We start from the raw sequence: 72,089 nt of genomic DNA on the forward strand, positions 1-72,089 counted from the left end.
TTTACGGCGAAAGCAAACCATGCGATTATCTGAGGACAGCACCCCATCAAACAAACACATGACAATCATATTTCAACCCGCCAGGCGTGACACAAAACTCAGAAATAACTATATAACTCATGCCTTACCTTTGAAGAGCTTCTTCTGTTGGCACTCCAATATGTCCCATAAACATCACAAATGGTCCTTTTGTTCGATTACCGTAAATTCCGGACTATAAGCCGCAACTTTTTTCCCACACTTTGAACCTCGCAGCTTAACCTGTTATGGCTAGGGGGCAGTATTTTCACGGCTGGATAAAAAACGTACCCGATTTAATCTGGTTACTACTCCTGCCCAGTAACTAGAATATGCATATAATTATTGGCTTTGGATAGAAAACACCCTAAAGTTTCTAAAACTGTTTGAATGGTGTCTGTGAGTATAACAGAACTCATATGGCAGGCAAAAACCTGAGAAGATTTCATGCAGGAAGTGGCCTGTCTGACAAGGTGTCGTTCTTCTTGTCTCTGTTTATTGAAGAGTGAGGATCTTAGCTGTCCCCGTGACACTTCCTACGGCTGCCATAGGTTCTCAGAAGGCGGCAAAACGCTGAATCGTGGCTTTGCAGGCTCTGGCTGAAACAAAGTAGCGCGTTTGGGTAGTGGCTGGTTACAGTACTGTGAGACTCAGGCTCGTGCCCGCGTCGACCGAAAGCTTTGTTTTCTTTCCTCTGCTTAGCTAAATGGACATTCCCGGTCGGAATATTATCGCTTTTTTACGAGAAAAATGGCATAAAAATGGATTTTAAACAGCGGTTGACATGCTTCGAAGTACGGTAATGGAATATTTAGATTTTTTTTGTCACGAATTGCGCCATGCGCGCGACCCTTCTTTACCATTCGGATAGTGTCTGGGACGCACGAACAAAACGCCGCTATTCGGATATAACGATGGATTATTTTGGACCAAACCAACATTTGTTATTGAAGTAGCAGTCCTGGGAGTGCATTCTGACGAAGACAACAAAAGGTAATCAAACTTTTATAATAGTAAATCTGATATTGGTGAGTGCTAAACTTGCCGGGTGTCTAAATAGCTAGCCCGTGATGCCTGGGCTATGTACTTAGAATATTGCAAAATGTGCTTTCACCAAAAAGCTATTTTAAAATCGGACATATCGAGTGCATAAAGGAGTTCTGTATCTATAATTCTTAAAATAATTGTTATGCTTTTTGTGAACATTTATCGTGAGTAATTTAGTAAATTGTTAGCAAATTCCCCGGAAGTTTGCGGGGGGTATGCTAGTTCTGAACGTCACATGCTAATGTAAAAAGCTGTTTTTTTATATAAATATGAACTTGATTGAACAAAACATGCATGTATTGTATAACATAATGTCCTAGGTGTGTCATCTGATGAAGATCATCAAAGGTTAGTGCTGCATTTAGCTGTCTTCTGGGTTTTTGTGACATTATATGCTAGCTTGAAAAATGGGTGTCTGATTATTTCTGGCTTGGTACTCTGCTGACATAATCTAATGTTTTGCTTTTGCTGTAAAGCCTTTTTGAAATCGGACAGTGTGGTTAGATAAAGGAGAGTCTTGTCTTTAAAATGCTGTGAAATAGTCATATGTTTGAAAAATTGAAGTTTTTGTATTTTTGAGGAATTTGTAATTCGCGCCACGCCTATCATTGGATATTGGAGCAGGTGTTCCGTTAGCGGAACGTCTAGATGTAAGAGGTTAAACAATGACGCGGCTAATATATGGATTTTTCCCGCTTTCAAATTTGTGGGTCCTGACAGCATGGAGCATTGTCAAAAAATCCACTATCATCAATGGGTTTCGAAAGGCTGGACTGCTGCGTGTTGAAGAGGGCTCAGCAGGGGATTTGCCTCCGGATGAAAGTGACGAGAGCGACAATGAAAACGATCCAATATTGGATGAAGCAATTCTGAGGCTATTCAACTCCGACACCGAAGGAGATGACTTCAGTGGTTTCAGTGCACAGAAGGAGGAAGATAGTGACCAATGACTTTCTTGGTAGGCTACTGTTTACTGCGAATTTTTAATTTTTTGTTACAAGCCACGTTTCGATAAAGCCTATTTATTTTTGTTACAAGCCGTGTTTTGTTAAAGCCTGTGTAAAGTTCATTTATTTCAATGTACCGGTAGGCACCTGCGGCGTATAGACATGTGCGGCTTATTTATGTTGAAAATAATACTTTTTTAAATTCAGTGGGTGCGGCTTATATTCAGGTGCGCTCAATAGTCCGGAAATTACGCTAATTCCGTTGTTATATCTCCAAAATGTCAATTTATTTGGCGCATTTGATTCAGAAAAACACCGGTGCCAACTCGCCCAACATGACTACAAAATATCTAATAAGTTACCTGTAAACTTTGTCCAAACATTTCAAACAACTTTCCTCATCCAACTTCAGATATTTTAAAATGTAATTAATCGATAAAATTTAAGACGGGATAAAATGCGTTCAATAGCGGATAAAATGAAAGTGGAGCGAGCTTCAGGTCGTGCGCCCCAAACAAGAGTACACTAGGCTGGACCCTCGTTCTGAATAGCCGTACTTCAACATTTCTCTAAAGAAAAACATCAACCAATTTCTAAAGACTGTTGACATCTGGTGGAAGCAATAGGAACTGCAACCAAGTGCCACAGAAATCTAGGTTCCCATAGAAACCTAATTGGAAACACAGTGAACTCAACAACAAAATAATTCCTGGATGGTTTGTCCTCGGGGTTTCGCCTGCCAAATAAGTTCTGTTATACTCACAGACATTATTTTAACAGTTTTAGAAACTTTAGATTGTTTTCTATCCAGATCTACCATAGATCTACCATATCCTAGCTTCTGGGCCTGAGTAGCAGGCAGTTTATTTTGGGCACGCTTTTCATCCGGACGTGAAAATACTGCCCCCTATCCCAAACAGGTTTTTAACCGCTGCGCCACTCGGGAGCCCTGAGTGGGAATAATGCCTTGTAATGCTTGTTAATGCGTTTCAACTTAAGTTATACACATTGTATGTGAATGCATTCATTTTACAAAGTTCATTAAATATGACTTGCCAAGATAAATAAAGGTTAAATCATCATTCTTTAAAAAAAAATGTATTGAGCTGTATCTAATCACATTGCATGCATTGTTTATATGTGCTATGTGCCAAGATAACCAGCCATGGTAAAATAAAGTTGTTTAGTAATCAAGTGTACTACGAACTGTTTCCGACGCACTCCCTCCCCATCTCCCTTCACACACGGTGGGTCCAGATCACAGCTTCCCAGGTTTATATGCATTGGGTTTGAATGTTTGTTGCAAGACTATGTACAACTTCACCCGAGCGATCCCAAAAAAGACATTGAAACCGCTCTCGTTCTTCCTCTCACCTTTTAAGGATCCAGTTGGTGGACACATGGGTAAGAGATAATTATATAGTGTTTATCTCTCAGGACCATTTGACTGTTTGGCCAAGAGTGGATTGTAATTTTCATTGATGTCAGGCATCTCTGCCTATCAGGATCATTATTCCTATTCATACACAATAGAGATAAATCTTTTTCCAATCCGTCCCTGTTTTTCATTTGGTGTAGCTGTTTTCTCTCTGGACAGAACCCAGATTGGGTTTAAATCTTTCTGTTTCAGGGCAATCCAGGGCTTCAGTCCAGAAATCTTAATCAGCTAACTAGTCAATTCATTGGGAAGGTTTGAATGTTTAATGCAGAATCTTCCAAGGCTTCTACTAGCCAGTCCCAACAGAGCAGAGAGCACAGACATTCTCCTTCTCCATCTGCCAGTAAGTACATCATTGAGTTCATGTGCATTGTAGGTGTTGAAGTCAGTCATTGAAACCACTAGAATACAGGACATTATTGAAGTGGTCAACTATATGTATGTATTAAGTCCTGTGATTTCACTCCATATATTTGCCATCACAATCTGTCTGTCAGGCTCTGTTGCATGTGTCATACTTTAGTTCTCTCTTTAAAAACCCAAAATGTCCATTAAGTGTCAACAAAATATTCTTCTTACAAATGTCTTTACAACATTTCAGAGTTTCAGAAGTATGTCCTTATTAAATTGGTGGAGATATTGGAGGAGGTGAGATGTGTTGGGAGAGCAGAGTCTCCAGGTCAAGGGGATGGAGAACGAGGAAGACTTGCAGAGTCCCAGGACTCAGAGTTCCATGTCAAGAGGATGGAGAACGAGGAAGACTTGCAGAGTCCCAGGACTCAGAGTTCCATGTCAAGAGGATGTAGAATGAGGAAGACTTTGAGCACCTACAGGAGCAGCTCCAAAGTATGGATGCACAGAATCTGATAGTGACATTTAAATGTATTTTGCCATTTCATTTACACTGCAGATTTAGTCTATATTTTTCACACTACTTAAAGGAATAGTTCAGGTTTTTGGATGTTAGACCTCATTTCCACTTACTTGGAATGTTGAAAGCTCATCAAAACACTTTTTCGGTCCTATTTCCATTCTTGATGTTTCTCTGGCTTGCTATGGGCTGGTATCTACCCATGCTAGTGAATGTTGATATGGAAAAGTTGTATTATTTCCACTATTACAAGCATAAATATTATTCTACCTGAAAATACTTCCACTGCTTAATGAGTCTAGAAATATATATTTTTTCCAAAACATTCTCTGTTTGAAAAGTATATGTTTATGCTTGTAGTGGTGGAAATATATTATGTTTTCATATCGACATGCATGTATAGCCCACAAAAATATGAGATGGCTGTAGAATTTATTGTGGAAAGTAAGTACCGTAAATTCCGGACTATAAGCCGCAACTTTTTTCCCAGGCTTTGAACCTCGCGGCTTAAACAATGACACGGCTAATATATGGATTTTTCCCGCTTTCAAATTTTTTTTTCCAAAAAAATACATTCTGTGACGTGATCAGTTTTTTGGCGGCATGAAGCTTTCATTAGACCAATGAAATTGCCGAACAGGTTAAGGTCAAACAACTTTTTTGTTTAGTGTTTAGATTAAATCGAGCGCTCTCAAACTTCCCATCATTCTGATTACGGTAGTCATTTTGTCACCCTCATCATGGCAAAGACACGGAGAAATGCATATGATGCAGCTTTCAAGTTGAAGGCGATTGATCTGGCTGTTGGAAAAGGAAATAGAGCTGCTGCACGGGAGCTTGGTCCTCTTACATCTAGACGTTCCGCTAGCGGAACACCTGCTCCAATATCCAATGATAGGCGTGGCGCGAATTACAAATTCCTCAAAAATCCCAAAACTTCCATTTTTCAAACATATGACTATTTTACACCATTTTAAAGACAAGACTCTCCTTTATCTAACCACACTGTCCGATTTCAAAAAGGCTTTACAGCGAAAGCAAAACATTAGATTATGTCAGCAGAGTACCCAGCCAGAAATAATCAGACACCCATTTTTCAAGCTAGCATATAATGTCACAAAAAACAAAACCACAGCTAAATGCAGCACTAACCTTTGATGATCTTCATCAGATGACACGCCTAGGACATTATGTTATACAATACATGCATGTTTTGTTCAATCAAGTTCATATTTATAGCAAAAACCAGCTTTTTACATTAGCATGTGACGTTCAGAACTAGCATTCCCACCGAACACTTCCGGTGAATTTACTAAATTACTCACGATAAACGTTCACAAAAAACATAACAATTATTTTAAGAATTATAGATACAGAACTCCTTTATGCAATTGAGGTGTCCGATTTTAAAATAGCTTTTCGGTGAAAGCACATTTTGCAATATTCTGAGTAGATAGCTCGCCATCACAGGCTAGCTATTTTGACACCCACCAAGTTTGACCCTCACCAAACTCAGATTTACTATAAGAAAAATTGGATTACCTTTGCTGTTCTTCGTCAGAATGCACTCCCGGGACTTCTACTTCAATAACATTAGTTGGTTTGGTTCCAAATAATCCATAGTTATTTCCAAATAGCGGCATTTTGTTGTGCGTTCAGGACACTATCCAAAGGGTGACGAAGGGTTACGCGCCCGACACGTTTCGTGACAAAAAATGTAAAAATATTCCATTACCGTACTTCGAAGCATGTCAACCGCTGTTTAAAATCAATTTTTATGCGATTTTTCTCGTAAAAAAGCGATAATATTCCGACCGGGAGTCGTTGTTTTCATTCAAAGACTGTAAATAAAAACATGGTGTCGCCTCGTGCACGCGCCTCAGTCTCATTGTTCTCAGATTGACCACTATCCAAATGCGCTACTATTTTTCAGCCAGGGCCTGCAAAGACATCATTCAGCGTTTTGCCGCCTTCTGAGAGCCTATGGGAGCCGTAGGAAGTGTCACGTTACAGCAGAGATCCTCAGTTTTCAATAAAGAGAGTGTAGAAGGCCAAGAAATGGTCAGAGAGGGCACTTCCTGTAAGGAATCTTCTCAGGTTTTGGCCTGCCAAATGAGTTCTGTTATACTCACAGACACCATTCAAACAGTTTTAGAAACTTTGGAGTGTTTTCTATCCAAAGCTAATAATTATGTGCATATTCTAGTTTCTGGGCAGGAGTAATAATCAGATTAAATCGGGTACGTTTTTTATCCGGCCGTGAAAATACTGCCCCTTAGCCATAACAGGTTAATGAGTCGATGATATGACATTGGAAACAGCAGCGTGAGGAATTGACAGTGCAAAAAGACATCTAAAGCTTACTGCTAATTTTTACTTTTTTGTTACAAGCCGTGTTTCGTTAAAGCCTATTTATTTTTGTTACAAGCCATGTTTCGTTAAAGCCTATTTATTTTTGTTACAAGCCGTGTTTCGTTAAAACCTGTGTAAAGTTAATTTGTTTCAATGTACCGGTAGGCACCTGCGGCTTATAGACATGTGCGGCTTATTTATGTTCAAAATAAAATTAAAAAATGAATTCAGTGGGTGTGGCTTATATTCAGGTGCGCTTTATAGTCCGGAAATTACGGTAGTCATACTGAAACAGTGATTGCTGCTATAATCCACTTCCACTAGTATGGCTAATGCTAGCGGTTAAGCCATCCAGAAGAATGCTTAAGAATGGAAATATGTCTGAAAAAAAGTGTCTGGATGAAACTACAATACTCCAAGTAAGTGGAGAATTAGGTCTAACTTCCAAAAACCTGAACTACCCCTTCTACACAGCATAACTTTTCGTGTTTTAAACAAAAAGTAATTGTTAATTGACTCTTTTGCCACTTAGATTGCAAGGTTAAGCAAAATTGGTGGCAAGGACACAAAAGACTGCGCCAACAACAAGTATATAATACCTTTAGAATGGATCCAATAAGAAAATAATTTTGAAGATTTCGTCAGTGATACTAAGTTTCTGCAACAAAGACAATAAAACCAAGAGCCATATCTTCTCAGCAGTTTGACAATGTTCCATTCACTAATAAAGTGCCTCCTATGTGTGCTTGAATTCTTGTTCAACTTCAATGGCCATCGCTCAAAACGAGGATTAGGAGACAGCCGTGTACTCCGTTGTCAGTGGTAGCTACAAACATGGCATTATTCTTTAGTATATACTGTATATATACATACATTTTGGGTACAAAATGGGTGGCTCATTCTAAGTCCACACAGCACATTAAATGATATGGAACATCCAAAATGAGTCCTACAATCCTGTTACTTATGTTTTTGCACAGTTCAGTCTATAAAATGGCTTAGTTAAAAAGTTGACACAGAATAGACTTTCTCTGTTGTTAGAAAGACAATTCCTCCCATCTTTTCTCCGTCCTCCACTAGCGTTCTACTTAAAACGTCACAGGTGAGAGGAAACGAGCACGTAAGAAATGAGATGTTCCGCACGCAATTTTCTTCATCTGTGGTTGATGTGTGTACTCTTAACAACTTCCCAAAATGAACTCACTAATATCTACGATATTCATAATCTACTCATTTGAATGTGTCACGTTTTGTTAATGCTATGAAAGATTATACAATAGCCCATAGCAAAATGAAAACCTGATCTTTCAGAAGAATTTCACGACAATTATCATTATATTTACCTGTAGATGGTAAATATTTGCTATACCCTTAGCGCTTAATCGCGTAAGCAAAAGAGAATATGTTCCATCATCTATGTTCATTTACATTAGAGCAAATTGTCCACCGATAGTCCTGTCATTTCTCAGCCCTTTTGGCTATATGAAAGTCTATACCCTCACGCACACATATTTGTTCTTTGTTATTATGAAAGTTGAATGTACTTTTCCAGCACATTCACCCCATCTATTTACATTGCTTATGCATATTCGGTGTGTCCTGATTATGTCAAAAAGATGGAAGGAATTGTGTAGCTGACAGCCAACCTTTATTATACTTTGGAAATCTCTATTAAACCCTAAGCTGGATGTCATTGAAACCAGTTTGAATGCAGGTTTTGGGGGTTTTATGCAATGGAGTGGAAGTGGTTTTATGTACAAGCCCACTAGGTCTGGAAGAGTTAAAGCCCCAGCCATCTCTTCTAACCCAAACTTCAGCTGGAAAAACAATGCCTGTTTTTAATTTTCTCTTTCAAGGTCTCTGGAAATCAGTTTGTTTGAATATGCTCAAACTGTGGGGGCTGTCAGTGCAGTGTGTGTGCATGTGTGAATCATATTTACATGTGTGTTTTTGTTTGTATCTGACAGGACTGGATTATTTTAACTAGTACCTAGGCTGATGGAGCTAGATGAAAGCAGAACAACTGAACATGTGTCTCCACGGCCTTGAGACTTCACACAGGCCTCAACTGCAGTGCTCCTCTCTGTAAACACAGTTTCCTCCCGTGGCTGTGTGTTTGGACAAGAAACAAGGAAGTGGCTCAAACACTGGCTCAGAAGGGCAAATGGTGTGGCGGTTCCTTCAAATCGAAGGAAATGTGGAAAAATAAACATAAACATGTAGCGTTGATGTTGAAATGTAGGTGGTTCTGTTTCTCTTTGGTTCATGTGGGACGTGTCAGCAGCTGTGCCTAAAATATACCCATGGTGAGCTGAGATTCCTATCTTTCACCTGTCTCAGGCAATGTGGAGGAAGTGAAAGCATAGACACACACACACACACACACAGGTACAAACACACAGGTACACACACAGGTACACACACAGGTACAAACACACACACAGGTGCAAACACAAACATGTACATATACTCACACAATAAGCCAGTACATATGCACAGATACACACACACACACACACACACACACATGCAAAGACATACGGACAGACAGACAGACAGACAGACAGACAGACAGACAGACAGACAGACAGACAGACAGACAGACAGACAGACAGACAGACAGACAGACAGACGACGACTGACTGACTGACTGACTGACTGACTGACTGACTGACTGACTGACTGACTGACTGACTGACTGACTGACTGACTGACTGAAAGACGTACAGACAGACAGACACTCAGTACAGTATGTTTAAGACTTGGTTGTGATGACATCATTGGCGGCAGACAATAGGGAGTGGAATATAACAACCCATTAGCTGTATGGCTTCAAGGAGATGGGTAGGACAGGAGACAGAAAGACCGAGAGAGTGGAAGAGGATGACTGGGAGAGAGACGTAGAAAGAGAGAAGGGGGAGAGAGAGAAGGACTGGGATAGAGGGAGAGAAGCTGCATGAGAGAGAGAGAGTGCGTGAGAGAAAAAAAGCGAGCAAGAGAGAGACAGAGGAGAGGCAACATACTATAAGAGAGAAGGAAAAATGTGGCCTGGCATCTGCCTGTCTTGCTGGGATACACCTCTCTGCTCCCCTCTTGTGGTAGCTTAAAAAAGTGCAGATGGCAGAACACACTTCCCTACTTACTCAGCTACAGATACAGCCTACATAGAACATATTGTTTATGTGCAGAAAAACTACCCTGAAATTCTTTACAATGAATCGAGATGGTTGTGAAACCTATCTGGACTTTCACTGAAGGGCTGAAAGTGTTTTCTCCAACTCTTTGACCACTCAAATGTTATATCACCACAGGACCACGTTAGTGTACTGTACTTTCATGATAATCTATTGGGAAGGATGTGCTGTACTGGGAGCATATCAGTGTCGCTGACTTTGTGTGATCAACATGTTTATTGATTTTGCACTAAAATAATGAGACAATAACATTACATACAATGTTACTGTTCTCTTTATGAAAACATGAGAACAGTGCAGACGTCTTTCCTCTCAACCACAGTTTCCACCTGAATTTCTATCTATTTCTATCACTGCAGCTGTTTGAAAGCGGTTTCATTTCCCCAGAACTGTATGTAGGGAAACTGAGAGGAGAAAGGGAGAACCTGAGTGAAGGTAGAAAAATAAGAAACAGGGGAGTCTGATTTTCAGACTTTAAAGCTAGGGGGAGAGTGAACCTGTCTAGTACTGGAGGACAGAGGAGTCAAGTGTTGGTTTGACCTCTGTAGCAAGGTGGTGTCTGAGTCCAGTTGATTCAGGGGTCAGGGGTTAAAGGATGTTTTTAACTTGGGGGTCAATTGTAGAGCTGAGAGGTCCCTGAGGTTTGGCAGCATCAGCAATAATAGCAACAGTAGAAGTAGATGTAGCAGTAGCACCACTATCAGCAGCACCAGTAGCAGTAGACCTAACAGTAGCACCACTAGCAGCAGCACCAGTAGCAGTAGACCTAACAGTAGCACCACTAGCAGCAGCACCAGTAGCAGTAGACCTAACAGTAGCACCACTAGCAGCAGCACCAGTAGCAGTAGACCTAGCAGTAGCACCACTAGCAGTAGCACCACTAGCAGCAGCACCAGTAGCAGTAGACCTAGCAGTAGCACCACTAGCAGCAGCAACAGTAGAAGTAGATGTAGCAGTAGCACCACTAGCAGCAGCACCAGTAGCAGTAGACCTAGCAGTAGCACCACTAGCAGTAGCACCACTAGCAGCAGCACCAGTAGCAGTAGACCTAGCAGTAGCACCACTAGCAGTAGCACCACTAGCAGTAGACCTAGCAGTAACACCACTAGCAGCAGCACCAGTAGCAGTAGATGTAGCAGTAGCACCACTAGCAGTAGCACCACTAGCAGCAGCACCAGTAGCAGTATCAGTGGGGAGCTGCAGATCTGTGGAGATCTGGAGCAGGGGAGTACTGATCTCACTGGACTGCAGGCCGCTGGCCACCCTCAGTAGGCAGCTGAGCACCATGTCTTTGGCCCGGCCCGCTTCCAGATGGCCCTCACGGCTCAGCTGCAGGGTGATCTGATCCAGGCTAGTAAGAATCAACTCTGAGGCCAGCAGAGAGCAGGGCAAGCCCTCAACATAGCCCCCATCATGGGCCATGTTCTCCAGCATGTACTGTTGGTACAGGTCCAGTATCTTGTTCTCCAGGTAGCGGTTGAGCAGCGAGTTAGAGAGTGGCCCCTCGAGCCCCTGAAGAAGGACGCTCCGGTCACGGCCACTCCCCGCCCTCCAGCGGGAGGACCCCAAGCCTGAGCCCCACTGGAGAGGACGCAGAAGCCCGTCTTCAGTGGCCCGATCTGGGGGAGAGTCTTCTGCGGCCGGGGGTACGTCACAGGAATGGAGGAAGGGGCCGTTGGCTTGGTTGTCGCTACAGGGCAGGACCTCCCCATCGTGGGCCAAGAGAGGCAGCACCTGGTCACCCCCGATGTGGAGGTCGCTGTAGTTCTGACAGATGCTCTGGCAGAAGGAGGGCACCAGGAAGGGGACCTCGCCACCGGAACAAGCCTGCCCAGGGATCTCCATCTCTGGGGAGATGTGTCTGTCAGGATGGGGACTCTGGGAATGCAGATCCTGCGGTGGAGAAAAAGCCTGGGGCTGGATTTGGGCACTCGCCTGGGAGGGCCTCTGGTTTTGGGGCACTCTACTGAGGATGGACTGGCCATTTCTGCTTGGTTGGCCTGGAGAGGCCTGAAGCAGGGTGGCTGCAGCCAGCTCTGACCCAGCCTTCACGCTCCTCCTGGGGGGCTCTATTACAGGGGGGAGAGGGTCCAGTCTATCCTGTTCACTACAGTAGGTCATGCTCCATAGTCTGCTCTCACACAGCATGGCTGGAAAGGAACACACATACAGCAGATTGGTCAGTTTACAGCAGTTTGGTCAGTTAACAGCAGTTTGGCCAGTTCATTTTTACACTGCTGGTACTTGCTGTTTATTATCTATGCATAGTCACTTTACCCTTACCTACATGTACAAATTACCCCGACGAACCTGTACCCCCGGACATTGACTCGGTTCCGGTACCCCCTGTATATAGTCTCATTATTGTTATGTAATTGTGTTACTTCTTTTTTTTACTTTAGTTTATTTAGTAAATATTTTCTTAATTCTATTTTCTTAACTGCATTGTTGGTTAAGGGCTTGTAAGTAAGCATTTCACGGTAAGGTCACACCTGTTGTATTCGGCACATGTAACAAATAGAATTTGATTTTACAGCAGTTTGATCAGTTTACAGCAGTTTGGTCAAAATATATTTTGGAATGTATTCATACATTTAAGAACTAACTGTGGGCAGTTATATGCATTTTTGTTTTGACTCTTGAATCATAATAGTTCCGAAATAAAGCACCTTACCTTCAAATTCAAATGATGCAATGCGTCTCTTCAAGTCATGCAGTCCTCCACCTGTTGCTCTGGGTTGGAGGTATGCTCCTCTCCTCGCTGTATTCAGGTCAATGTCTCCAGCTTCTCCAGGTCTATTGTACCAAGCCAGTGAAGTATTGTACCAAGCCAGTGCAGTATAATAGAGCAGTGTGAGTGAGTGGTTTTGTGTAACTAGCACTACTTTATACAAAACCAAGAGGAAGTGAGAGTGCAGTCTCTGTATCCTCCATCATAGCATCTGTGAAACATGTCCAGGACATGAAACAACAGTTTAGTTGAAAAAAAGCAGGTGAGTGGTTTAAAAGAGGAAGGACATAGTTATTTCATGAAAGAACACTACAAGCAAATACTATAGAAAGGGGACTCTCTCTTTCTCCTTTTGTCTCAGTGTAAAAGGATGTGGCCCTTTTTAAAGTAATGGAACAGGACGAAAGTGTGTGTATGTCAGTGTGTGTGTGTGTTTAATAAGAGTGGAGCGAAAACCCTCAGACACTAGGCCCTCCGTTGAATGAGTTTGACACATGTGCACTAGTCACTGGAGATTGCCTTGCGTCTGCTGGCCCGCACAGAACCAGTCCAACGATGGCGTTCAGAGGGCCTGAAACATGAGACTGCAGCTTAATTACTTATTTGGCAGGGAAACTTGGACAGATATTAATCTCCCAGTCTGACGATTAGGATAGCTAAGGTTTTGTCAAATAATGAGGAACGCATGCATGGCTCTGGTCCTCAGATCTGAATGGGTCACATGGTTAGGCCGACAGATTGGGAATTGTGTGTTGCATATCCCTTTTGAAGCTGACTATCATTTTTCCTAACTTAAATCCAATGTGAGAAATTCTGAAATAGTATATTGTGTCTATAGCCGACTGGGCAGAGAGACTACAGCGTGTGAGTTTTGGTGACACTTGGTGTTAGGCCCGTTTGGTGACACTTGACAATAGGCCCGTTTCCATAACTCAAGCCCCCATAACCTCATAGTGACAGATGGTGGAGTTGTGAAGAACTGAGTCCAATGTGTTCCACCTCCTGGCATTCAGACAGTTTCAGCACCATGGAGTATCAATGTGACACTGTTGTTTAAATGCGTAGTCCACTTGTTTTGTAGGTCATTTCTGAGGAATATTGTTTGGAAACGGTTATGGATGGATGTGTCAATGTCATTTCGACACCACAATCTAGCGACCATTATATTCTCTAACTGTGATCCGCTCCACGCGCAATATGGATGTTTAGGAAGATCAACAAGGTGCAGTAGGGATGTTTAGGAAGATCAACAAGGTGCAGTAGGGATGTTTAGGAAGATCAACAAGGTGCAGTAGGGATGTTTAGGAAGATCAACAAGGTGCAGTAGGGATGTGTAGGAAGATCAACAAGGTGCAGTAGGGATGTTTAGGAAGATCAACAAGGTGCAGTAGGGATGTTTAGGAAGATCAACAAGGTGCAGTAGGGATGTTTAGGAAGATCAACAAGGTGCAGTAGGGATGTTTAGGAAGATCAACAAGGTGCAGTAGGGATGTTTAGGAAGATCAACAAGGTGCAGTAGGGGTGTTTAGGAAGATCAACAAGGTGCAGTAGGGATGTTTAGGAAGTTCAACAAGGTGCAGTAGGGATGTTTAGGAAGATCAACAAGGTGCAGTAGGGATGTTTAGGAAGATCAACAAGGTGCAGTAGGGGTGTTTAGGAAAATCAACAAGGTGCAGTAGGGATGTTTAGGAAGATCAACAAGGTGCAGTAGGAATGTTTAGGAAGATCAACAAGGTGCAGTAGGGGTGTTTAGGAAGATCAACAAGGTGCAGTAGGGATGTTTAGGAAGATCAACAAGGTGCAGTAGGGATGTTTAGGAAGATCAACAAGGTGCAGTAGGGATGTTTAGGAAGATCAACAAGGTGCAGTAGGGATGTTTAGGAAGATCAACAACGTGTTCGCCCCAACCACCAGGGACACAGGCGATGGCAGCCCATGGTCCGCTCAGGACTACCACAGTGCGTGCACGTCAAGCTGGTGCACAGCACCTCCATACTCCTGTGGGCCAGAGGACACAGCCATCCATCAACTCCACCCTAAAGTGGAGCAAATGTTGAGTCCACCAGCGCCTTGTAATATTACCAGAGGCAGGACTGGATATGGCTATACTCTCAGAACCAGAACTGTCTGGATATTTGAAAGAGCTGGTGGCTTAGAGACGGTAGCACACAAGGAAAGTCAACAACTTAAAAATCAACAAGATGAAGGCCACCATCTCCCCCAAGAAGAAGCCAGAACCCCTGCCACTCACCTCCAAGGACGCACAGGTAGAGAGGCTGTGTGATACACTAAATGGCTATGACCTCTCCTTACCATTATCTTTAATGTGTCCTACATTAAATTGTTGAAACACTGAATGCCTAGTAAAGAAATTAATAAACAATCTTATTCTCTCTTTTGTTTGTGTTGTGATTTTTTTCCCGACAGATCATGAGGACCAAACTGTTTGCCCCTCCAATCCCCATTGAGGAGGACACTGGACTTATTTTACGCTGTCATCGTGAGCTGTGATCCTGAGCCCACGAGCAAGCTCCACTTAAACGATGGGCACGCTGATGTTGATTTTTTGGTGAGTTGTTATTTAGTTAGAAGTAAGATCAAGTTGCTTAAACCATGAAGACAGTAGACAACATGCTGTGGTTGATCTACTGGTCATTGTGAGCGACACTGTTGAAATCGGCCTACATAAAGTTTCTTGTCTCCGAGTAACTGATCACAAACTATCTTTTTGTGTTTTTTCCTGTCTTCCTGTGTAGAATTTTGATGGGCATTTTGAGAACTGAAGTGAACCCATCTCTCTCTCTCTCTCTCTCTCTCTGTGGCCACAAGCACCTCTGGGAATGACCTCCACTCCAACTGGGTCATGAGTGTCCCACAGCATCCCATGGATGAGTCAAAGCTGAAGAAGCCGGCCCCAACCAGTGACCACAGCAGCACGGCCAAGAAGAACAGCGACAACGAACAGCCGACGACACCTAGAGGAACCCCATCCACCTGCCAAAAGTGGTTGACACGTACGCAGCTGGTGAGGAATTGGTGGGGAAACACTGTAATATGAAAAGCAGCAGGAAGTGAGAGAGATGTGAGAGGAATAGGTTGACTAGAGGAAGGAGGAACTGAGAGAGAACGAGAGTAAACATGGTGGTGTGGCAGCCAACGATGACATGAGAAATTCTGTCAATATTTTGGCATTAATACGTTTGCAAACAAAGTTAAAAAAATTATAATTGAGTTAATAAAGCCGCATACAAACATGTCCTCTTTTTTTTTGCGTTCTTAAGGCAGCTCCTAAATGCAGGTGTTTCAGCCTGGCTCAGTGCTTCCTGTGGTGGTGGTGGGGCAGTCAGCGGAAAATACGGCGTGTAGGGGTTGGTAATGTTTTCTTGTTGTGCCGTGATTGGCTCAGTGTTCTGTCACTCATCGAGACACTGTCACCGCAAAATCTACAGGGAGAGCTCCAAAATTCAATCCCCTTGGGTGCTGCCATAGAGTTACATTAGAAGTGCCCATCCAAGAAGGCTCAAGGTCATTGACCACAGATAAAATGACGTTATATCTACAGTAGCTTTGATTGGACTGATCATGTCAACATCATAATTTCTAAATCTTAGCTAGCAAGTTAGACAAGCAGTCATCATCATGAATCACATCAATATACTGGCAAATCCTTTTTATCCTTCTAATATGAAGATAAATTATAGATAAAACATATTAGTGCTCATCGGCCATTGGACATAAACATTACACAAGTTGGAAATCACAAATTCAACAATGAGTGGTTTGGAAGGAATCAGTGGCTAAATGCAAGCGTTGCAACGTGATCCTTAGCCTGCTATTCAGTGGAGTGGGTGTGTGGTCCAAGTCTGGGTTTAAGGGTCTCTTTTCCAAGCTTAAAAGGATAAACATTCAACATCATGGGCCAGAAAAGGTTGAATATATTGGCCATGCTATCAATCTAGCATGACTTCTGCCGCGTTCAAAACAACTGGAAACTCGGAAATGGGAAATCTCAGACTACAGTGAGTTCAAGACAACTGGGAACAAGCTCCGACTGGGAAGATACGTTTTGAATGGTCATTCAACTCAGAATTCCAAGTAGGGAACTCTGGCCTCTTTCTAGAGCTCTGACCTGAAGATCACTGACGTCATGATTCGACCTTGTTCTTTTCAGAGTTCCTAGTTGTCTTGAAAGCAACATAAATCCAGAGAATGCCAGACTTCAATGACAAAATTTGCCCACAAGGACCGCTGCGCCACCTTCCTGTTAAAGTGAGCACAGCACAACAAGGTGAGTCCAAAAATGTATTGTACGCTGCTGCATAAATTATGTAATATGCCAGGGTAATATGTATACTGCAGCTAAGAAAGTAATACTAAGCATATATTGTGTAGTACGCTGTCTATGTGCCACACCCTAATAATTTGGTCCCTTTCCCCCTCATAACTTAGCCTACTGTCTTGACTTGGTGGTACATAATGTAGCCTATAGCCTGTTTTAGAGAAATTGAATCAGTGAATATTGTAAGAGCTTTCATTGTCTGCTTATATGCCCCCCTTATTTATCTTACAGATCTGACTGTACAGGGAGAATACTGTTTAAGCAATGTTTTTTAAAAGGCAGTAAATGAGGCTGAATGAACTGTGTTGCTGCCAGACAAGGCTCTGCTGATATCACTGCTACACCTGGCTAAGGATTCACTCCATGGTGCTGGAAAGAAAGCTCTGCTGTTGGGACAGCTTTATGTAGGCCCTAACAGTTTGTGGGCACCGTTTGTCATCATTATAGTGCAATTCATGTATTTTTTTGTATTGTGTAGTGGCTTTTCTGGCATGCATTAAAAAAATTTTTTTTGCCCCACCAAGATTTACATGCTAAAATTGCCACTGCTACAGGGGGAACAGAGAAAATGGTGTCTGCCAGAGCAGAGACACCTGTCCTGACAACATCTGTTGGGTTTTCACATTTCTAATCCTGGCGGCCTGATAAATAGTCCAGTCTGCTGCGGCCCCTGTGACTGTTACCTGATCCACAAAGGGCTGTGCGTAATTTGGGACAGTGTAATGCCCAACGAATGCTCTCATTACCTAGTTACTGTGACTGTAAACAGACCATCTACTCCACATGACTCAGCTGTCATCACAAGTCTGTCAGCTGAACAATGCAACTGTCCATTTTCTTTATATAGGCTCATTTGATCCAGTTTTTCCTGGTGCATCCGTCTCTCAAGACAACCAACATTAGGTTGTTCACTATGTACAGTGGGGCAAAAAAAGTATTTAGTCAGCCACCAAGCCAAGTTATCCCACTTAAAAAGATGAGAGAGGCCTGTAATTTTCATCATAGGTACATGTCAACTATGACAGACAAAATGAGAAAATAAAATCCAGAAAATCACATTGTAGGATTTTTAATGAATTTATTTGCAAATGATGGTGGAAAATAAGTATTTGGTCACCTACAAACAAGCAAGATTTCTGGCTCTCACAGACCTGTAACTTCTTCTTTAAGAGGCTCCTCTGTCCTCCACTCGTTACCTGTATTAATGGCACCTGTTTGAACTTGTTATCAGTATAAAAGACACCTGTCCACAACCTCAAACAGTCACACTCCAAACTCCACTATGGCCACATGTTGTACTCCTGCTGGTTACCTACAGTAATCTGAGACCAGATGTTGTACTCCTGCTGGTTATCTACAGTAATCTGAGACCACATGTTGTACTCCTGCTGGTTACCTACAGTAATCTGAGACCACATGTTGTACTCCTGCTGGTTATCTACAGCAATCTGAGACCAGATGTTGTACTCCTGCTGGTTACCTACAGTAATCTGAGACCAGATGTTGTACTCCTGCTGGTTACCTACAGTAATCTGAGACCACATGTTGTACTCCTGCTGGTTATCTACAGTAATCTGAGACCACATGTTGTACGCCTGCTGGTTATCTACAGTAATCTGAGACCACATGTTGTACTCCTGCTGGTTATCTACAGTAATCTGAGACCACATGTTGTACTCCTGCTGGTTACCTACAGTAATCTGAGACCAGATGTTGTACTCCTGCTGGTTATCTACAGTAATCTGAGACCACATGTTGTACTCCTGCTGGTTATCTACAGTAATCTGAGACCACATGTTGTACTCCTGCTGGTTACCTACAGTAATCTGAGACCACATGTTGTACTCCTGCTGGTTATCTACAGTAATCTGAGACCACATGTTGTACTCCTGCTGGTTATCTACAGTAATCTGAGACCAGATGTTGTACTCCTGCTGGTTATCTACAGTAATCTGAGACCACATGTTGTACTCCTGCTGGTTATCTACAGTAATCTGAGACCACATGTTGTACTCCTGCTGGTTATCTACAGTAATCTGAGACCACATGTTGTACTCCTGCTGGTTATCTACAGTAATCTGAGACCAGATGTTGTACTCCTGCTGGTTATCTACAGTAATCTGAGACCACATGTTGTACTCCTGCTGGTTATCTACAGTAATCTGAGACCACATGTTGTACTCCTGCTGGTTATCTACAGTAATCTGAGACCACATGTTGTACTCCTGCTGGTTATCTACAGCAATCTGAGACCACATGTTGTACTCCTGCTGGTTATCTACAGTAATCTGAGACCACATGTTGTACTCCTGCTGGTTACCTACAGTAATCTGAGACCACATGTTGTACTCCTGCTGGTTATCTACAGTAATCTGAGACCACATGTTGTACTCCTGCTGGTTATCTACAGTAATCTGAGACCACATGTTGTACTCCTGCTGGTTACCTACAGTAATCTGAGACCACATGTTGTACTCCTGCTGGTTATCTACAGTAATCTGAGACCACATGTTGTACTCCTGCTGGTTATCTACAGTAATCTGAGACCAGATGTTGTACTCCTGCTGGTTATCTACAGTAATCTGAGACCACATGTTGTACTCCTGCTGGTTACCTACAGTAATCTGAGACCACATGTTGTACTCCTGCTGGTTATCTACAGTAATCTGAGACCACATGTTGTACTCCTGCTGGTTATCTACAGTAATCTGAGACCACATGTTGTACTCCTGCTGGTTATCTACAGTAATCTGAGACCACATGTTGTACTCCTGCTGGTTATCTACAGTAATCTGAGACCACATGTTGTACTCCTGCTGGTTATCTACAGTAATCTGAGCGCTCAGTAAAGAAGAGTGGGAGCAGCAAGTTTGAACATGTACCATAATATACTCCAACCTTGAAAGAATAGTAACTATTCATTATTTTAGGCTTTGTCCTCTGCCTCTCTCAATGTGCATCAGCCCTGCCTCTCAATGCAAATTCAAATCACTTCGCTCCAGATGAGTTTCCTGCATCATCCCTATTGTCTGGAGATACAACCCTTTTCAAGGACAAAACAAAAGGACAAAAATAGTTATTTTCTTTATTACCAAAAGCACGTGTGCGTGCACACACACTGTAGACACACAGACCGACAGACACACACACACACACACACACACAGACATACACTGCACTGACACACCGACCGACCGGCACACACTGACAAAACAAAAGGACAAAGTGCTATTTTTTAGAGCCCTATATAAAGGGCTCTAAAATACACTCTAGACACACACTGTAGACACACACCGACAGACACACACTAGACACCGACCGACATACACACAGACCGACAGACACACACTCTGTAGACGCACACCGACAGACACACACACTAGACACGCACACCGACAGACACCCACACACTAGACACCCACACAGACCGACAGAAACACACACTGTAGACACGCACACCGACCGACAAACAAACAAACAGACACACACACACACACACACACACACACACACACACACACACACACACACACACACACACACACACACACACACACACACACCACACACACACACACACACACACACACACACACACACACACACAGCTGTATCATCCTAACATTCATTTTTTCTCTGCCTTGCCCTTGGGGCTGAAGAATGCAGACATGCTCTTCATGCCTGTTTTGTCCACCTTGGCCAGGGTCTTCTGTGCAGCACTCATCTTCTTGGGCGGCTGGGGGATGAGAAGAGAGAGTCAATAGCATTGCTCATCTGCCTTGAGTGAAGATGGCTGAAATGTTATTACATATCAGCATAGCTCATTTCCAGACAGACGTTACTTGTAGGCCTCTGCACTGCATTGCTTTAAACTGCAATCACGTAGACTGGTTTAGCTTGACAGAAAATTATATACGGGGCTCTAAAATACATTTATATAAAAGGCTCTAAAATACATTTTCGTTGATAGCACTGCTGCTCCCAATTTAAAGTTAGGAGCACCACATCAAATTTAGCAGCCCCAGAAAATGTTTTTATTGATAGACTGGTTATCAATGTGAATTCTAGCTTCTGCTGAAGCACGTTGTTCCCTAGAAACTAATACCTAACTCTGTAAATTAGTTTAACTAAAATGTTGATACAAATACCTGTCATTGAAATTAAAAAGATTTGTGAAATATTAGGTTTCTACTGTTTCCTATAGACAACTGTACACTCTGTTTAAGAATGTCAGGTTTGTGATGAGGACATGCAAATCTGTCACTCAATCATTGCTATGATCATTGATCACCTGAAGAAGCTATGCCTTTTCCTTTCTTTCTGTGCCCCCACATGTTTTGGATATACTGTTAGTTACCAGGTCCAGGTTGTTAACTAGCTAGCTAATGAGGTAACATGAGATTTAGTAAGGTACGGGAAACCTATCACTACCTATAAAACTGTTCGATAAACAAATTCCTGCAAGAGTCCCCCCCTCATTTCTCTCCTTGGTCCCTTCGTGCAGACTGCCCCTAATCTCACTCACTTTGCGGGAGAAATCGGAGCTGTTGAATTTGGTGTAGTCCTCTCCTGCCTCCAATGGTTTGTCAGTCAGTTTCCGCTTCTGCCGACCGAACACGGCACTTACAGTTAGCTGTACTTTCCACTCAGAACACCGACCGTCACATCCCAGACACACGACACAGACAAGCCAGGGACACGCAAGATACCGTGACTACCGCAAACCCACCAACCACACCCACCAACACACGTGAAACAGGAATAAAAACACACTAATCTACTGCTACACTGCAACCATCAGGTGAATGTCAATAGAACACAGTTGAAAAGCCACTGGCGCTGCAATATCTAAAAGCAAGTAGTACATTTAAAAAAAAATCACAAATATTTGACCAAATAAACACATAACTTGGAACAAATATACTGTATACAAATATAACTACACAGTGTAACAACACAAAATGAAGCTGGAAAAAATACCTTTGAGGGAGGCTCCACCTCCTTAGGACTTGAGAGCTCAGGTAACCTGTCAGGAGGAAAGTGAAGGATTACTGACTCACCATCAAACTGTTACACACTAACAATACTGCTTAATGTGTTACCTTCAGTACTATCATGGTCTTAATGTCACAATCTGGCACTTGAATCACCAGTACATTTCCAGTCAAAGTGCTGCCCTGGGCACTGTGGGAGATGTGTTTTCAAAACAACTGTCACCGAGTTCTTTGAATTCTGTGGTGACTGCCTCAAACCGCCCAGTCATCTGCAGTTTCCATTCAATAAATATTACTCAGTGGCAGTTACAATGAAGCTACATAAATGTAATTCTAGATTGTGCTTTTAACATTAATACATAAAAACTAAGTATAGTCAATGTGTGTACATACTGGAGATGCTTGAGGAGGGCTTTGCTCAGGTCTTCACTGATGTACTCAGATATCAGGCCATGGGCATACCGCAGGTAGTCCTCTGTGTGATTATGAATAGAGGGTATGAGAGTTAATACCACAGCATCACATTTCATTACACAAATATAACCTTCCTATTGATATCACAGAAAACTGGGTTTACAATCTGAGCTTGTGTGAAACTCAATGTAAAACAGGAATTGGCTAAGTCTGCTGTGCTAGGTCCTGGGGCGTAGCTAGGTCCTGGGGCGTAGCTAGGTCCTGGGGCGTAGCTAGGTCCTGGGGCGTAGCTAGGTCCTGGGGCGTAGCTAGGTCCTGGGGCGTAGCTAGGTCCTGGAGCGTATGTACAAAATACAGCCCAAAATGTGCATGCGCCACTTCATGCAAAAGTTGGCATTCTCACGTCAATTTAGTTGACGTGAGAATTTGCTCACCTCTCTGCAAACTTTAGACAATGTGTACACATCTCTGCTAGTGGTTGAAATATTGTATTGCAAGCTGGGAAGTAAGTATTTTGTGCAAATGGAGGAAATTATGAAAAGCTTGTTCATAAATAAAACAGGAAAACATATGAACAAGAATGCAGCCATTTGCCATTAGTGAGAAAACCCAAAAAATTATCTGTAGAATTTAAAATAGACATATGAATATTTATCCTATTTAGTTTATTTTCATAACCATTGGAGAATAAATTATTCACCTTTTTTGCCGTGATGGGTTTATATTCCCGAAGAAGCCATACAACAAATTACCATGCGCATCTCATTTAACCTAGTAGCCTAGTAAATAAATAAGCTGTGTATTTCAAGTTTTCAATCCCATAGACAGCACATTTTATAATACAGTCAAATTTAACATTGAAGTAGCCCTATGAATACTACTGCAAGTCCTGTAATTACATTTTATTTTGAGTAGTCGGCCCTAGACAATGTCTCAGAATTTGTGGGCCGTCCATCATGTTTAGGTTGGTGGAAGAGTGGATAGAAAACATGGCTGAATCTAAATGTTCTACTGACAGGTCCACAACAAGTTGCCATTGTGTTCTCATTCCCAAACTGACACAAGTCCTTTGCCAAACACAGCAGAAATGACTGCTAAAGACTCAAACAGTCTGCCAACACAGTAAATAGACCGGTAGCTTACGTGTGGGTAGGATACAGTATTGCTGTGCGAAAGGAGCACAACATCATAGCCTATTTAATCTCAGAGCCTATAAGAAGACAGGACATAGAAAAACAATAATCTATTGACAAACTAAATATTTAACAACAATTCATCTTTTGTATGCTGTGGCCTAATGCCAACAGTTCCAAATGATACAGCAAATGACAGGCGTTATACTCATCATAAATGGTGACTGGAGGGCGTTTTACGACAGGTCATTTATAAGGGGAAACATGCGTATGGCGTGCACCAAGTTTAGAAATCTATATATTTTTGCGCAGTCTTTTCAGAAATGGCGCACGGAGATATTTAGTGTGAAATGTATGCAACAGTTATAAATGAGGCCCCTGATCTCTACAAGGGTTTTGGTGCCATCCTCTGGTTCATGTTATGTATGCAGGCCAGGAAGAGCATGCCCAGGTATATAGTACTGGACCAAACTGGACTTGGGCTTGACTCACCTTCCTGGGTCTCTGACTCCTGCTTGACTCGGACATACGTCGTGGACTTTACTCCCTCTCCCACTGAGATGTTACTCTTTCTCAGGATCTTCACTGTCCTCTCAGCCTGGAACAGCAGAGACACAGCAAGACCAACACACAGTTAATGCTGTCACATCTACTGGCCATTCCCCACTCCTCTCCTGGGAACCCCCAGCATGGCCATTCCCCACTCCTCTCCTGGGAACCCCCAGCATGACCATTCCCCACTCCTCTCCTGGGAACCCCCAGCATGACCATTCCCCACTCCTCTCCTGGGAACCCCCAGCATGACCATTCCCCACTCCTCTCCTGGGAACCCCCAGCATGACCATTCCCCACTCCTCTCCTGGGAACCCCCAGCATGACCATTCCCCACTCCTCTCCTGGGAACCCCCAGCATGACCATTCCCCACTCCTCTCCTGGGAACCCCCAGCATGGCCATTCCCTACTCCTCTCCTGGGAACCCCCAGCAAGGCCATTCCCCACTCCTCTCCTGGGAACCCCCAGCAAGGCCATTCCCCACTCCTCTCCTGGGAACCCCCAGCATGACCATTCCCCACTCCTCTCCTGGGAACCCCCAGCATGACCATTCCCCACTCCTCTCCTGGGAACCCCCAGCATGACCATTCCCCACTCCTCTACTGGGAACCCCCAGCATGACCATTCCCCACTCCTCTCCTGGGAACCCCCAGCATGACCATTCCCTACTCCTCTCCTGGGAACCCCCAGCATGACCATTCCCCACTCCTCTCCTGGGAACCCCCAGCATGGCCATTCCCCATTCCTCTCCTGGGAACCCCCAGCATGACCATTCCCCACTCCTCTCCTGGGAACCCCCAGCATGACCATTCCCCATTCCTCTCCTGGGAACCCCCAGCATGACCATTCCCCACTCCTCTCCTGGGAACCCCCAGCATGACCATTCCCCATTCCTCTCCTGGGAACCCCCAGCATGACCATTCCCCACTCCTCTCCTGGGAACCCCCAGCATGACCATTCCCCACTCCTCTCCTGGGAACCCCCAGCATGACCATTCCCCACTCCTCTCCTGGGAACCCCCAGCATGACCATTCCCCACTCCTCTCCTGGGAACCCCCAGCATGACCATTCCCCACTCCTCTCCTGGGAACCCCCAGCATGACCATTCCCCACTCCTCTCCTGGGAACCCCCAGCATGACCATTCCCCACTCCTCTCCTGGGAACCCCCAGCATGACCATTCCCTACTCCTCTCCTGGGAACCCCCAGCAAGGCCATTCCCCACTCCTCTCCTGGGAACCCCCAGCATGACCATTCCCCACTCCTCTCCTGGGAACCCCCAGCATGACCATTCCCCACTCCTCTCCTGGGAACCCCCAGCATGGCCATTCCCCACTCCTCTCCTGGGAACCCCCAGCATGACCATTCCCCACTCCTCTCCTGGGAACCCCCAGCATGGCCATTCCCCACTCCTCTCCTGGGAACCCCCAGCATGACCATTCCCCACTCCTCTCATGGGAACCCACAGCATGGCATAACACCTGATTGATGATTTAGTTTAATGGGCTAGAACAAAACCTTGCACACCTTAGACTAGGACACCTGGGGGTACTGGGTCTATCCACAGGGGGTACTAGGACACCTGGGGGTACTGGGTCTATCCACAGGGGGTACTAGGACACCTGGGGGTACTGGGCCTATCCACAGGGGGTACTAGGACACCTGGGGGTACTGGGTCTATCCACAGGGGGTACTAGGACACCTGGGGGTACTGGGCCTATCCACAGGGGGTACTAGGACACCTGGGGGTACTGGGCCTATCCACAGGGGGTACTAGGACACCTGGGGGTACTGGGTCTATCCACAGGGGGTACTAGGACACCTGGGGGTACTGGGCCTATCCACAGGGGGTACTAGGACACCTGGGGGTACTGGGCCTATCCACAGGGGGTACTAGGACACCTGGGGGTACTGGGTCTATCCACAGGGGGTACTAGGACACCTGGGGGTACTGGGCCTATCCACAGGGGGTACTAGGACACCTGGGGGTACTGGGCCTATCCACAGGGGGTACTAGGACACCTGGGGGTACTGGGTCTATCCACAGGGGGTACTAGGACACCTGGGGGTACTGGGTCTATCCACAGGGGGTACTAAGACACCAAGGGGTACTGGGTCTATCCACAGGGGGTACTAGGACACCTGGGGGTACTGGGTCTATCCACAGCGGGTACTAGGACACCTGGGGGTACTGGGCCTATCCACAGGGGGTACTAGGACACCTGGGGGTACTGGGTCTATCCACAGCGGGTACTAGGACACCTGAGGGTACTGGGCCTATCCACAGGGGGTACTAGGACACCTGAGGGTACTGGGCCTATCCACAGGGGGTACTAGGACACCTGGGGGTACTGGGCCTATCCACAGGGGGTACTAGGACACCTGAGGGTACTGGGCCTATCCACAGGGGGTACTAGGACACCTGGGGGTACTGGGTCTATCCACAGGGGGTACTAGGACACCTGGGGGTACTGGGTCTATCCACAGGGGGTACTAGGACACCTGGGGGTACTGGGCCTATCCACAGGGGGTACTAGGTCCCCTGGGGGTACTGGGTCTATCCACAGGGGGTACTAGGACACCTGGGGGTACTGGGCCTATCCACAGGGGTACTAGAGAAAAATCATGAGACCAATGGCCTACTGGTAAAATGCACATGGGGGGGTACTTCAGGGGTCCTCCAGGCAGAGCAACATTCAGTTGTTGGTACAGTAACTGAAAAAGGTTGGGAACCACTGCAATAGAGGATGATATGGGCATATGCAGCTCATGGTGATCAACGTGTACCTTTTTCTTTAACCATTCCATGGTCCTCTCCTGGCTGTAGCGCTGAAACTTCACACTGCCCATCTCTGAAGGAGCAGCAGAAAGAGACCACAACATTACACTTGACTTCTGTGTTCACGTGCAGCTCATTCTTAGAAAATCAGAAACAATGTGACAAGAGTGTTGCAGTCTCTGAGGATCTGATATACACATTTAATCCAGCAACCATTCATGTGCGCTTCAGACTGACGTACGAGTGAGAAGCTAATTATTGGGTTGAGAGGGGTCGTAATCAGAGTTTGATAGTTGATTGTTTCTGAGGAGCACATTAACTTTCAACATTAGTTTGTTTCTGCTGAACACAGTGACCTCTGACCTTTCTCCTCAGCCACATGGTGCAGGGAGGCCTGGGAGCGTATGCAGCTCAGCAGCCTGGTGCATGCTGGGAAGTCCTCGTCCATCATTACCTGGTCCACGGGCTGGAACTTCCCCTACAGCAGAACACAGAGAAATTAAATCACAAAAAGAAGAAGACAGATGACGTCACAAAAGGGCAGAAATGACCTTGCAAAGAGAGAAAGACCGAATGATATGTCATCACGATGACCGAACAGAGATGGAATCACACAGGACAGAGATGACATCACAAAAGAGAGGAAGACAGATGACATCGCAAAGAGAGAAGGACAGGACATCGCAAAGAGAGAAAGAGAGATGAATAAAATCACAAAGGGGGAAGAGAGATCACAAAGAGAGAAAGACTGACAAAGATGTAATCATAAAGGGGAGAGATAAAGATGCAATAAAACCAATTAAATGTATTTCAAAAGTGAGTATGGTCTTATGGGCCTTACCTTAGGGTGTCCACCCAGAGTGGGTGAAAAAGCACTTTGGTGATGACATTTCACTTCCTTATGTTATAAAATACATTTTACCAAGACAAAATTTTGCAGGACATGAGCTGAATTAAATGTAAAAGGCTTGAAAATATTTTTAAAAAGATCAGGAACTTTGCATTAGAGGTCGACCGATTAAATCGGCATGGCCAATTAATTAGGGCTGATTTCAAGTTTCCATAACAATCAGTAATCGGCATTTTTGGACGCCGATTATGGCCGATTACATTGCATTCCACGAGGAGACTGCGTGGCAGGCTGACCACCTGTTACATGAGTGCAACAAGGAGCCAAGGTAAGTTGCTAGCTAGCATTAAACTTGTTTTATAAAAAAAGAATCAATCTTAACATAATCACTAGTTAACTACACATGGTTGATGATATTACTAGTTTAACTAGCTTATCCTGCGTTGCATATAATCAATGCGGTGCTTGTTAATTTATCATCGAATCACAGCCTACTTCGCCAAACGGGTGATGATTTAACAAAAGCGCAATCGCGAAAAAAGCACTGTCGTTGCACCAATGTACCTAACCATAAACATCAATGCCTTTCTTAAAATCAATACACAACTATATTTTTTTAAACCTGCATATTTAGTTAAAATAAATTAATTTTAGCAGGCAATATTAACTAGGGAAATTGTGTCACTTCTCTTGCGTTCAGTGCAAGCAGAGTCAGGGTATATGCAACAGTTTGGGCCGACTGGCTCGTTGCGAACTGTGTGAAGACCATTTCTTCCTAACAAAGACCGTAATTAATGTGCCAAAATTTTACATAATTATGACATAACATTGAAGGTTGTACAATGTAACAGCAATATTTAGTCTTAGGGTTGCCACCCGTTAGATAAAACACGTAACAGTTCCGTATTTCACTGAAAGAAAAAACGTTTTGTTTTCAAAATGATAGTTTCCGGATTTGACCATATTAATGACCAAAGGCTCGTATTTCTGTGTTTATTATATTATAATTAAGTCTATGATTTGATATTTGATAGAGCAGTCGGACTGAGCGGTGGTAGGCAGCAGCAGGTTCGTAAGCATTCATTCAAACTAGAGGTCGACCGATTATGATTTTTCAACGCCGATACCGATACCGGTTATTGGATGGACCCCCCCCAAAAAAAGCCGGTACCGATTAAATCGGCCAATTTTTTTGTATTTATTTATTTGTAATAATGGCAATTACAACAATACTGAATGAACACTTATTTTAACTTAAAATAATACATCAATAAAATCAATTTAGCCTCAAATAAATAATGAAACATGTTCAATTTGGTTTAAATAATGCAAAAACAAAGTGTTGGAGAAGAAAGTAAAAGTGCAATATGTGCCATGTAAAAAAGCTAACGTTTAAGTTCCTTGCTCAGAACATGAGAACATATGAAAGCTGGTGGTTCCTTTTAACATGAGTCTTCAATATTCCCAGGTAAAATGTTTTAGGTTGTAGTTATTATAGGAATTATAGGACTATTTATCTCTATACGATTTGTATTTCATATACCTTTGACTATTGGATGTTCTTATAGGCACTTTAGTATTGCCAGTGTAACAGTATAGCTTCCGTCCCTCTCCTCGCTCCTACCTGGGCTCGAACCAGGAACACATCGACAACAGCCACCCTCGAAGCAGCGTTACCCATGCAGAGGAAGGGAAACAACTACTCCAAGTCTCAGAGCGAGTGACGTTTGAAATGCTATTAGCGCGCACCCGGCTAACTAGCTAGCCATTTCACATCGGTTACACCAGCCAAATCTTGGGAGTTGACAGGCTTGAAGTCATAAACAGCGCAATGCATTGCGAAGGGCTGTTTGAATGAATGCTCACGAGCGTCCTGCTGCCTATCACCGCTCAGTCTGACTGCTCTATCAAATCATAGACTTAATTATAACATAATAACACACAGATATGGTCGAATCCGGAAACTATCATCTCGAAAACAAAACGTGTTCATTCAGTATTGTTGTAATTGTCATTATTACAAATGTATATATAAAAATCGGCCGATTAATCGGTATCGGGGGTTTTGGGTCCTCCAAAAATCGGTGTTGAAAAATCATAATCGGTCGACCTCTACTTTGCATTAATATGAACAGTGTATACTAAAATATGAAAAAACTTGATGTCATGTCTCAAAAACAATATCTATTTTACCTCTATATTGTTTTATGTCCCCTAGATTACAAAAGAAAGATAACGAGTTCAATAGTAAGCCTGTCAGGTAGCCTTTATTCTCACACAGCATCCAGCCTAGCTGACACGGTGCTATTTTCCTGATTTACAGTATGACCACTTTTTTCCTCTGGCCTCCATTGATTTAGGAATTTTGACCATCCTACAAGGGTAAAAACTCCAATAAGTTTTGAACGGATTATGAAAGAGACATTTGAACATTGAAGGTTTGAACATTGGTTTTCTTAGAGGATTATCTACACAATAAAGATAGTATTTTGGACAATGGTCAAAAGATGCGTTTTTGATTGGACACACTACTTACCTCTTTACCTGCTTTGATCAAGTAGGGCAACAGTAGGTAGAGGGGATCCATTGGAGTGATATACAGAAGTCTCCCATCTGTTCAAAATCAAATTATTACATTTGAATCTTCAACACCACAATGTATTAAGACTGGTTAAGCTTAACTACCTATCATCTGACTGGAAATTACCTCTCTGTACAGTCTGGCCAATGAACCAGGAGTGGAAGTCCTCGTTAAAGGCTTTGACCTCATACAGCTGCACATCACCACTGCCCAACAGGTACAAAGACGCTGCATCTAGAAAAGTAAAAATAGATAGTTAGCTAATTTCACTAGATAGAGTAAAGAGAAAGCTAGCTACCACTTTGGAGAATGCTTTTTTTCAATGCTTTTGACTTTCATAGTTTTGCTTGGAATGAGCGTTAGTTTACGTTGCGTCTGTGTAAAATGTGCTATTGATGCTCACTAGCTACCTGTTGAAGGGTTCCTAAGCCGGATGAAAGTGGGGTCACTGTCATCTTTCTTTGGTATTTCCACTGCAGAGTCTGTGTGGACAAAGAAATACACAAATACATGACATGCTGCTGCTGCTGTTGTCACCGATGCAGCCCACTGCTGGACGCGAAACTGTGTTGCAAGTGGAGCTGCTCCAATTAGATAACGATGGATCTAGCTCTAGTTTAGATCATTGTAATATGGATGTGTAGCTATCGTGAAGTTGCGCTAACTCGGCTACGATGGATCATGCAACAACAACTGCCATTGTAGTAGCTGGAAAGACGAACCAGCAATGACAGTAACTTAGCTACATTCTGTCTAAACTACTATAACTAGCTATTTCGTTAACTACGTTAGACCACAGGTTAGTTATACACATATGTTATACCACAGATATAACAATTACTTTTACAATATTAAGTTATGCACAGATGAAAGTGATATTAGTAAACTAACGTTAGCGAGCTACAGTTGCCTAATTTACCTGCAGCAACAACAACCCATCTGTCGTTTTGTGAATGTGGTGTCCGCTTCTTTTTAGTGGTCATTTTGATCTCGGCTAGCTAGCTAGTTAAAATGGCAAGCAACAATTTAAAAGTGTATTTTTTGTTAAGAAGATAGCACGCTAGCTGGTTGTTGACAGCGCAACAAATCAGCCTCTCGTCAGCAGCACAAAAAAAGTACTTCCGTGTCACGGAATTTGGGAAATGTGAAAATAAAAGTCCCCCACGTAGTAGGAGAAAAGTCGCAATAACCTGTAATTATTAATTATATATGACAATAATTAGAGTAGCAGCAGCATAAGAGGGGGTTTGAGGGTGGGAGGTGGCGGGACACAATGCAAATAGTCCGGGTAGCCAATGTGCGGGGGCACCGGTTATTTGGGCTAATTGAAGTAATATGTACAAGAATGTGTAGTTAAAATGGTGTTCATTTGATTACCTGTTCAGGAGTCTTATGGCTTGGGGGTAAAAGCTGTTGAGAAGCCTTTTGGTCCTAGACTTGGTGCTCCAGTACCGCTTGCCATGCGGTAGCAGAGAAAACAGTCTATGACTGGGGTGGCTGGAGGCTGGAGACAATTTTTAGGGACTTCCTGTGACACTGCCTGGTGTAGAGGTCCTAGATAGCAGGCAGCTTAGCCCTAGTGATGTACTGGGCCGTACGCACTACCCTCTGTAGTGCCTTGTGGTCGGAGGCTGAGCAGTTGCCATACCAGGCAGTGATGCAACCAGTCAGGATGCTCTCGATGGTGCAGCTGCAGAACCATTTGAGGATCTGAGGACCCATGCAAAATCTTTTCAGTCTCCTGAAGGGGAATAGATTTTGTCGTGCCCTCTTCACGACTGTCTTGGTGTTCTTGGACCATGTTAGTTTGTTGTTGATGTGGACACCAAGGAACTTGAACCCCTCAACCTGCTCCACTGCAGCCCCATCGATGAGAATGGGGGTGGGCTCGGTCATCCTTTTCCTGTAGTCCACAATCATCTCCTTTGTCTTGATCACGTTGAGGGAGAGGTTGTTGTCCTGGCACCACACGGACAGGTCTCTGACTTCCTCCCTATAGGCTGTCTCATCGTTGTCGGTGATCAGGCCTACCACTGTTGTGTCATCGGCAAACGTAATGATGGTGTTGGAGTCGTGCCTGGCCGTGCAGTCATGAGTGAACAGGGAGTACAGGAGGGGACTGAGCATGCACCCCTGAGGGGCCCCCATGTTGAGGATCAGCGTGGCGGATGTGTTGTTACCTACCCTTACCACCTGGGGGGCAGCCCGTCAGGAAGTCCAGGATCCAGTTGCAGAGGGAGGTGTTTAGTCCCAGGGTCCTTAGCTTATTGGTGAGCTTTGAGGGCACTATGGTGTTGAACGCTGAGCTGTAGTCAATGAATAGCATTCTCACATAGGTGTTCTTTTTGTCCAGGTGGGAAAGGGCAGTGTGGAGTGCAATAGAGATTGCATCATCTGTGGATCTGTTTGGGTGGTATGCAAATTGAAGTGGGTCTAGGGTTTCTGGGATAATGGTGTTGATGTGTGCCTTTCGAAGCACTTCATGGCTACAAACGTGAGGGCTACAGGTTGGTAGTCATTTAGGCAGGTTACCTTAGTGTTCTTGGGCACAGGCACTATGGTGGTCTGCTTAAAAGATGTTGGTATTACAGACTCAGACAGGGAGAGGTTGAAAATGTCAGTGAAGACACTTGCCAGTTGGTCAGCGCATGGTCGCAGTACACGTCCTGGTAATCTGTCTGGCCCTGCGGCCTTGTGAATGTTGACCTGTTTAAAGGTCTTACTCACATCGGCTGTGGAGAGCGTGATCACACAGTCTTCCAGAACAGCTGGTGCTCTCATGCATGTTTCAGTTTTATTTCCCTCGAAGCAAGCATAGAAGTAGTTTAGCTCATCTGGTAGGCCCGTGTCACTGGGCAGCTCTCGGCTGTGCTTCCCTTTGTAGTATGTAATGGTTTGCAAGCCCTGCCACATCCGGCGAGCTACAGAGCCGGTGTAGAACGATTCGATCTTAGTCCTGTATTGATGCTTTGCCTGTTTGATGGTTCGTCGGAGGGCAAAGCGCTGTTCTATCCTGCCGGTGCAGCGTATAGCCAGCTGTATGTTGATAGTGTCGTCGTTCAGCCACATCTCCGTGAAGCATAAGATATTACAGTTTTGAATGTCCCATTGGTAGTTTAATCTTCCGCGTAGGTCATCTATTTTTTTGTCCAAAGATTGCACGTTTGCAAGCAGAATGGAAGGAAGTGGGGGTTTATTCAATCGCCTGCGAATTCTCAGAAGTGGACAAGTTCTCCCTGAAGAAAAGTATTAATATATATATATATATATATATATATATATATATATATATATATATATATATATATAGTCCCTATATATTTATTTATATATTCAACATGGTTCCTAATGTTTTGTACACAGAGATTCCATAGCATACATTAAATACATACCAATCTCTCAATGTGCTCCGCCTTATAATATACGTTATCTTATATAAAGTAGTAATTCTCATTAGTTTAGATTTCCCCCTGATGTAGTTATAATTTTGTAACATAATTCTTACATTGTGCACTATGACTATGCAAAGCTACAAAAAAAGATTGATTTCGTATAGTTTTCAAAGCGTTTTACCGCAGACTTTTATTTTGAAGGCCGAATCGGAAAACCGGAAGTATTAATGCTGCTACCGTAACGCAAATCTGCAACAAGAACTGACGGTGGGTGCAATGCTGCAACGTGAGCAGGGCACACTGGACAAAAAAGGCGGGTAACTCCCTGTCGTTCCACAACAATGTGGTCTAGTCTAGAGATTAGCGAAGGTGGGGAGGTTACATTTATATGCTAAAAAGTACAAATACATAAATATGTCGTGTGTTTTATACTTTTACCAAATTATTCAGTATAATTTTGTTTTTGACCTCTTGTTATATATTTAATTGTTTAACCTATATATAACAAGGCAAGTGAGTTAAGAACAAATTCTTATTTACAATAACGGCCTACCCGTGCCAAACCCAAACGACGCTGGGCCAATTGTGCACCGCCCTTCATTTTTTTTAATATATATTTTTTTAACTAGGCAAGTCAGTTAAGAACAAATTCTTATTTACAATGATGGCCTAAACTATGGGACTCCCAATCAAGTTCGGTTGTGATACAGCCTGGATTCAAACCAAGGTGTCTGTAGTGACGCCTCTAGCACTGAGATGCAGTGCCTTAGACCGCTGCGCCACTCGGGAGCCTTATGGGACTCCCAATCACGGCCAGTTGTTATACAGCCTGGAACCGAACCAGGGTCTGTAGTGACGCCTCTATCCCTGAGATGCAATGCCCTAGACCGCTGCCCGGGAGTTGTAATGTTCTCAAGTGAGTCCCTTGGTCATGATTGCCTTTGTAATATTTTCACTGAGTGAACATTTGAGTGAACAGCATTTCATGGCAGGGAAATACTACAGTAAAATTAATGATTGAGGCTTTATATACAAATACAGTATTGTGTGTTTTTACTGTATGTCGGTTGTTATTAGCTACACATATAGTTGTGACCAGCAGTGGTGTAAAGTAATTAAGTAAAAATACTTTAAAGTACTACTTAAGTCGTTTTTTTTTTGGTATCTGTATTTTATTTTACTTTCCTAAAGAAAATATTCCACTTTTTACTCCATACATTAACCCTGACTCCCAAAAGTATCGTTTACATTTTGAGTGCTTAGCAGGACAGGAAAATGGTCACATTCCTGCCCTTATCAAGAGAACATCCCTGGTCATCCCTAATGCCTCTGATCTGGCGGACTCACTAAACACAAATGCTTTTTTTTTTTTACTTTTGATACTTAAGTATATTTAAAACCAAATACTTTTAGACTTTTACTCAAGTAGTATTTTAGTAGGTTACTTTCACTTTTACTTGAATCATTTTCTATTAAGGTATCTTTACTTTTACTCCAGTATGAAAATTGGGTACTTTTTCCATCACTGGTGACCAGTGGCACCTGTCTCAATAACAGAGTACACCAAGTTGCCTTGAGAACCAACACTCATTTACATTTGAGTAATTTAGCAGATGCTGTTATCCAGAGCGACTTACAGTTGTTGCATTCATCGTAAGAATGCTAGGTGGGAGAACCACATATCACAGTCATAATAAGTACAATAAGTACATTTCTCCTTTTTAATATGTAAATGCAACATAAAACAAAACAAGAAACACGAACAACACACAGACTAAACACTGGAACAGAAACAATAACGCCTAGGGAAGGACCCAAAGGGAGTGACATATATAGGGAAGGTAATCAAATCAAATCAAATTTATTTATATAGCCCTTCGTACATCAGCTGATATCTCAAAGTGCTGTACAGAAACCCAGCCTAAAACCCCAAACAGCAAGCAATGCATGTGAAAGAAGCACGGTGGCTAGGAAAAACTCCCTAGGAAAAACTCCCTAGAAAGGCAAAAACCTAGGAAGAAACCTAGAGAGGAACCAGGCTATGAGGGGTGGCCAGTCCTCTTCTGGCTGTGCCGGGTGGATATTATAACAGAACATAGTCAAGATGTTAAAATGTTCATAAATGACCAGCATGGTCAAATAATAATAATCATAGTAGTTGTCGAGGGTGCAACAAGCACGTCCGGTGAACAGGTCAGGGTTCCATAGCCGAGGGCAGAACAGTTGAAACTGGAGCAGCAGCACGACCAGGTGGACTGGGGACAGCAAGGAGTCATCATGCCAGGTAGTCCTGAGGCATGGTCCTAGGGCTCAGGTCCTCGGAGAGAAAGACAGAAAGAGAGAAAGAGAGAATTAGAGAGAGCATATTTAAATCAGGAAGGTGATGGAGTCCAGGTGAGTCTGATGACGCGCAGATGCACGTAACGATGGTGACAGGTGTGCGCCATAACGAGCAGCCTGGTGACCTAGAGGCCGGAGAGGGAGCACACGTGACAGTACCCCCTCCCCGACGAGTGGCTCCGGCACGCAGGACACCGACCAAAATGACGATCCCGGGGATCAGGAGCGGACCGGTCACCTCTGCTAAGGCGCGGGAAACCTGTCAGTCCGGCTGAGACGCAGGAGCATGGTGACCTAGAGCGCCGGAGAGAATGCATACGTGACGGTACTCCCTCTCCGGCGTGTTCGGCTCCAGCCGCAGAATGCCAACCAAAGGGATGATCCCGGGGATCAGGAGCGGACCGGTCATCCCTGCTGATGCGCGGGAACCTGTTGCCGGCTGTGGCGCGGGAACCTGACAGACCGGCTGAGGCATGAGAACCTGATGAGCCGGTGGAAGCAGGGGAGCCTGGCAATCCGGCGAAGGCATGAAAGCCCGACAAGCCGGCTGAGGCAGGGGAGCCTGGGGATCTGTCTGAGGCATGAGAGCCTGTAGCGGCTCCCGAACCCGACATCATTCCCACCAGAAAAAAAATAAAAAATAAAAAAACACTCCCTGATGCTAAGGTGAAGTGTTATTCTGTAACGAGTGCATGTAGAGTCGGGAAGCAAGTTCAGGGAGTGAGTGTTTTAATAAATAAACACAACTAAATACAAAACAAGAAACACAAACAACGCACAGACATGACACTGGAACATAAACAATAACGCCTCGAGATGAAACCAAGGGGAGTGACATATGTAGGGCAGGTAATGAAGGAGGCAATGGTGTTCAGGTGAGTGTCATTATGCGCTGATGCGCGTAACAGTGGTGACAGGTGTGCGCCTTAACGAGCAGCCTGGTGACCTAGAGGCCGGAGAGGGAGTACACGTGACAGTACCCCCTCCCCGACGCGCAGCTCCAGCCGCAGGACACCTACCAAGATGACGATCCCGGGGATCAGGAGCGGACAGGTCACCTCTGCTAAGGTGCGGGAACCTGTCGATCCAGCTGAGGCACGGGAGCATGGCAACCTAGAGCACCGGAGACAGAGCATATGTGACAGTAACCCCTCCCCGGCGCGTTCGGCTCCAGCCGCAGGACGCCAACCATAGGGACGATCCCGGAGTTCAGGAGTGGAAATCTGATGAACCGGCTGAGGAGTGAGAGCCTGATGAGCCGACTGAGGAGTGAGAGCCTGATGAGCCGGCTGAGGAGTGAGAGCCTGATGAGACGGCTGAGACCTCCCCGGTACCTCCGGTCCTGACACCCAGACCCAACACCACCTCCAACGCAAAAACTAAAAAAACTCCTTGATGCTTCCCTTTGATGAGGCGTCATTCTGGAACAAGTGTGCTGAGAGTCGGGAAGCAAGTTCAGGGAGTGAGTGTTTTAATAAATAAATGCAACATAAACAAAACAAGAAACACGAACAATGCACAGACTAAACACTGGAACAGAAACAATAACACCTGGGGAAGGAACCAAAGGGAGTGACATATATAGGAAAGGTAATCAGGGAAGTGATGGAGTCCAGGTGAGTCTGATGACACGCAGGTGCGCGTCACGATAGTGACAGGTGTGCGCCATAACGAGCAGCCTGGTGACCTAGAGGCCAGAGAGGTAGCACACGTGACAATCCTCAATAAAGGCAGAGTTAGTAAGGGGAGGTGGGAAGTCAAGTGTGAGTGTTAGTTCACAAAAGTTTATTTAATTTATTGAAATGTTTTGTTGTGGGGGCTGGTCGGGGTGAGGAAGCGGTGCGAGGGGGTTTCTGTGGGATTATTTAAGATAGTCATTGAAGAGGTAGGGTTGCAAGGTTTGTTTTTGGAAGATGGGCAGGGACTCTGCTGTCGTAGCTTTGGGGGAAGCTGGTTCCACCATTGGGGTGCCAGATCATAGAAGAGCTTGGACTGGGCTGAGCAGGAGTTGCTCTCCCATAGCAGTGGGATGGCCAAGAGACCAGAGGTGGCAGAACGGAGTGCTCGGGTTGGGGTGTAGGGTTTTAGTATAGCCTGAAGGTAGGAAGGGGCAGTTCCTCTTGCTGCTCCGTAGGTAAGTATCATGGTCTTGTAGTGGATGCCACCTTTGACTGGAAGCCATTGGAGTGTGCGGAGGAGCAGGGTGACATGGGAGAAGTTGGGAAGGTTGGACACCAGACAGGCTGCAGCATTCTGGATAAGTTGCATGGGTTTGATGGCACTAGCTGGTAGCTCAGCCAACAGCGAGTTGCAGTAGTCCAGATGGGAAATAAAAGTGTATGGATTAGGACCTGCGCCGAATCCTGTGTGAGGTAGGGTCGTACTCTACGGATGTTGTAGAGCATGAACCTGCTGGAGCTGGACAATGATTTGATGTTTGCAGAGAACAATAGAGTGTTGTCCAGGGTCAGGCCAAGGTTCTTTGCACTCTCAGAGGGGGGCACCATGGAATTGTCAACCGTGATGGAGATGTCTTGGAGCAGGTAGGCCTTCCCCAGGAGGAAGAGCAGCTCCGTCTTGTTGAGGTTGAGCTTGAGGTGGTGGGCCGACATTCAAGCTGAGATATCTGCCAGGTAAGCAGAGATGCGTGTCGCCACCTGGGTGTCAAAAGGGGGGAATAAGAAAAGTAGTTGACTGTCATCTGCATAGGAATGACCATGTGAAGATATAATGGAGCCAAGTGACTTGGTGTATAGAGAGAAGAGGAAAGGGCCTAGAACTGAGCCCTGAGGGACACCAGTAGTGAGAGTACATGTTGCAGACACAGATCCTCTCCAAGTCACCTGGTAGGAGCTGCCTGACAGGTAGGATGCAATCCAAGAGTGTGCAGAGCCTGAGACGCCCAGCCCTGAGAGGGTGGAGAGGAGGATCTGATGGTTCACGGTGTTGAAGGCAGTGGATAGATCTAGGACAATGAGAACAGAGGAGTGAGAGTCAGCTTTGGCAGTGCGGAGAGCCTCCGTGACACAGAGAAGAGCAGTATCGGTTGAGTGACCTGTCTTGAAGCCTGACTGGTTAGGGTCAAGAAGATCGTTCTGAGAGAGATAGCAAAGTGTAGGTCATAGACAGCAACCTCAAGTGTTTTGGAAAGAAAAGAAAGAAGGGATACTTGTCTGTAGTTTTTGACATTAGAGCAGGATTTCATCTGGAGAGAGAGGGGAGAAAGAGGTCAAGACATAGGGCAATTCTGTGTGAGTGGGACCAGTGGACTCAACAGGCTGACTGAATAAGAAACGGATGCTGTGAACCTTCTTTTCAAAGTGGTTGACAAAGAGAGGGAGGAGGGAGTGGGAGGGGTGGAGGATTAAAGAGAGAGGAGAAGCTTGACATTTTTAGTGATAGAAAGTGGTTTTAGCAGTGCATACAGAGGAAGAGAAGGTAAAGAGGAGAGAGTGAAAAGATGATAGGTCCTCCGGAAATGTAGTTTTCCTCCATTTTCGCTCAGCTGCCCGCAGCCCTGTTCTGTAAGCCTGCAATGAGTCACTCAGCCACAGAGCAGCAGGGGAGGGCCGAGCCGGCCAGGAGGTATGGGGACAGTGCGAGTCATAGGATGAGGAAAGGGAGTAGAGTAGGGTTGAAGATACAGAATCAGGAGACCGGAAGGTGAAGGATTTAACAGGACTGAGAGATAATAGGATAGAAGAGGAGAGGGCAGTGGGAGAGAGAGCGCGAAGATTGCGATGGCTCGGGTTGTAGGAGAGGGGGACAGAAAAAGTTTCTGATCCCAACAAGTAGTGATCAGAGACCTGGAGGGGGATTGCAGTGAGATTAGTAGGCGAACAGCCTCTCATAGGTTACTGTAGAAGGAAGGGAAATACCCTTTGCCCTCTCCTTCTTTCTCCTCTTTTTGCATAAACAGTGGCAAGAAAAAGTATGTGAACCCTTTGGAATTCTGCATAGCGCTACTGACGAAATATTCTGTGAACAGATTAAACTAAAGTTGAGTTGTTTGGAAGGAACACACAACACTGTGTGGAGAAAAAAGCACAGCACCCCAACATCAAAATCTCATCCCAACTGTAAAGTATGGTGGAGGGAGCATCATGGTTTGAGGCTGCTTTGCTGCCTCAGGGCCTGGACAGCTTGCTATCATTGACAGAAAAATGAATTCCCAAGTTAATCAAGACATTTGCAGGAGAATGTAAGGCTCTCTGTCCGCCAATTGAAGCTCAACAGAAGTTGAGTGATGCAACAGGAGAATGACCTAAAACACAGAAGTAAATCAACAACAGAATGGCTTCAACAGAAGAAAATACGCCTTCTATAGTGGCCCAGTCAGAGTCCTGACCTCAACCCGATTGAGACGCTATGGCATTATCTCAAGAGAGTGGTTCACACCAGACATCCCAGGAATATTGTTGAACTGAAACAGTTTTGTAAAGAGGAATGGTCCAAAATTCTTCCTGACCATTGTGCTGGTCTGATCCGCAACTACAAAAAAACGTTTGGTTGAGGGTATTGCTGCCAAAGGAGGGTCAACCAGTTATTAAATCCAAGGGTTGACATACTTTTTCCACCCTGCACTGTGAAGTTTTACACAATATGATAAAAAAAACATGAAAATGTACAATTGTTTGTATGTTATTAGTTTATGTCACACCCTGATCTGTTTCACCTGCCCTGTTTCACCTGCCCTGCCCATGTAGCCTTCCCTGTAGCTCAGTTGGTAGAGCATGGTGTTTGTAATGCCAGGGTTGTGGGTTCGATTCCCACGGGGGGCCAGCACAGGGGGAAAAAATTTATGAAATTGTCTGAAATTTCTGCATTCACTACTGTAAGTTGCTCTGGATAAGAGTGTCTGCTAAATGACTCATGTAAATGTAAAAAAATGTCTCCATCCCCTCCAGGTGTCGCTTGTTTTTCCCAGTGTATTTATCCCTGTGTTTCCAGTCTCTCTGTGCCAGTTCGTCTTGTATGTCCAAGCCTACCAGCCGTTTTCCCGTTTTTCTGCTTTGCCATTTCTCCTTTTTCTAGTCCTCCCGGTTTTGACCCTTGCCTGTTCTGGCCTCTGTACCCGCCTGCCTGACCATTCTGCCTGCCCTGACCTCGAGCCTGCCTGCCACTCTGTACCTCCTGGACTCTGATCTGGTTATGACCTTTTGCCTGTCCACGACCATTCTCTTGCCAATTCCCTTTGGATTTATTAAACATCTTAAACTCCAACCATCTGCCTCCTGTGTCTGCATTTGGGTCTCGCCTAGTGTCATGACAGTTTAAGCAGACTGTGTTTGTCTATGGTTGAGACTTAGATGAAGATCAGATCACATTTTATGATCAATTTATGCAGAAATCCAGGTTCAAATACTTTTTCTTGCCACTGTATTCTTCAAATAGCCTCTTATTCCAGTGTGGCTGACCACTGTTTCTGTGCACCTGAAAAGAGACACAGTATATTCACTCTTCAAATCAAATCAAACTTTATTTGTCACATGCGCCGAATACAGCAAGTCTAGACTTTACCATGAAATGCTTACTTACAAGCCCTTAACCAACAGTGCAGTTCAAGAAGAGTTAAGAAAATATTTACCAAATAAACTAAAGTATGTTAAAGTAACACAATAACATAACAAGGCTATATACAGAGGGTACCAGTACCGGGGTACAGGTTAGTTGAGGTAAATTGTACATACAGTTGAAGTCGGAAGTTTACATACACTTAGGCTGGAGTCATTAAAACTCGTTGTTCAACCACTCCACAAATTTCTTGTTAACAAACTATAGTACTGGCAAGTCGGTTAGGACATCTACTTTGTTCATGACACAAGTACTTTTTCCAACAATTGTTTACAGACAGATTATTTCACTTATAATTAACTGCTCTGGACTGGGGACTTTCGCTGGAGGCTCTGGACTGGGGACCGTCGCTGGACCGTCGCTGAATTTCTTACTACCTTAAAAGGTTTATATAAAAGGGTTGTACTTGTGCTCTGTATTTATGGACTGATGTCACTTCACATTGAGGGCATGTATCATTACTATTGCTCCTGTGAATGTGTCGCTGTGACCGTCCTGTCAATGCCTGTCATCACTGTTTGATATCTTTTATTGCCGGTACGTTTTACCGTATTTTTGTTATTTTCCTAACACAACGCATTTATACTATATGATCACTTTGTGCATTGGGTCTGAGAGAGATATTCTGAGAGTAGTGAACGTGTGGCTGTGACCATCCTGTCAATGCCTGTCATCACAGTTTAATATATTTTACTGCCGCTAAAAACCAAGTCACCTGAAGTGTGGGTATCCGTGTGCCTTTCTTCTGGCTGGCTATATGAAGTTGGTTACATCACTTCAATGAGAGAATTGCAAATACTTAAAAAATATATGTACACTACCGTTCAAAAGTTTGGGATCACTTTGAAATGTCCTTGTTTTTGAAAGAAAAGCTATTTTTTTGTCCATTAAAATAACATCAAATTGATCAGAAATACAGTGTAGACATTGTTAATGTTGTAAATGACTATTGCAGCTGGAAACGGCAGATTTTTTTGAGGCTGGTGTTTTGCAGGTACTATTTAATGAAGCTGCCAGTTGAGGACTTGTGAGGCACATGTTTCTCCAACTAGACACTCGAATGTGCTTGTCCTCTTGCTCAGTTGTGCACTGGGGCCTCCCACTCATCTTGGCCCCAGTACATCACTGGGGCCAAGCTTCCTGCCATCCAGGACCTATATAATAGGTGGTGTCAGAGTAAAGCCCATAAAATTGTCAGAGACTCCAGTCACCCAAGCCATGGACTGTTTTCTCTGCTACCGCATGGCAAGCGGTACCGGAGTGCCAAGTCTAGGACCAAATGGCTCCTTAACATCTGCTACCCCCAAGCCATAAGACTGCTGAACAATTAATCAAATGGTAACAGAACTATTACATTGACACCCCCACATTTGTTTTGTACACTTGTATACACACAGTCCAGAGCCTCCAGTGGCGGTTGCAGTCCAGAATCTCCAGCGGCGGTCCGCAGTCCAGAGTCTCCAGCGGCGGTCCGCAGTCCAGAGTCTCCAGCGGCAGTCCGCAGTCCAGAGTCTTCAGCGGCGGTCTGCAGCCCCGAGTCTTCAGCGGCGGTCTGCAGCCCAGAGTCTTCAGCGGCGGTCTGCAGCCCAGAGTCTTCAGCGGCGGTCTGCAGCCCAGAGTCTTCAGCGGCGGTCTGCAGCCCAGAGTCTTCAGCGGCGGCCTGCAGCCCAGAGTCTTCAGCGGCGGTCGGCAGTTCAGAGCCTCCGGCGATGACCCACGGTCTGGTTCCACCGGCGACACAGAAGCGGGGGGATCAGCGGACGGTGTGGGGGCTACGCCCCGAACCACAGCTGCCGCCAAGTATAGATGCCCACCCGGACCCTCCCCTATAGGTTCAGGTTTGCGGCCAGGAGTCCACCTTTGGGGGGGGGGGGGGGGGGGGGGGGGTTCCTAATCAGAGGCAGCTGTCTATCGTTGTCTCTGATTAGGAATCATACTTAGGCAGCCACCTGTAGTTGTGGGATCTTCATTTTGGACTGCTTGTTAAGCCTACAAGACGTGACGGTCATTATCATTGTTTATTCCTTTTGTTTGTAGTGTTCTGAGGTAAAATAAATACAACGATGAACACTTACCACGCTGCGCTTTGGTCCACTCCTTTTGACGATCGTGACAAACGAGCTATCCTCAACCAGGTTGGAAAGTGACAGTGAAAAGTCTGATGTTCAAGAGGTAGACATTGAGGAGGTCCAGGGAGAAGACATGGAAGCCTGAGAGGAAGACAACCAACGCTTTGACTATCATTTTATAGATGTATGTTGAAAACATTTTTGGGAGATGTGATGGATCATTGGGGATCATTCAATATTCCCTTTCTTTTGTTGTTTAGTGAAATCATCCCACGTGAAGGGTCAACTCATTTAATTAAAGTTCAATTTGTAACTAAATAGTTTTTTTTATTTCTATTGGATGGATTTAATCATTTGCAATTATGTCTACTTATGATAAGGTAAAAGGTTTATGTTTCTGTCTCCATATGATATGGTAAATATATCCAATGCAAAAAAACATCTACATTTAAATGGTACTAATATTAATTTGCATATATTTCTGTTAATTCCCATATATTCCAGTTAATTCCCACGGAAGGTTTCCACCTCTGAATATTCCCCAAAATGTGAAACCCAACAGTTAGTGACATTACAGTGCACTGACTGACTGTGCTAGTTAGCTCGTCATTAACATGGCTAGCTAAACCAGCAAACACTGGATTAACTTGCCGAAATAGGCTTTAAATACATTAATGGCAACATAAATATATACATAGTCACATTCACTAATTGCTTTTGGGATATATGAATAGACAGTACTGTGTTATACAGTTTTAAACAGTAGTTATATACAGAGGAAGGAGACACGAACCTGCTCTCAGGTTTTATTGGCATATACAGTGTTGTAACGATGTGCAAATAGTTAAAGTATAAAAGGGAAAATAAATAAACATAAATATGGGTTGTATTTACAATGGTGTTTGTTCTATATCAATTTCTCTCGGACTGAAGAGCAGGTAGACAAACTTTCCAAATAGGGGAGAAGCACTCAAAATCCATTAGTTGTTCATTCTAGGAAAATAATATAAACAAAGGTAGGCCTGAAGACCTCTCTTATTGCCAACCTTACTACAATGGCAGTAAATATTTTTATGAATTCGACAACAGATAATGAAAGGAAATGTTATTAATAGCACACCTTTTTCTGAGGTGAATGATTTCACCCACTACTCTGCGCTTGAACAGCTGGTGTTCTTTGATACTACATTGTGCGTAACGCGAGTGAGGTTAACGGATTAAATTACATTGTTGTGTCACTAATCTACACTTCCATAATGTCAAAGTAGAATCATGTTTGGAGAAATTTTTAAAAATTAATAAAAAATGTAAAGCTGAAATGTTTTGAGACAATAAGTATTCAACCCCTTTGTTATGGCAAGCACAAATAACTTCAGGAGTAAAAATGTGCTTAACAAGTCAGTTAATAAATTGCATGGACTAACTCTGTGTGCAATAATGGTGTTTAACCCCCTAGAGTCGATTGACGCACCGGCGCATAGCAAAAAAAATCCATCAAAATCTGTCGGTTTAAGCTAGAGATATGGTTTTTGCATTGGATGCGTCTCAATCCACAAACGAATGGGACCCCACTGTGGAAAGGGGAGATTCTCATGAACACAATGTTTCTCCGTTTTTCTCTACGACCTCCACAAGTGTCACAAAACTTGTTTGAAGGTATATTATATATATCTTTTCTGAGATTTTTTATTTATAGGTTTTGGACAGACACTTCAAAACCTTGTTTCTTATGATTTATTTTTGGTCTGTCCTTTTTGCCATTTATCAATGTGTTAATCCATGTGTTTCTACAGGCTTTAATAGTAAAAGCCAAAATTCAGAAATTCAAAATCATATAGCTAAATTTAATATGTCAGCTTAGCACCCTCCTAATGTCTTAGACTCTAAGGAATTAACACATTTATTTTATGACTACCGCATCTCTGTACCCCACACATACACACATTTTTAGTTTTTTTTAAGCAGACATTGAATATCCCTTTGAGCATGGGGAAGTTATTAATTACATTTTGGATTGTGTATCAATACCGCCAGTCACTACAAAGATACAGACGTCCTTCCTAACTCAGTTGACAGAGGGGAAGGAAACCGCTCATTTCAACATGAGGCCAATGGTGACTTTAAACCAGTTACAGAGTTAAATGGCTGTGATAGGAGAAAACTGAGGATCGATCAACAACATTGTAGTTACTCCACAATACTAACCTACAGTGGCAAGAAAAAGTATGTGAACCCTTTGGAATTACCTGGATTTCTGCATAAATTTCACACGACATTTTATATGATCTTCATCTTAGTCACAACAATAGACAAACACAGTGTGCTAAAAACTAATAACACACAAATTATTGTATTTGTCTTGTCTACAGTCATGGCCAAAAGTTTTGAGAATGACACAAATATTAATTTTCACAAAGTCTGTTGCCTCAGTTTGAATGATGGCAATTTGCATATACTCCAGAATGTTATGAAGAGTGATCAGATTATTTTAAATTAATTGCAAAGTCCCTCTTTGCCATGCAAATGAACTGAATCCCCCCAAAACATTTCCACTGCATTTCAGCCCTGCCACAAAAGGACCAGCTGACATCATGTCAGTGATTCTCTCGTTAACACAGGTGTGAGTGTTGACGAGGACAAGGCTGGAGATCACTCTGTCATGCTGATTGAGTTCGAATAACAGACTGGAAGCTTCAAAAGGAGGGTGGTGCTTGGAATCATTCTTCTTCCTCTGCCAACCATGGTTACCTGCAAGGAAACACGTGTCGTCATCATTGCTTTGCAAAAAAAATGGCTTCACAGGCAAGGATATTGCTGCCTGTAAGATTGCACCTAAATCAACCATTTATCGGATCATCAAGAACTTCAAGGAGAGCCGTTCAATTGTTGTGAAGAAGGCTTCAGGGCGCCCAAGAAAGTTCAGCAAGCGCCAGGACCGTCTCCTAAAGTTGATTCAGCTGCGGGATCGGGGCATCACCAGTACAGAGCTTGCTCAGGAATGGCAGCAGGCAGGTGTGAATGCATCTGCATGCACAGTGAGGCAAAGACTTTTGGAGGATGGCCTGGTGTCAATCAGGGCAGCAAAGAAGCCACTTCTCTCCAGGAAAAACATCAGAGACAGACTGATATTCTGCAAAAGGTACAGGGATTGGACTGCTGAGGACTGGGGTAAAGTAATTTTCTCTGATGAATCCTCTTTCCAATTGTTTGGGGCATCTGGAAAAAAAGCTTGTCCAGAGAAGACAAGGTGAGCGCTACCATCAGTCCTGTGTCATGCCAACAGTAAAACATCCTGAGACCATTCATGTGTGGGGTTGCTTCTCAGCCAAGGGAGTGGGCTCACTCACAATTTTGCCTGAGAACACAGCCATGAATAAAGAATGGTCCCAACACATCCTCCGAGAGCAACTTCTCCCAACCATCCAGGAACAGTTTGGTGATGAACAATGCCTTTTCCAGCATGATGGAGCACCTTGCCATAAGGCAAAGGTGATAACTAAGTGGCTAAGGGAACAAAACATTGATATTTTGGGTCCATGGCCAGGAAACTCCCCAGACCTTAATCCCATTGAAACTTGTGGTCAAACCTCAAGAGGCAGGTGGACAAACAAAACCCCACAAATTCTGACAAACTCCAAGCATTGATTATGCAAGAATGGGCTGCCATCAGTCAGGATGTGGCCCAGAAGTTAATTGACAGCATGCCAGCAGAGGTCTTGAAAAAGAAGTGTAAACACTGCAAATATTGACTCTTTGCATCAACTTCATGTAATTGTCAATAAAAGCCTTTGACACTTGTGAAATGCTTGTAATTATACTTTGTCCACAGAGTGTCGTCTTTACTGTCTTGTTTTCCATCGGGTCTTTGTCTTCATCTGTGTATGACATTTCCACTTTTTGTAGTTTGTACTGTCGACTACGGCCTGCAGCAGTCTGTCACTTTTTCTCTTTTGGCTCCTGTTCAGCAGAGTCTGAGGCTGCCATCTGGTGGTGGCTCAGGTAGTTGCTGAGGTTCCAGGTGTGTGGGTGTCTCTGTGGAGTCTTTACAACGCTGTTGGACCTGGTTCCTTTGACTCTTGAACCACGCCGGGATAACCTCACTGTCATTGGGCTTGAGTCGGTCATGGTGCATTATCGTTCCGTGTTGTTACTGAGGTTTCTTGGCGGTTGTTTCAGCTCCTTGGTCAGGAACAGGAAAAGCTTCAACACACCAAGTAAACTGGTTGACGATGATGAGAATGTACTTGTTTCTAGAACTGGACAACTGGAAATGGGTCTAGTGTGTCCACATGGAGATGATTCAGGTAGGTTTTGTAGGGACCTGCAGCTTTCTGAGAATTGCGGTGCTAACATCTCTGTATGAACAGGTGGACATCTCTTCCCATTTCGTATCAGTGGTAGCTCTGGCGGAGATGCTTCAAGGTCTTCCCCTCCCCCAGATGACCACACTGGGGCGGGTCGTGGCAAGCTTGCAACACTTCAGTCTGCATTGAGGCTGGCACCAGCAGCAGTGATGATGGGCTGAGTCCACCAGCTTTCTCCCTGCCGTAGTAGAGAACGTAGTTCAACTTGAGGCCAGCACAGCCAGCACTTCCTTACCGCAGGGCTATCCAGGGTAAATTGATCCTTTGTGGGAAGGTTTCCTGACTCTTTCCACTGGTGAAGGATGGAGGGGATGGAACCAACTGAAACCATTTCCTTATATTACCGCTAGTTTTTATGGGTATTATGACTCATACTGGGGTACTCTATTCAGCCGACGACTCCTTAGACTGGCGAAGCTCTCCTTACTTCCTTGTGAATGTGGTCGGGGGGTACCCCTAACCAAAGCGCAGGGGGAGCTGTTCCTTGAGAAGGTTATAGTCCTCCCGAATATGCTCAGGCAGTGAGAATACATACAGTTGAAGTAAGAAGTTTACATACACCTTAGCTAAAGACATTTAAACTCAGTTTTTCACAATTCCTGACATTTAATCCTAGTAAATATTCTCTGTCTTAGGTCAATTAGGATCACCACTTTATTTTAAGAATGTGAAATGTCAGAATAATAGTAGAGAGAATGATATATTTCAGCTTTTATTTCATTCATCACATTCCCAGTGGGTCAGAAGTTTACATACACTCAATTAGTATTTGGTAGCATTGCCTTTAAATTGTTGAACTAGAGTCAAACCTTTCGGGTAGCCTTCCACAAGCTTCCCACAAAAAGTTGGGTGAATTTTGGCCCATTCCTCCTGACAGAGCTGGTGTAACTAAGTCAGGTTTGTAGGCCTCCTTGATCGCACACGCTTGTTCAGTTCTCCCCACAAATTTTCTATAGGATTTGAGGTCAGGGCTTTGTGATGGCCACTCCAATACCTTGACTTTGTTGTCCTTAAGCCATTTTGCACCACTTTGGATGTATGCTTGGGGTCACTGTCCATTTGAAGAGCCATTTGCGACCAAGCTTTAACTTCCTGACTGATGTCTTGAGATGTTGCTTCAATATATCCACATCATTTTCCCTCCTCACGATGCCATCTATTTTGTGAAGTGCACCAGTCCCTCCTGCAACAAAGCAGCCCCACAACATGATGCTGCCACCCCGTGCTTCATGGTTGGGATGGTGTTCTTCAGCTTACAAGACTCCCCCTTTTTCCTCCAAACATAATGATGGTCATTGTGGCCAAACAGTTCTATTTTTGTTTCATCAGACCAGAGTAATCTGTCGGTAAACAATTGTTGTAAAAATTACTTGTGTCATGCACAAAGTAGATGTACTAACCAACTTGCCAGAACTATAGTTTGTTAACAAGAAATTTGTGGAGTGGTTGAAAAATGAGTTTTAATGACTTCAACCTAAGTGTATGTAAACCTCCGACTTCAACTGTATCTGATGGCTGCTCCCCACAGGCATTCATGTAGCCAGCCGGTCAACCTGCTGAGCACCGTTCCAGCCATACTTCTTAGCCTGCCATTCAAATGGCAACAGGAAGGACTTCCAATCTTCTTTTCCACTGAAAATGGCTAGCTTAGCCTTTGGGCCATCCTGTGTGGTATGTTTGTTCTGCTGATTGAAGTTTCCAGACCTCTGTTCACCACTCTATTACATCTAGCTCTGCTGAAAAATGGCCAACGGTCCCATGGCTGGGCCTTTCCTGGATGTCCCAGTGGAATGGCAGGGGGGAGTCAGAGTAGGGCCGATGTCTCTCTTGTGCGGCGTGTTCGGAGCTCTCATTAATATCCCCTCTGGAGGCATTGGCCATTGTTGCTGGTTGAGTCTGAGTTCCAGTGGTCCCTGATGTGTGCTTCATTACAGAAAAGAGCATAATTTCAGTTGTTGGATCTGGTTATCCAGCACTGCTCTCAGCCCATTTGAGGGGTAGTCCAGCTCAGGGGCAGATGCCATGGCATAATTCTGTTCTCCTTCATACATGTTTGTTTTTCATTTATAGTTGTACTTATTTTCTCATTAATGTACAGTACCAGTCAAAAGTTTAGACACACCTACTCATTCATGGGTTTTTCTTTATTTTTTACTATTTTCTACATTGTAGAATAATAGAATAATAAGAAATCAAACATATGAAATAACACATATGGAATCATGGCAGTAACCAAAGAAAGTCTTAAACTAATCAAAATATGTTTTATATTTGAGATTCTTTAAAGTAGCCACCTTTTGCCTTGATGACAGCTTTGCACACTCTTGGCATTCTCTCAACCAGCTTCATGAGGTACAGTGAGGGAAAAAAGTATTTGATCCCCTGGTGATTTTGTACGTTTGCCCACTGACAAAGAAATGATCAGTCTATAATTTTAATGGTAGGTTTATTTGAACAGGGAGAGACAGAATAACAACCAAAAAATCCAGAAAAACACGTCAAAAATGTTATAAAATGATTTGCATTTTAATGAGGGAAATAAGTATTTGACCCCCTCTCAATCAGAAAGATTTCTGGCTCCCAGGTGTCTTTTATACAGGTAACGAGCTGAGATTAGGAGCACACTGTCATGTCCTGACCAGTGAAAAGGGTCATTTTGCCATAGTAGTAGGGTCAGGGCGTGGCAGGGGGGTTGTTTTGTGTGTTTTGGAGTTGTTTTGTTTCTAGGGGAATTTGTTCTAGTTTTCTGTTTCTATGTTTCATTTTCCATGTGTGGCCGAGTATGGTTTCCAATCAGAGGCAGGTGTCTTTCGTTGTCTCTGATTGGGAGCCATACTTAGGCAGCCTGTTTTCCTTTGGCTTTTGTGGGTGGTTATTTTCTGTTTAGTTGTTTTACCTTACGGAACTGTTGGTGGTCGTTTGGTTGTTTTCGTTGAAGTGTCATCATTTAATAAGGTAAGAATGAGCACTCTACACGCCTTGGTCCCCGTTCATCGACTGCTGTGACCCACACTCTTAAAGGGAGTGCTCCTAATCTCAGCTTGTTACCTGTATAAAAGACACCTGTCCACAGAAGCAATCAATCAGATTCCAAACTCTCCACCATGGCCAAGACCAAAGAGCTCTCCAAGGATGTCAGGGACAAGATTGTAGACCTACACAAGGCTGGAATGGGCTACAAGACCACTGCCAAGCAGCTTGGTGAGAAGGTGACAACAGTTATTATTCGCAAACGATTATTCGCAAATGGAAGAAACACAAAAAAACTGTCAATCTCTCTCTGCCTGGGGCTCCATGCAAGATCTCACCTCGTGGAGTTGCAATGATCATGAGAACGGTGAGGAATCAGCCCAGAACTACACGGGAGAATCTTGTCAATGATCTCAAGGCAGCTGGGACCATAGCCATCAAGAAAACAATTGGTAACACACTTCGCCGTGAAGGACTGAAATCCTGCAGCGCCCGCAAGGTCCCCCTGCTCAAGAAAGTACATATACATGCCCGTCTGAAGTTTGCCAATGAACATCTGAATGATTCAGAGGACAACTGGGTGAAAGTGTTGTGGTCAGATGAGACCAAAATGGAGCTCTTTGGCATCAACTCAACTCGTCGTGTTTGGAGGAGGAGGAATGCTGCCTATGACCCCAAGAACACCATCCCCACTGTCAAACATGGAGGTGGAAACATTATGCTTTGGGGGTGTTTTTCTGCTAAGGGGACAGGACAACTTCACCGCATCAAAGGGACGATGGATGGGGCCATGTACCGTCAACTCTTGGGTGAGAACCTCCTTCCCTCAGCCAGGGCATTGAAAATGGGTTGTGGATGGATATTCCAGCATGACAATGACCCAAAACACACGGCCAAGGCAACAAAGGAGTGGCTCAAGAAGAAGCACATTAAGGTCCTGGAGTGGCCTAGCCAGTCTCCAGACCTTAATCCCATAGAAAATCTGTGGAGGGAGCTGAAGGTTCGAGTTGCCAAACGTCAGCCTCGAAACCTTAATGACTTGGAGAAGATCTGCAAAGAGGAGTGGGACAAAATCCCTCCTGAGATGTGTGCAAACCTGGTGGCCAACTACAAGAAATGTCTGACCTCTGTGATTGCCAACAAGGGTTTTGCCACCAAGTACTAAGTCATGTTTTGCAGAGGGGTCAAATACTTATTTCCCTTATTAAAATGCAAATCATTTTATAACATTTTTTTACATGCGTTTTTCTGGATTGTTTTGTTGTTATTCTGTCTCTCACTGTTCAAATAAACCTACCATTAAAATTATAGACTGATCAATTCTTTGTCAGTAGGCAAAGGTACAAAATCAGCAGGGGATCAAATACTTTTTTCCCTCACTGTAGTCAACTGGAATGCATTTCAATTAACAGGTGTGCCTTGTTAAAAGTTAATTTGTGGAATTTCTTTCCTTCTTAATGCGTTTGAGCCAATCAGTTGTGTTGTGATAAGGTAGGGGTGGTATACAGAAGATAGCAATATTTGGTAAAAGACCAAGTCCATATTATGACAAGAACAGCTCAAATAAGCAAAGAGAAGTCTGAAATCGGAGTAGATACCAAGGGTGAATTTACGACCGCACCGCTTGATTACTCAAATTTGTCTCTTAACCTGTGCACCTATGTTGTAAATTTTCATTCATAGGCTAGGTTGTAGCAACCTCATGATGGGTATAGGAAACATTTCAGTATCATTTAGTAGCCTAAACCTATCGATGATACATTGAACTGGTTGAATGGAATATGAATGACAGCCATCCAATATGCTGTAATAGAAATAAGGCCATGCTTATAAAATTTAAATCTTCCTCCCTCATCTTAAACGTCACCGACCGCCACTGTCAGGATTCTCTCTTGCACACACATGGTGGCCTGTCCACACACATACTCAATGTAATTCACAGCTAGCCTGCAATATTTTCATATTCATATTTTGTCATTTGACAATCAAACCAATAGATTAATAATTGAGTAATGCAAATAAGTATCCCACTGAGTGTTTGTCCGTTTTCGGTTGTCAGACTCAGAAAGTTTGGTGTGTGGCTTACTGCAAAGTGTGTTGAAGCAGGTTTACACTTATGTCACTAGATGGCGTCAGAAAATCATGAAGAGAGGGCCTGGAGGCTGGAGCTGCATTAGGAAATGTCTTCATCCTTATAGAGAGGACAGAAAGTTGGATCAGTTAGCACAGACGTTTTGTAAGGGGATTGTTCTTCATTATTTAAAAAAGGATTCGACTTCTTACCATCCTACCACTAGGTTTTCTTTTAGTGCTTCTTTTTGGACTCCTTGGCCCTCAAGAGATGAGAACTGCAGACACACACAGAGAGAGAGAGAGACAGAGAAAGGAGAGAGAGAGAGAGACAGCATGGATGCCTCATACAGGATGTGACATTATATCTCCCAGTGGGTTTCCTGTGAGTCACTTGTTTTTATTCCTTCACTGTTCAGTCTGATAAATAAGCCTGTGTGTTTGTTTATCCCAGTTGGCACGCTGCCTCTCTTTAGGGCAGCTGGGCTCTCTTCTGTTCATCCTTATCAGCCAGACTCTGTTCCTGAGGATAATGTGTTGCTTCTGTTTGTCTCTGTGACTTGGAGATGATAACATGCTTACAGAGTCATATGGGGAGAGGGGGAAAAAAGTCAAGACACAGTCAATTATCCTGTATTCTAGTGTGTATGTGTGTGTGCGTGCGTGTGTGTACAGTATGTAAGTGTGTATTTTTGAGGAAGTGCTGACTTAGCACATTTGTGTTTGCCTTTCTGTCTCAGCTAAGCTAAAGTGCAGGAGCCTCTCTGGCATGTTTCTGAGGCTCCTTCATCGTGTTGATCTCTCTATCCTAGAGGCACTCGTAGCACAGCCCATTAACGAGACTCTAATTAGCTTGTTTTGCTAACAAGGAGGTTAGGGCAGGGGAGGGTTGTGTGTTGTCGGGTGACCAGCGGAGCTTTGAAGCACTGCCATGGAGGAGTCCCTATGGGCTGGATTGCAGCCCACCGGAAAAATACAGACAGATACATCTACACTGAGGAGCTGGCTAGGGCTCAATCTCCCCGTCTCCATCTACATCTACACTGAGGAGCTGGCTAGGGCTCAATCTCCTCGTCTCCATCTACATCTACACTGAGGAGCTGGCTAGGGCTCAATCTCCCCGTCTCCATCTACATCTACACTGAGGAGCTAGCTAGGGCTCAATCTCCCCGTCTTCATCTACATCTACACTGAGGTGCTAGCTAGGGCTCAATCTCCCCGTCTTCATCTACATCTACACTGAGGTGCTAGCTAGGGCTCAATCTCCCCGTCTTCATCTGTCTCTCTGGCTTTTTCCTTCCCTCTGTTGTTCTATTCTTCTCACTGATCCTCTCTTTCTCTATTTCTCTGTGTGGCCCATTAGGGTTTGCCTCACATTTTCCGTCTCTTGTGCTTTCCTTCTCTTTTCCTCCCCCTTTTCCCTCTTCATTTCTCTTTCATATTCATATTCTTACTCTCTCTGTTTTTCTATGTTTTTTCTCTGCTGCTCCCTTTCACCTGAGGCATGTGAGGCAGTGGTGGGAGGAGCTATAGGAAGACGGGCTCTTTGTAATGGCTGGAACGGAATGAATGGACCGGTATCAAACGGTATCAAAACACAAGCTTCACTCCGTTCCATTAATTCCATTCCAGCCAACACAATTAACCTGTCCTCCTATAGCTCCTCCCACCATCCTCCACTGGTGGAGAGTAACTTGAATGGCACACATTGAACTGCACTTAAATTCCTGCTAAACATGTTAACAATACCCCTCTGTTCTACCCTGAACGTAATGTACTGTTACATTAAACTTTTGCCCAAAACCACATTAGCCCTTTGAGTGTAATTCTATTGATGTGTTGATGGTTTCTGGTCTGGAACAGACAGAAAGAGCAAGAGTGAAATATGTGGATTACATGTTTAATGACCAAGAGAGATTCATATTAAGCAGATAGTATTATTAGTATTATATCTAGCTAAAGTATTTAAAACCAATACCATTTGAACCCAGGTGTAATATGGAGGTGAATATTAAGCAGCCAGACGAACAGAATGTTGAATGAAAGCTTTCTTTCAGTACGTCCAAAAGACAGTGGTTGGGTTGGAGGTGGGGGTGCTCTCTTAGTGAGAATAATAACAGCCTTTCTGACTGAGGATGGTACCAGAGAACGATAGACAGCAGTAGTCTCTATCCTCCACACGCTGACAAGAACAAAGTGGCTCTAAATGTAGGTGTGGTTAGGGGTTAGAGTGGGCCCAGACGACTAGTGTGGCCTAACCCTCTCCTCCCCTCTCCATCTAACCTCTCTGCTCTAGTGTGGCCTAACCCTCTCCTCCCCTCTCCATCTAACCTCTCTGCTCTAGTGTGGCCTAACCATCTCCTCCCCTCTCCATCTAACCTCTCTGCTCTAGTGTGGCCTAACCATCTCCTCCCCTCTCCATCTAACCTCTCTGCTCTAGTGTGGCCTAACCCTCTCCTCCCCTCTCCATCTAACCTCTCTGCTCTAGTGTGGCCTAACCATCTCCTCCCCTCTCCATCTAACCTCTCTGCTCTAGTGTGGCCTAACCCTCTCCTCCCCTCTCCATCTAACCTCTCTGCTCTAGTGTGGCCTAACCCTCTCCTCCCCTCTCCATCTAACCTCTCTGCTCTAGTGTGGCCTAACCCTCTCCTCCCCTCTCCATCTAACCTCTCTGCTCTAGTGTGGCCTAACCCTCTCCTCCCCTCTCCATCTAACCTCTCTGCTCTAGTGTGGCCTAACCCTCTCTTCCCCTCTCCATCTAACCTCTCTGCTCTAGTGTGGCCTAACCCTCTCCTCCCCTCTCCATCTAACCTCTCTGCTCTAGTGTGGCCTAACCCTCTCCTCCCCTCTCCATCTAACCTCTCTGCTCTAGTGTGGCCTAACCCTCTCCTCCCCTCTCCATCTAACCTCTCTGCTCTAGTGTGGCCTAACCATCTCCTCCCCTCTCCATCTAACCTCTCTGCTCTAGTGTGGCCTAACCATCTCCTCCCCTCTCCATCTAACCTCTCTGCTCTAGTGTGGCCTAACCCTCTCCTCCCCTCTCCATCTAACCTCTCTGCTCTAGTGTGGCCTAACCCTCTCCTCCCCTCTCCATCTAACCTCTCTGCTCTAGTGTGGCCTAACCCTCTCCTCCCCTCTCCATCTAACCTCTCTGCTCTAGTGTGGCCTAACCCTCTCCTCCCCTCTCCATCTAACCTCTCTGCTCTAGTGTGGCCTAACCCTCTCCTCCCCTCTCCATCTAACCTCTCTGCTCTGGTGTGGCCTAACCCTCTCCTCCCCTCTCCATCTAACCTCTCTCTCTCCATCTAACCTCTCTCTCTCTCTCCATCTAACCTCTCTCTCTCCATCTAACCTCTCTCTCTCTCTCCATCTAACCTCTCTGCTCTCTCCCTCAATCATACAGCTACAAAGGAGCACTACGTCACAGAAATACTCTTTCTTTCTGACTCCTTACTTTTCTGTTTTATTTTATTTATTTCTCACTCTATCCCTTCTTTATTTTTGGCTTGCGGAGGGAGGGGGGATAGGGCGGGTACGGGTAGTGATGGGCAGACAGGTGTGGGTCTGTGTTGAGGGATAAGGCTGGGTGGGGGCAGATTTTTCTCCCTCTACTGGGGCCGTCAAGTCTAGATGTGGTTGATTGATCAGTCGGTCAGTTGGTCACACTTTGGCAACCACACCCCAGTTGACCGCGTGTCGCCATATGACCCAGATGAGCAGCGCAGCGGGACTCAGATTTGTTCTTGGTTACAGTTGATACCTCAGACATCCCCGGAGTTGTCCTCCTCAATCACACCAAGTAGAGGGGGCTGCAGCATCTGTCCACAGCCCCTCCCAACCCATCCTCTCCTCTACTCGCCTTCTATGGTCTGTCTGCTGGCCCTACAGTGATGCGGTAGGGGCAGGAGGGAGACTGGTGGGAGAGTGGGGTGCAGGATGTGGGCTGGAGAGGGTCAATATTCACCCCTGGGGTTCATACTACTGTCATACAGGAAGTAACAGGGCCTCCTGTAAGGTCTAACAGTTTGTCTCAAATTGGCACCATATATAGGACTCTGGTCAAAAGTAGTGCACTTTTCAGGGAATATGTAATGTTTGTGTGTCTTCTTCAGCCGCTGCGCTGATACAGTAGCAGAACCCCAGTAGTAGTATTTCAGCAGCTTCTGATTGGGCCTTTTATGTTCATAGTGTTTGTTTTAAAATCAAATGCTCAGCTATATTAGATTCTGAAGTAGTTTGTGTAGCCCTTCATGAATTCTTTGTGTAAATCTGAGTGAGAACTCTCTCACACACACACACACACACACACACACACACACACACACACACACACACACACACACACACACACACACACACACACACACACACACACACACACACACACACACACACACACACACACACACACAGATGTGGTGAATTCCCCCTTGGCAGCAGAAACCTCTGAGTCACCATCCGGGTTTCCCTTCCTTTCTCTTCCAAATATGGGTGGGAGCATGAAGGAAGAGCGGGAAGCGGAATGCGGAAGGTGGACTGGAACCCTTTTGTGATGTCAGAACATTCTAACAGCAAGCCAGGGATTAAAACAACCTCACAATCCCACTGTCTGGAAATACACATCACACCGGAGGAAAGCATTCCTGGCAGTCACAATGGCATTTCCTCTAGCATAACACTAATGTCTAAACTCTCGACTGGACACACACACACACTCATACACACACACACACACACACACACACACACACACACACACACACACACACACACACACACACACACACACACACACACTCACCCCCCCCCCCCCCTTCCCTTTGGACGTTACACCAGAGAAACTCCCTCTTCCCGTAAAACAGCTTGCATTCTTCCCCCTGTTGTGCCTCCTGACATTGACTAGTTATTCCCAGCATCACTCTCCATGGGAGAGCAGAGGACCAGTGGTAGGAAAATAATATGTCTGTCTGTTTGTCTGTATATCTTTACATCTGTCTGTCTTTCCCTCCCTATCTCCTTTTCTCCCGTGTTCATTTTATGAGCGTGGAATGGGTCTGGGACATGCTATTCTATATGTTATAATGAGGACATTGACGTCAACCCCCCATCACCACTATCCCTAACCATAATTACTGTTAACTATGAACAAGGTCCTCACCACACACACACACACACACACACACACACACACACACACACACACACACACACACACACACACACACACACACACACACACACACACACACACACACACACACACACACACACACACACACACACACACACATACAAGTCGCTAGGCTCTAAGGAACAGTGGATTAGAGCTGATGTGGTACATCTGTAGACCACTAGACTGCCACAGCCCGCAGACGGCTCAGAGAGTCTCTCAGCTGGCAGAAATGACAAGCTGTTGAGAAAACACACTGAGCTGTAATTAAAACAAACAGTCATCAAGGAGAAAAGCTCTCTGTGGATGTGTGTTGATTTTTATATTTATGAGAGCCCAGGCCGCAAGGGCACCAGTGTCGTCTCTGGTCTCCAAGGCCAGCTCAGGTCAGGACAGATGTGTACACCACAGTGGTGCTAGAGCTTAGCAGGGGGTAGTTGTAGTAGTAGTAGTAGCAGTAGTAGCAGTAGCAGTAGCAGTAGTAGTAGCAATGGTGAAAAAAGTACCCAATTGTCATACTTGAGTTAAAGTAAACATACCTTAATAGAAAATGACTCATGTAAAAGTGAGTCACCCAGTAAAATACTACTTGAGTAAAAATATAAAAGTATTTGGATTTAAATATACTTATGTATCAAAATTAAATGTAATTGCTCAAATATACTTATGTATCAAAAGTAAAAGAAAAGGAAAATAAATCATTTCAGTTTCCTTATATTAAGCAAACCAGACGGCACATTTTCTTATTTTTTTATATTCCGATAGCCAGGGGCACACTCCAACAAACAAAGCATTTGTGTTTAGTTAGTCCGCCAGATCAGAGGCAGTAGAGATGACCAGGGATGTTCTCTTGATAAATGCTTGAATTGGACCCTTTTCCTGTCCTGCTAACCATTCAAAGTGTATAGAGTACTTTTGGGTGTCAGAGAAAATGTATGGAGTAAAAAGTACATTCTTTTCTTTAGGAATGCAGTTTAAGTTGAAATAAAAGTTGTCAAAACTATAAGATACCCCCAAAAACTACTTAAGTGGTACTTTAAAGTATTTTTACTTAAGTATTTTACACCACTGAGGAGTAGGAGTAATAGTTGGTGTGGTTATTGTTGTTGTAGTAGTTGTTGTTGTTGTTGTTGTGGTTGTAATAGTTGGGGTGGTTATTGTTGTTGTAGTAGTTGTTGTTGTTGTTGTTGTTGTGGTTGTAATAGTTGGTGTGGTTATTGTTGTTGTAGTAGTTGTTGTTGTTGTTGTTGTTGTTGTGGTTGTAATAGTTGGTGTGGTTATTGTTGTTGTAGTAGTTGTAGTAGTTGTTGTTGTTGTTGTTGTTGTTGTTGTGGTTGTAATAGTTGGTGTGGTTATTGTTGTTGTAGTAGTTGTTGTAGTTGTTGTTGTAGTTGTAGTCAAAGTAGTAATAGTAGTTGTTCTAGTAGTAGTAGTTCTAGTAGTAGTACAACTAGTAGTATTAGTAGTTCTGGTAATAGTAGTAGTTCTAGTAGTAGTATTAGTAGTAGTAGTTGGTGTGGTTGTTGTAGTAGTTGTAGTAGTTGTAGTTGTAGTAGTAGTTGTTGTAGTTGTAGTCGAATTGGTAATAGTAGTTGTTCTAGTAGTAGTAGTTCTAGTAGTAGTACTACTAGTAGTTGTAGTAGTTCTTGTAGTAGTAGTAGTAGTAGTACTAGTACTAGTAGTGGTTCTGGTAGTAGCAGTAGTTCTAGTAGTAGTATTAGTAGTAGTATTTGGTGTGGTTATTGCTGTTGTTGTAGTAGTAGTTGTAGTTGTAGTCAAAGTCGTAGTAGTAATAGTAGTTGTTCTAGTAGTAGTAGTTCTAATAGTAGTAGTTCTAGTAGTAGTAGTAGTATTAGTAGTAGTTGTAGTAGTAGTAGTAGTAGTAGTAGTTCTAGTAGTAGTAGTAGTTCTAGTAGTAGTACTACTAGTATTAGTAGTAGCTCTGGTAGTAGTTGTTCTAGTAGTAGTAGTTCTAGTAGTAGTACTACTAGTAGTAGTAGTAGTTCTAGTAGTAGTACTACTAGTATTAGTAGTAGTTCTACTAGTAGTTGTTCTAGTAGTAGTAGTTCTAGTCGTAGTACTACTAGTAGTAGTAGTAGTAGTTCTAGTAGTAGTTGTTCTAGTAGTAGTTCTAGTAGTAGTAGTAGTAGTAGTAGTAGTAGTAGTAGTAGTAGTAGTAGTAGTAGTAGTTCTAGTAGTAGTATTAGTAGTAGTTCTAGTAGTAGTAGTAGTAGTAGTACTAGTAGTAGTAGTAGTTCTAGTAGTTGTGAGTAGTAGTAGTAGTACTAGTAGTAGTTCTAGTAGTAGTATTAGTAGGAGTTCTAGTAGTAGTAGTAGTGGTAGTAGCATCCTAGTGTTAGTAGTAATATAGTAGTTGCCTTGTATTAGAAGCAGTAGTTCTGACCCCCTCCTTCTCCTCCTCTCGTCTGCCAGGTACCATGTCTCTATCACCTGGGCTTTCTAAGGCTATAAACTCTTTCCCTCACTCAGCTGGATCAGAAAACATGTGATCTATCTCTCAACATGACAGCAACGTTTTCTTCTCTTCCTCAGTTGCGTAGCGGGGGAAAACCATCAGGGGGCCCTGCGCTGCTGAGGTCGGTGCTGTGGAGATCCCTCCACTTCCTGGTTTACGGGCTGCTACATGACAGCGCCGACAGCCCCAGCCATTAGAAGATTAGCCGGATCGTTCACTGGCGTGCCAGGATGGATCAGGAATAAAATGATTCCAGACACTCTATAGAAATCTAGGAGGTGGTGACAGAATGTAGCAAGGTGACCATTATTTTCCTTTCACAAGCTATTTAGATCTGGGATAAAGGGAGGGAGGGAGGGAGGGAGGGAGGGAGGGAGGGAGGGAGGGAGGGAGGGAGGGAGGGAGGGAGGGAGGGAGGGAGGGAGGGAGGGGGGTATGTATTTCGCAAGTGTTTGAAACGGGCCCACATGTGTAAATGTGTTTGTCAGCAGTTTTCTCTCTCTCCTTCTCTCTCTCCCTCTTTAAAGGATGACGTCTTCTCTCAGAGGCATCCTGCCCCCTGCCGTCTGAAATGGATGGCTCTACTGAATAAGTCTTAATCCACTGAGTGACAAACTCACAGGCACTGCATTGACACCTGTCAGTCCATTTATACAGGCCAGGGGTAAACATCACTTGATGAAGTCAAAGAGACTGACTTCTAAGAGATGCCCAAAGAAAGCTCATAAATATGATGGAATGACTTGGGAATCAGAAGAAGTAAAAAAAATGGACGGTGCAGACCGACAGACATACTGATGGATGAAGGTAGAGACAGGCAGATATATAGATTTGCAGACAGATAAAAGTGTGTATGTCCTGAGATCCTAACATCAGAAACCTTATCCTCATTTGGGTCTTACCTCAGAAGATGAATGGAGCCAGTGTCAGTGTAAAATAACGAGTCAGTCTCTTAGTGAAATTGTTCATATGATGGATCTGTGCAGCCATTTACATCAATGAAACCTGTCATTTTCCCTCCCAAGTCAAATGACTCTTTTCATCTTTTCATGCATTCTTTAACCCAAGAGCACTCAGGCATTTGGCAAACCCAACGCTCCACTGGTCTGACACTACACTCTTAGAAAAAAGGGTTCCAAATGGGTTCTGCGGCTGTCCCCATAGGAGAACCCTTTTAAGTTCCAGGTAGAACCCTTTTTAGTTTCAGGTAGAACTATTTTGGGTTCCATGTAGAACACTCTGTGGAAAGGATTCTGCATGGAACCAAAACGGGTTCTTCAAAAAGTTCTCCTATGGAGACAGCCGAAGAACCCTTTTTGGATCTAGATAGCAACTTTTTTTCAAAGTGTAAGAGCAATGTCAAACGACATTTTGACCGAACACGCATAATCGATAAGCAGATTGACATTTTAAGCACATTTGTATCTAAGTAGTGTATAAGATGGTTTATGTCAGCATATATTAACAGAAAGACAGACCAAAGACAGACTGTGTGTAAGAATAGTGACAGCATTCTTCGTGTTCAGAAAGACAAAAACTTGATTCAGGCTCCACACAAACAGTTGGACCAATTCAGTGCTGTAGGGAGTGGTGATGTCCATTGTTGGCAAAGTACACTATTAGGGAAAGGGAAAGGGGGATACCTAGTCAGTTGTACAACTGAATGCATTCAACTGAAATGTGTCTTCCGCATTTAACCCAACCCCTCTATTAGTCCATGGGGTTGCAAAGGTTTAATGGTATTAAATTGTTCTCCACCAACTCCTGATCAAATTGATATTTGATAGCCATATACGTTTTTCACACGTGTGTATATCTTGATGTATGGGAATCTATGCAATAGAATGTTCACAGGCTGATAAAAGAATGCTGAGACAAGTTGGAATTTCCACATGCACATTGAAAATGACTGTATCAAACAACAATGGAACATTCTACTCGGTTAATCTCTAATTAAAAACCATGGGATATAGTACAATGATACTATCAAGAGCAGTGTACGGGTTTCTTCTTTTTTCTCATATAGTACATTATTGCCATCAGATCTAATGATTTACCAAGACTGACTCATCATTGAAACAACAATGTTACAAATAGCAGAAATATATATTTGTTTTAGTGATATTGGTAACACTGGGAAATAACACAAGTCCAAAAGTGTCTGTGAGGTAGCCTAGGCAGAGAGCTGCTGTACATTTTGTGTAAATATTTGTAATAATTCATGTTTTTTATAGAATTTTTCCCTAACAAACTTTTGGTTTTATGAATTAACAATTGATTTAGCTTATTATTATAGTCTGAATAGTTTGAATTAGCACGTTTTCAAGACTGAATTTGGCGGTTGGTTTTTGGCTTGCTAGCGACCTAATGTGAGCCGGCTAGGAGGCAATGTTTTGATTAGATTATGCCAACTCACCAGAGGTTGAGAATGGAGAGAAGCCCGAAGGCAGAGGTGTACAGAGAGATGACAGATGACCATGGCCATATGGAGGACTAAGTTAAAAGGCTACTCCTGAATTACTATTGAAGTGTGGTGTGCTTTCTGGTGCCGCATGACTGCCGTAGCATCACCCAAGTGGGTGCTGAATTTTGGTAGTAGCAAAGAGTAGCTAGCAAGATAGTTCAGTGGCTAGTACAGAACTCTAACTTCATCTGTCTGCGTCCTACAACTAAGCCACAGACGGCGTGGGTGGCGAGACACCGTGATGACAACGTACTGCCTGCTGCCTGCCTGCTTCTGGCTCTCACCTTTGACCTCCTCCTCTGACCTCAATCACGCCATAACCTTTCTCAACCTTCAGTCTCTTGACCGTTGATCAACTCATGATGATTAATGATGTTGTGGTTTTTAAATTACTTGTTTTTTGTTGTTGCTTTACAGCGCTTTGAGATGTCTTTATGTAATGAATAGTGCTATATAAGTTGAAGAAGTTAGTAGTATTATTATTATGAGATCCCAATCTGTTACCATCTTGGTTTTATAGTTGACACCTGTAATAGTCTGTTATATTGTAATTCTCAGCATGCTAACATGCAAGGTGTACTCTGTCATTTGTTGAGTTGTCCCTGCAAGTTAAGACAAAGATTTAGGTAAGCACTAACGTTCTCTAAAAAGGGACATTGGTGATTATAATCTCTTCTGTCCCTGACCATCATAATATTTAAAATGACGCTCTCTAAACTTCAACCTAACAACTTCTTTAATTAAATATGCTACCTAATCGTTCTGTAGCCATTAGTTCAGTGGCTGGTTGACACATTTAATAGAAATGATGCAATTGTGATTAGAAAAGATCCAGCCTTTTAGCAATTTGATCTGGCCCTATACTACAATATAAGAAAATCCATAAATGGTGTAACTAGACACCATCTGCAGTGCCTTCAGAAAGTATTCATACCTCTTGACTTATTCCACATTTTGTTGTGTTACAGCCTGAATTCAAAATGGATGAAATAAAACAAAATTCTCACCTATGCTACACATAATACCCTACAATGAAAAAGTGAAGAAATGTTTTTAGACATTTTTGCAAATATATTGAAACTTTTGGACACACCTACTCATTCAAGGGTTTTTCTTTATTTTTACTATTTTCTATATGGTAGAATAATAGTGACGACATAAAAAATATGAAAGAACACATATGGAATCATGTAGTAACCAAAAAAGTGTTAAACAAATCAAAATATATTTTATAATTGAGATTCTTCAAAGTAGCCACCCTTTGCCTTGTCAGTTTTGCACACTCTTGGCATTCTTTCAACCAGCTTCATAAGGTAGTCACCTGGAATGCATTTCAATTAACAAGTGTACCTTGTTAAAAATTCATTTGTGGAATTTCTTTCCTTCTTAATGCGTTTGAGCTAATCAGTTGTGTTGTGACAAGGAAGGGGTGGTATACAGAAGATAGCCCTATTTGGTAAAAGACCAAGTCCATATTATGGCAAGAACATCTCAAATAAGCAAAGAGAAACCAGTCTATCATTACTTTAAGACATGAAGGTCAGTAAGTATGGAAAATGTCAATAACTTTGAAAGTTTCTTTAAGTGCAGTCGCAAAAACCATCAACCACTATGATGAAACTGTCTCTCATTAGGACCGCCACAGGAAAGGAAGACCCAGAGTTACCTCTGCTGCAGAGGATAAGTTCATTAGAGTTACTAGCCTCAAAAATGTGTATTTGTATTTATTATGGATCCCCATTAGCTGTTACCAAGGCAGCATCTACTCTTCCTGGGGTCCAGCAAAATTAAGGCAGTTTATACAATTTTAATAACATTACAATACATTCACAGATTTCACAACACATTGTGTGCCCTCAGGCCCCTACTCCACCACTACCACATATCTACAGTACTAAATCCATGTGTATGTGTGTGTATAGTGCATATGTTATCGTGTGTGTGTGTGTATGCATGTGTCTGTTCCTATGTTTGTGTTGCTTCACAGTCCCAGCTGTTCCATAAGGTGTTCTTTATCTGTTTTTAAATAACATTTTACTGCTTGCATCAGTTATTTGATATGGAATAGACTTCCATGTAGTCATGGCTCTATGTAGTACTGTGCACCTCCCATAGTCTGTTCTGGACTTGGGGACTGTGAAGAGACCTCTTGTGGCATGTCTTGTTTGGAATGCATTGGTGTCCGAGCTGTGTGCCAGTAGTTTAGACAGACAGCTTGGTGCATTCAACATGTCAATACCTCTCATAAATACAAGTAGTGATGAAGTCAATCTCTCCTCCACTTAGAGCCAGGAGAGATTGACATGTATATTATGAATATTAGCTTTCTGTGTACATCCAAGAACCAGCCGTGCTGCCCTGTTCTGAGCCAACTGCAATTTTCCTAAGTCCTTTTTTGTGGCACCTGACCACACGACTGAACAGTAGTCAAGGTGCGACAAAACTAGGGCCAGTAGGACCTGCCTTGTTGATAGTGTTGTTAAGAATGCAGAGTAGCGCTTTATCATGGACATACCTCTCCCCATCTTAGCTACTATTGTATCAATATGTTTTGACAATGACAGTTTACAATCCAGGGTTACTCCAAAGAGTTTAGTCATCTCAACTTGCTCAATTTCCACATTATTTATTACAAGATTTAGTTGAGGTTTAGGGTTTAGTGAATGTTTTGTCCAAAATACAATGCTTTTAGTTTTTGAAATATTTAGGGCTAACTTATTCCTTGCCACCCACTCTGAAACTAACTGCAACTCTGTTAAGTGTTGCAGTCATTTCAGTCACTTTAGTAGCTGACGGAAATATTGTTGAGTCATCCGCATACATAAACACTCTGGCTTTACTCAAAGTCAGTGGCATGTCGTTAGTAAAATGTTTAAAAAGCAAGAGGCCTAAACAGCTACCCTGGGGAAATCCTGATTCTACCTGGATTCTGATTCTACCTGGATTATGTTTGACAGGCTTCCATTAAAGAACACCCTCTGTGTTCTGTTAGACAAGTAATTGCAGCCCAAATAAATGCTTCACAGAGTTCAAGTAACAGACACATCTCAACATCAACTGTTCAGAGGAGACTGCATGAATCAGGCCTTCATGGTTGAATTGCTGCAAAGAAACCACTACTAAATATACACCAATAAGAAGAAGAGACTTGCTTGGGCCAGAAAAACATGAGCAATGGACATTAGACCAGTAGAAATCTGTCGTTTTGTCTGATGAGTCCAAATTTGAGATTTTTGTTTCCAACCGCTGTGTCTTTGTGAGACGCAGAGTAGGTGAACGGATGATCTTCACATGTGTGGTTCCCGCTGTGAAGCATGGAGGAGGAGGTGTGATGGTGTGGGGGTGCTTTGCTGGTGACACTGTCAGTGGTTTATTTAGAATTCAAGGCACACTTAACCAGCATGGCTACCACAGCATTCTGCAGCGATACGCCATCCCATCTGGTTTGCGACTATCATTTGTTTTTCAACAGGACAATGACCCTAAACACACCTCCAAGCTGTGTAAGGGCTATTTGACCAAGAAGGAGAGTGATGGAGTGCTGCATCAGATGACCTGGTCTCCACAATCACTTGAGATGGTTTGGGATGAGTTGGACCGCAGAGTGAAGAAAAAGCAGCCAACAAGTGCTCAGCATATTTGGGAAATCCTTCAAGACTGTTGGAAAAGCATTCCTCATGAAGTTGGTTGATAGAATGCCAATAGTGTGCAAAGCTGTCATCAAGGCGAAGGGTGGCAACTTTGAAGAATTATTTTTTGGTTACTACATGATTCCATATGTGTTATTTCATAGTTTTGATGTTTTCACTACTTTTCAATAATTTCGAAAATAGTAAAAAAGAAAGAAAAACCCTTGAATGAGTAGGTGTGTCAAAACTTTTGACTGGTACTCTAAGTATTCACACCCGTGTGTCAGTACATTGTAGAAGCACCTTTGGCAGCGATTACAGCTGTGAGTCTTTCTGGGTAAGTCTCTAAGAGCTTTCCACACCTGGAGTATGCAAAATTTGCCCATTATTCTTAAAAAAATTATTAATGTTCTGTCAAAATGGTTGTTGATCATTCATAGACAAACGTTTTTAGATCTTGCCATAGATTTTCAAGTAGATTTAAGTCAAAACTGAAACTCAGCCACTTAGGAAGCTTCACTGTTTTCTTGGTAAGCAACTCCAGTGTAGATTTGGCACCATGTTTTTGGTCATTGTCCTGCTGAAAGGTGAATTCGTCTCCCAGTGTCTGGTGGAAGCAGACCGAACCAGGTTTTCCTCAAGGATTTCACCTGTGCTTAACTCCATTACGTTTTTTTTCAATCTTGAAACTCCCCAGTCCTTAACTGAACTTAAAATGCATTCGGACAGTATTCAGACCCCTTGACCTTTTACATGTTTTGTTACATTACAGCCTTATTCTACAATCAATTAAATAATTTTGTTCCCTCATAAATCTACACACAATACCCCATAATGACAAAGTGAAAACAGGTTTTTAGAAATTGTTGCTTATGTATTACAAATAAAAAACAGAAATACCTTATTTGCGTAAGTATTCAGACCATTTGCTATGAGACTCGAAATTGAGCTCAGGTGAATCCTGTTTCCATTGATCATCCTTGAGATGTTTCTACAACTTGATTGGAGTTCACCTGTGGTAAATTCAATTGATTGGACATGACTTGCAAAGGCACACACCTGTCTATATAAGGTCCCACAGTTGACAGTGCATCTCAGAGCAAAAACCAAGCCATGAGGTTGAAGGAATTGTCCGTAGAGCTCCGAGACAGGATTTTGTCTGCAGATTTTCTGCTGCATTGAAGGTCCCCAAGAACACAGTGGCCTCCATCATTCTTAAATGTAAGAAGTTTGGAACCACAAAGACTCTTCCTAGAGCTGGCCGCCCTGCCAAACTGAGCAATCGTGGGAGGAGGGCCTTGGTCAGGGATGGGAGATCCTTCCAGAACCATCTCTGCAGCACTCCACCAATCAGGCCTTTATGGTAGAGTGGCCAGACGGAAGCTACACCTCAGTTAAAGGCACATGACAGCCCGCTTGGAATTTGCCAAAAGGCACCTAAAGGAATCTCAGACCATGAGGAAGATTGAACTCTTTGGCCTGAATGCCAAATTTCAAATCTGGAGGAAACCTTGCACCATCCCTGTGGTGAAGCATGGTGGTGGCAGCATCATGCTGTGGGGATGTTTTTCAGCGACAGGGACTGGGAGAGTAGTCAGGATTGAAGCAAAGATGAACTTTCGTGATATCCAATTAAGTGTTACAGTCTTGTCCCATCGCTGCATCTCCCGTACGAACTCGGAGGTGAAGGTCTAGAGCCATGCGTCCTCCGAAACACTAGCCGCACTGCTTCTTGACACACTGCTCGCTTAACCCGGAAGCCAGCCGCACCAATATGTCAGAGGAAACACCGTACAACTGGCGACCGTGTCAGTGTGCGTGCGCCTGGCCCTCCACAGGAGTCACTAGCGCGTGAAGGGACAAGGACAACCCGGCCGGCCAAACCCTCCCCTAACCCGGACGACGCTGGGCCAATTGTGTGCCGCCTGAAAATAGCTGTGCAGCGACACTCCCCATCCAACCTGACAGAGCTTGAGAGGATCTGCACAGAATAATGGGAGAAACTCCCCAAATACAGGTGTGCCAAGCTTGTAGCATCATACCCAAAAAGACTCAAGGCTGTAATCGCTGCCAAAGGTGCTTCAACAAAGTACTGAGTAAAGGGTCTTAACCTGTTTTTGCTTTGTCATTGTGGGGTATTGTGTGTAGATTGATGAGGGGAAAAAACAGTTTAATCAATTTTAGAATAAGGCTGTAACGTAACAAAATGTTGACAAAGTCAAGGGGTCTGAATACTTTCCGAAGGCACTGTATATTACATAAACATACTGTTGAAACTTAGGCTATGGTGTAATGGAATGTTTGCATTGTGTAGTAGATTTTGTGGGTTTTGACACTCTTATGTAGGTGTCATAACAACCCGTATAATAACTTCTATGGTAGGTTTTGTGGGTTTGTTTTTACATTGTTATGTAGGCGTCATAACCAGCCATAAAATAACACAATATATGTCAACAGGTCTAAATATATGTGTCATGACAGTATTATAACCATATTATAATAGGTTATGAAAGGTTATGTCAGCTGTAATGACATATTATGACATGGTTATGACTGTGTCATAACGTGTTATGACGCTGGGTGTCAGGTAAAGTGTTATCCAGATGGTTGACATGTTAGAGTGTTTCGTTTGTAGATGATAATGCTAGCTAGCTATTCGACAGCATTTTCAGGCCCAGGACCACCCCAAAAAATGCATCTAGCTATAACATTTTGTACAGTAACATCACACAAACATGTATTTCTCAGGGAGATACTGGTGGAGCGCTGTCTGCCTAGAAGGCCAGTATCCCGGAGTCGCCTCTTCACTGTTGACATTGAGACTGGTGTTTTGCGGGTACTATTTAATGAAGCTGCCAGTTAAGGACTTGTGAAGCGTCTGTTTCTCAAACTAGACACACTAATGTACTTGTCCTCTTGCTCAGTTGTGCACCGGACCCTCCCACTCCTCTTTCTATTCTGGTTATAGCCAGTTTGTGCTGTTCTGTGAAGGGAGTAGTACACAGCGTTGTAGGAGATCTTCAGTTTCTTGGCAATGCTAGCTAGCATCGACAAGAAAGGGGTTTTCTAATGATCAATTAGCCTTTTAAAATGATAAACTTGGATTAGCTAACACAACGTGCCATTGGAACACAGGAGTGATGGTTGCTGATAATGGGCCTCTGTACGCCTATGTAGATATTCCATAAAAAAAAACTGCCGTTTCCAGCTGCAATAGTCATTTACAACATTAACAATGTCTACACTTGTATTTCTGATCAATTTTATGTTATTTGAATGGACACATTTTTTTGCTTTTCTTTCAAAAACAAGGACATTGCTAAGTGACCCAAAACTTTTGAACGGTAGTGTACATTTGCACATAAATCATTCCATTTAACCCATAATTTGTTAGTCATTACTGCTAGTCCACTTATATAGTTATAAACATACTAAAACATGCTCAAGTCAATTATACTATATCATCCAGAAAGCCATATGTATTGATACGCTTTAACATTAGAAATCTGATAACATGGTAAAACAAAACCCTTACTATGAATGTCCCATGGTTATCATGGTTATCACTCAAATTCAAGAACCTTAATTTAGCACACACCGACACGGTTAGATTGTACATTTACCAACAGGGGACCATATATATTTCTTATTACGGCCATCGTTTATCCCTGTCTTACACTGTCTAGAGTGGCATGTTAAATGTACTGCCGAGATAGCGTGCAGAGTTCTGTCATACTATCCATGTCTGTGCCCAAACAGTTCGAGCTTCTATTTTTAAAAATCCACCTTTCCAGAAATAAGTCTCCACTGTTACCGCTTGTTATAGACCTCCTCTGCCCCCAGCTGTGCCATGGACACCATATGTGAATTGATTGCCCCCCATCTATCTTCATAATTCGTACTGTTAGGTGACCTAAACTGGGATATGTTTAGCACCCGGCCGTCCTACAATCTAAGCTAGATGCCCTCAATCTCACACAAATTATCGAGGAACCTACCATGTACAACCCGAAATCCGTAAACATGGGCACCCTCATAATATCATCCTGATCAACTTGCCCTCCAAATACACCTCTGCTGTCTTCAACCAGGATCTCAGCGATCACTGCCTCATTGCCTGCGTCCTTAATGTGCCCACGGTCAAACGACCACCCCTCATCACTGTCAAACACTCCCTAAAACACTTCAGCGAGCAGGCCTTTCTAATCGACCTGGCCCGGGTATCCTGGAAGGATATTGACCTCATTCCGTCAGTAGAGGATGCCTGGTTGTTCTTTAAAAGTGCTTTCCTCACCATCTTAAATAAGCATGCCCCATTCAAATAATGTAGAACTAAGAACAGATATAGCCCTTGGTTCACTCCAGACTTGACTGCCCTTGACCAGCACAAAAACATCCCGTGGCGTACTGCATTAGCTTCGAATAGCCCCCGCAATATGCAACTTTTCAGGGAAGTCAGGAACCAATTTACACAGTCAGCTAGGAAAGCTAAGGCTAGCTTTTTCAAACAGAAATTTGCATCCTGTAGAACTAATTCCAAAAAGTTTTGGGACACCGTATAGTTAATGGAGAATAAGAGCACCTCCTCCCAGCTGCCCACTGCACTGCGGCTAGGAAACAATGTCACCACCAATAAATCTTCGATAATCGAGAATGGCTGGCCATGCTTTCCACCTGGCTACCCCTACCCCGGGCAAAGCTCTGCACCCCCCGCAGCAACATACTACTCTGGACGGTTCTGACTTAGAATATGTGGACAACTACAAATACCTAGGTGTCTGGTTAGACTGTAAACTCTCCTTCCAGACTCACATTAAGCATCTCCAATCCAAAATTAAATCTAAAATCGGCTTCATACTTCACAACAAAGCCTCTTTCGCTCATGCTGCCAAACATACCTTTGTAAAACTGAATATCCTACCGATCCTTGACTTCGGTGATGTCATTAACAAAATAGCCTCCAACACTCTACTCAGCAAATTGGATGTAGTCTATCACAGTGCCATCCGTTTTGTCACCAAAGCCCCGTATACTACCCACCACTGCAACCTGTATGCTCTCGTTGGCTGGCCCTCGCTACATATTTGTCGCCAAACCCACTGGCTCCAGGTCATCTATAAGTCTTTGCTAGGTAAAGCCCCGCCTTATCTCAGCTCACTGGTAACCATAACAACACCCACCCATAACACACGCTCCACCAGGTATATTTCACTGGTCATCCCCAAAGACAACACCTCTTTTGGCCGCCTTTCCTTCCAGTTCTCTGCTGCCAATGATTGGAACGAATTGCAAAAATCACTGAAGCTGGAGACATATATCTCCCTCACTAAC

At 43.6% G+C, this 72,089-nt stretch overlaps 2 protein-coding genes and 1 non-coding gene across 4 annotated transcripts; 1 reads left to right on the forward strand and 2 right to left on the reverse strand.

Moving 5' to 3' along the window:
- Positions 1–10,125: 10,125 nt before the first annotated feature.
- LOC106586714 (uncharacterized) lies at positions 10,126–12,737 on the reverse strand. The gene is made up of 2 exons (XM_045707395.2): positions 12,542–12,737; positions 10,126–12,017 (listed from the first exon to the last, which is right to left on the reverse strand). The coding sequence occupies exon 2, from the start codon at positions 12,013–12,015 to the stop codon at positions 10,456–10,458; it is 1,560 nt and encodes a 519-aa protein (XP_045563351.1). The 5' UTR covers positions 12,016–12,017; positions 12,542–12,737; the 3' UTR covers positions 10,126–10,455.
- Positions 12,738–20,008: 7,271 nt separating this feature from the next.
- On the reverse strand, positions 20,009–31,374 carry rnaseh2b (ribonuclease H2, subunit B). 2 transcript variants are annotated; one of them, XM_014174287.3, is made up of 11 exons: positions 31,160–31,374; positions 30,651–30,722; positions 30,367–30,474; positions 30,196–30,272; positions 27,173–27,287; positions 26,818–26,882; positions 23,971–24,076; positions 22,325–22,406; positions 21,918–21,963; positions 21,463–21,540; positions 20,009–20,673 (listed from the first exon to the last, which is right to left on the reverse strand). In XM_014174287.3, the coding sequence occupies exons 1-11, from the start codon at positions 31,221–31,223 to the stop codon at positions 20,563–20,565; spliced, it is 924 nt and encodes a 307-aa protein (XP_014029762.1). In that variant the 5' UTR covers positions 31,224–31,374; the 3' UTR covers positions 20,009–20,562. The 2 variants fall into 2 exon arrangements, with proteins under 2 accessions (XP_014029762.1, XP_014029763.1); XM_014174288.3 differs by lacking the exon at positions 21,463–21,540.
- Positions 31,375–40,677: 9,303 nt separating this feature from the next.
- trnat-ugu (transfer RNA threonine (anticodon UGU)) lies at positions 40,678–40,753 on the forward strand. Its single transcript has one exon. It is a non-coding gene; the product is annotated as a tRNA-Thr (tRNA).
- The last annotated feature ends 31,336 nt before the right edge of the window (positions 40,754–72,089 follow it).

This window comes from Salmo salar, chromosome 25 (assembly GCF_965601325.2).
Source record: "Salmo salar chromosome 25, fSalSal1, whole genome shotgun sequence".
Taxonomy (NCBI): domain Eukaryota; kingdom Metazoa; phylum Chordata; class Actinopteri; order Salmoniformes; family Salmonidae; genus Salmo; species Salmo salar.

What these genes read in the sequence shown, in the direction of transcription:
- LOC106586714 (XM_045707395.2), bottom strand. Translation starts at nt 12,015, where the DNA reads ATGCTGTGTGAGAGCAGACTATGGAGCATGACCTACTGTAGTGAACAG.
- rnaseh2b (XM_014174287.3), bottom strand. Translation starts at nt 31,223, where the DNA reads ATGACCACTAAAAAGAAGCGGACACCACATTCACAAAACGACAGATGG. An exon ending in ATGGGTTGTTGTTGCTGCAG is followed by an intron (nt 30,723 to 31,159) that starts GTAAATTAGGCA and finishes TTGTCCACACAG; the next exon opens with ACTCTGCAGTGGAAATACCA. An exon ending in GCCCTCCTCAAGCATCTCCA is followed by an intron (nt 21,964 to 22,324) that starts GTATGTACACAC and finishes TCCTCCTGACAG; the next exon opens with GTTACCTGAGCTCTCAAGTC.